Source organism: Amblyomma mixtum, chromosome 7 (assembly GCF_055824585.1).
Source record: "Amblyomma mixtum isolate Tamu chromosome 7, ASM5582458v1, whole genome shotgun sequence".
Taxonomy (NCBI): domain Eukaryota; kingdom Metazoa; phylum Arthropoda; class Arachnida; order Ixodida; family Ixodidae; genus Amblyomma; species Amblyomma mixtum.
This window is the reverse complement of record NC_143018.1, coordinates 22,596,951-22,668,451: the sequence shown is the minus strand read 5'-3', so window position 1 is coordinate 22,668,451 and position 71,501 is coordinate 22,596,951. Positions and strand designations below refer to the sequence as shown.

General features: G+C 48.3%; 3 protein-coding genes across 3 annotated transcripts in view; 1 reads left to right on the top strand and 2 right to left on the bottom strand.

Moving 5' to 3' along the window:
- Positions 1–17,502, bottom strand: part of LOC149335262 (uncharacterized) — a 22,100-nt gene extending 4,598 nt beyond the window's left edge. The window contains exons 1-2 of the mRNA XM_089551935.1: positions 17,181–17,502; positions 4,583–4,732 (exon numbers count right to left, since the gene is read on the bottom strand). Coding sequence (XP_089408061.1) covers positions 4,583–4,732; positions 17,181–17,283 — 253 coding nt within the window. The 5' untranslated portion in view covers positions 17,284–17,502. The remainder of the gene's footprint in view (positions 1–4,582; positions 4,733–17,180) is intronic.
- A 16,558-nt stretch (positions 17,503–34,060) lies between these two features.
- Positions 34,061–70,193, bottom strand: LOC149335261 (uncharacterized). Its single transcript, XM_089551915.1, has 11 exons — positions 67,528–70,193; positions 63,578–63,828; positions 59,718–59,978; positions 55,139–55,285; positions 54,039–54,188; positions 53,635–53,823; positions 47,719–48,096; positions 42,421–42,705; positions 41,244–41,372; positions 39,462–39,828; positions 34,061–37,602 (listed from the first exon to the last, which is right to left on the bottom strand). The coding sequence occupies exons 1-11, from the start codon at positions 69,776–69,778 to the stop codon at positions 34,520–34,522; spliced, it is 7,491 nt and encodes a 2,496-aa protein (XP_089408041.1). The 5' UTR covers positions 69,779–70,193; the 3' UTR covers positions 34,061–34,519.
- Positions 70,194–70,236: 43 nt separating this feature from the next.
- Positions 70,237–71,280, top strand: ND-30 (NADH:ubiquinone oxidoreductase core subunit S3). Its single transcript, XM_089551934.1, has one exon. The coding sequence runs from the start codon at positions 70,372–70,374 to the stop codon at positions 71,176–71,178; it is 807 nt and encodes a 268-aa protein (XP_089408060.1). The 5' UTR covers positions 70,237–70,371; the 3' UTR covers positions 71,179–71,280.
- Positions 71,281–71,501: the final 221 nt, after the last annotated feature.

Sequence of the window (71,501 nt, the reverse complement as noted above, 5' to 3'; positions counted from 1 at the left end):
TAGAATTTCTAAAGTGTCTTAAGGTCATTTTTTTCCTACTCCTCAACCCACGTTAATTTAGATAATCCGGACTGTCGCCCAAGTACCGCCAGATGTCCGTGACTATATGGCCTCAGGAGCTCGTTTATTTGTACGCCCAGGGGCTGGCATCGGTCAATTTGTACGGGTTCCTGAAGTGGTGTCATGTCGCGGTATGACCTGCTCGACAAACCGATATCCCAAATATTCGTCTCCAGGCCTGAACTGCGTATTATATTTCTTCCGGCGCCCCTCTGACATGCGCGAAACTGCAGGTGCTTTTATGATCGGCAGGCACCCGGCGATAGACTGAGAGAGCCTGGCTGCTTAGTTTCGTTTTCGGAGCTTCGTGCTTCGTCGCCAGGCCGGAGCGGTGGCGGTCATTGTTTTTTGTTCGTTTATTTATCAGAGGCGACTTAGTTGGCGCTCCGGCAAGGCTCTGAAACCAATGCGCGCTTCCCTCGAATCCGTCCGCGTGATACTTCCGTTCTTCCGGCGCGCCAAAATTCCGCGCTCGTCACGTGCTGCTCGCCGTTTGTGCGCTTCTTCGCGTGCGACGTCACGTGTGAGGAACCTCCAGCGCTGTCACGTCGTACGCTCCAAGAGGCGACGCAACGCGGCTTTTGAAGCGAAAAGCTTCACTAGGCTCGTCAACAACGTGCTTCGCGTGAGCCACCCCCTCCGTTCTTCTCCTCGTCACCGGTTTACCCTTCGCCGCTGCTAGCGGTTCTTATCGCGTTCTTATCGCGTTATCAAAAGGCGTCGCGATAACGCCCGAGCGGCGGCGGCGGACACAAGAGGCCGCGCGCCGGGGCGCGCGCTCCGTCTTTAATTCTCCTCCTCGCCATCGGTTAACCGGTTGGGACGGCGGTCTCCATCCCAAGAGAAGGTTCTTTCGCAAGGCGTAGACATTCGCCATGGAAGGAAGAAAATAAGACCCAGAAGTGGTAGCGAGGGAGTTGGCTCGAAATCTACACCGCTACCGTGGTGCTCCCAGTGCATTGTGCGCGAACTGCGACAGCCATGACGTCAAACAAAGCATAACTGCAGCTTTTCGCTTGTATATCCAGGCTTAACCAGAGCTAAGCCACTGCCAAGTTTAAAAAAAAATGTGCTGGCGTGCATGCACATAGCAGGTGGAAAAGAAGGGTGAATAGAGATCGATTCCCGCGATATATCGGCGCATTTTAAAGGGCCACTGACCAGGGTCCGGACATTTTTGAAAAACAAGCCCACTGCATAGATGAGGCATCGAAGATAACCTCTGCAAAATACTAGAGCCATGGGCGCCCCGAAAAGCTGCGAAAATTCAAATCAAAGCCCGTTCGTTCTTTCCTTCCTTCAAAAACGGGCCCCGCCCACTACTCTGCACCCCGCTGACGTCAAGGGTGGCTACTTTCGCTAAAGGCACTCCATTGGTGCATCGTTCTGACTGACGGGAGAAGGTTGGGCGTAGCCTTGGCGTCGCGTCGTCTGCACAAGGCTTTCCGCAGCGCCTTCTGTTCTGGCTCATGCCTCCAAACCCGCATGAAGGAAAAAAAAAAAAAACTGCGGAGGGAGCGTGCGGCGACAGCCTTGAACCCTAGCCATAAAAAGTAAAAAAATAGTAAAACTGAGGGAGTTGGTTCGCCCCCCCCCCTCCCCCCCCGCCGTGATCACGTCACGAGACGCTCTGCGTGCGCGCTCCCTTCTCAGTTTCTTTTCTTCTATGCGAGCCCCCCAAAACAAGGTTTTAATTAGTAGTGCAGCAGAGCCTTTCCCTCGCTCGCCTACTTGACCGCTCCGCACACACACCCCTTATCTTTCGTGCATCTTGCGTACGCCTTGACTCCAATGAATTACATATGCTTTGGAGCGGAGAAAAGACACAAACACACAGAACACAAACACACATGAAGAAAAGCAAACGGGCGGTTGCCGGGTCCGCACTTCGCCGTGTGTTTCGAACAGAAACGACTTCCGCCCATCCGCTCGTGAAACGGTGGGGAGGCCTAAAAAAAATGAAAAGGTGGCTCGCTAACTGGGAATGACAAACAGATGTATGAAAGGGTGCGCTCGCTAACAAGTCTAGGTGGTCGAGCCGATCGCGCCTCTCGATCGTTCAGTGTGCGGAGAAAATGCGACGACGCTGTTTCAGCCCCAGCAGCAAAAACCAAGAAAAGAATTCTATTGAAGGCGGGGCCATGACGTAGCCCCGTGACGCACTCCACAGACACCACGCCTCCGGCTTACGTCGGAGAAGGAAGGGGTGATTTTGCCTTGCCGAGCCTACTCGACGAGGAGCGGGAGAGAAGAATTTCGAGGAGGGAATGGAAGGAGAGGAGGCTCGCTGAAAGAGAGGTAGAGAGTGTCTGCTGAGCTGGGGTGGTCCGTGGCCCTTTAAAGGCCCCCTGCCCACCCGCGGCCAGCAGACACTCTCTACCTCACTTTGAGCGAGCCTCCTCTCCTTCCATTCTCTCCTCGAAATTTTTCTCTCCCGCTCCTCGTCGAGTAGGCTCGGCAAGGCAAAATCACCCCTTCCTTCTCCGGTGTAAGCCGGAGGCGTGGTGTCTGTGGAGTGCGTCACAGGGCGACGTCATGGCCCCGCCTTCAATAGAATTCTTTTTTTGGTTTTTGCATTTTCTCCGCACACTGAACGATCGAGAGGCGCGATCGGCTCGACCACCTAGACTTGTTAGCGAGCGCATCCTTTCATACATCTGTTTGTCATTCCCAGTTAACGAGCCACCTTTTCATTTTCTTTTAGGCCTCCCCACCGTTTGACGAGCGGAGGGGCGGAAGTCGGTTGTGTTCGAAACACACGGCGAAGCGCGGACCCGGCAACCGCCCGTTTGCTTTTCTCCATGCGTGTTTGTGTTCTGTGTGTTTGTGTCTTTTCTCCGCTCCAAAGCATATGTCATTCATTGGAGTCAAGGCGTACGCAAGATGCACGAAAGATAAGCGGTATGTGTGCGGAGCGGTAAAGTGGGCGAGCGAGGGAAAGGCTCTGCTGCACTACTAATTAAAACCTTGTTTTGGGGGGCTCGCATAGAAGAAAAGAAACTGAGAAGGGAGCGCGCACGCAGAGCGTCTCGTGACGGGATCACGGCGGGGGGGGGGGGGGGGGGGGGCAACTCCCTCAGTTTTACTGTTTTTTTACTTTTTATGGCTAGGGTTCAAGGCTGTCGCCGCACGCTCCCTCCGCAGTTTTTTTTTTTTTTTGTTCCTTCATGCGGGTTTGTAGGCATGAGCCAGAACAGAAGGCGCTGCGGAAAGCGTTGTGCAGACGACGCGACGCCAAGGCTACGCCCAACCTTCTCCCGTCAGTCAGAACGATGCACCAATGGAGTGCCTTTAGCGAAAGTAGCCCCCCTTGACGTCAGCGGGGTGCAGAGTAGTGGGCCGGGCCCGTTTTTGAAGGAAGGAAAGAACGAACGGGCTTTGATTTGAATTTTCGCAGCTTTTCGAGGCGCGCATGGCTCTAGTATTTTGCAGAGGTTATCTTCGATGCCTCATCTATGCAGTGGGCTTGTTTTTCAAAAATGTCCGGACCCTGGTCAGTGGCCCTTTAAAGCCTCCCGATTGCTGCTCGCGGTGGCAATCGTTCGCTCTCCCTTGAGCAGTGTTTGCTCCCTTTCTCCTTAAGTGGGCGGCCAGCGCGTCACCCACGCCACCGCTATCACCGCGGTGGCATCCAGGAAAAGGAGGAGAAGCAGATGTGCCCTCCAGCGCTCCCTGCTGGCTCGGGCAGTTCGCGTTGTGATGTTCGCCGGCTCACCGCTGACTGGTGGAGGAAAGGGAGCATGCTATATCCCACATGTGGCGGAAAATTTTAAGGCGAAAGCCTTTAATGGCTCATATTGCCGTCTGTCCGTTAACAAAGCATGTCACGCGCGCTTAACTCAGGAACTAAAAAAAAGATAAACGAAAGCTAATGGTTGCTTCAGATAGAGGAGGAAAAAATGAACCTAGGAGCCAAGTTTGATGACTGTAGAGTAATTAGTTAATTAATTGTAGGCAAGAATGTCGAAATTGCGTCGAAATAGCGCGGATATCGATATAGCCACGGGGAACGGTGTGACGTCACATCTAGCGGAAGTCGGCACGGCACAGTGAAAATTGTCAGAGTGGTCGGATTAGATGGGAAAATGTGTAATTAAGCGTAATTAACACTTAAGATCCCCGAAAGATTTATAATTTGGGTATCGATATAGCCGCGGGAACGGTGTGACGTCACATCCACCGGAGGTCGCCACGGCATAGCGCCCTCGGCTTTCGCCTCTCAACACTTAAGTTCCCAAAGTGTCCTCGCAAGTTTTTGTGAATTCAGGTTTCTCAGCCATGAATGCGTCTTTTTCGTCTGGTGAAGCGTTGACATACCCAGAAAGAGGCAGAGAATCTTTTTTTTCTTTTACTGAGAAAAATAATTCGATAGAGTTGTCCTGCTAATGAATGAAGGTCGAGAGAAAAAAAAACTCGCTCCGCGATTTACTCAACAAATGCGGACGAATTTCAGTACACCTCGGATGTCCGCACGTTGCAACTGGAAATAGAAGGAACATGTAAAGCGCGTGCTTATATTCACCGGGCTTCTCTTCCGTCTGCAGGCAGGCAGCCTGCAGCGTTCCAGGATCACGGCGACCCCGAATCGCGCGGGCACTGGGTGCCAGCAGGTTCTGCTCGGGAACTGCGGCGCCCTCTGCAGGACTGTCACCTTGCGGTCGATCGAAAAACCCTGCGTCATCAAACGCGCACATGTATGTTCCAGCTACATGTTAGAGTGTTTACAGTTAAAATCTGATTGAACTAAGTGAAGAGCAGCTGCGAATTATTTCGTTAAATCGGGAAATTCGTAAAATCGAGAAAGGCATTTTTACACTTTTCGAAATCTAGAATCGTAACGTTGTGGCAGCCAAAAGCTACCTGCGCCTTCACGTATGCAAAATCCGCGAAGGCGACCCGAATCGCTTGTGCGTTAAAGTTACATCTGGTGAAACGGATTCGCAGCCAAGGTGGGAAGCGCCACCATGCAGCGGCGCAGCTTGCAGTGACGTCATCGAAACCGGGGCCCTGACTTGGGCGCCTCGATGTTACTGCTGGCACGCTGCAAACAGGCTGCGAGACATCGTGGGCAAAATAAGTGAGAAGTCAACTCTTCTTTCGCTTCGTCAAATCGGGTTTTGTGGTCGTTTGTTTCATTATTTGGGGTTCATGAGAACATTGAACCCTGTGGTTACTTGTCAGGGATTCAAAATTTGTTCGTTAGATCGAGAACTTCGTAAAATCGGATTTCGTTCTCTCGAGTATATCTAGCTGCATGTCCATGGCTTCGTGCTAAATGCTGCAAAAATCGCTGCGCTGATTTTTGCAACGCCTTGCAAGCCACCCGGTGGCACAATAATGCCAGGTTGCTCTTCTGCCCACAGCAACTGCCAGCAACTTCGGTTGCGTTGCGACCCAGGTTGCTCTTCTCGTATTACGATTAAATGGGCTGCCGCCCGACAGGTTGGGCAGGTATATCCTGCGCTGACCGCTCCAAACAGGAGCACTGCGTTCCTCGAGTTGCTCTGCTGACACGCTCGCCATCCACGCACTATAGAGAAGTAGATACGTACGACTGTAACCATCTGTAAGCTTTCATTCGAGGGCCACAAAGTTGGCAGAAAACACCGAGCAGCTTAAAATGACGCCGAGTATTGTCTGGGAACAGGCTGGCGCAACTCGAGGGGTCGGTCGACAGTCTCGCCCTGCTGACCCATTCCTATAGGCACCGAAAATGCGTTCAGCTCATCGGCGACTTCCATCGTGGCCTGTACACTGCGCTTTGACTATGCTTTGACTGCAACCTTGACTGTGTTGAGACTTCGGTTTTGTCTTGTTTTGTTCTCATTGTGTTTTTGCTTCCCTGATTACCGTCGTGGCCTGCGCTCTGTGCTTTGCCTGTGATTGTTACTGAGACCTTGACTATAACGTGACATTGGTTTTCTCTTTTTTTTTCGTCCGTCGTGGCTTGCACTCTCTGCTTTTTCTGTTTGCCTGTGACTTTGGTTATGATGCGCCTTTTGTTTCTTCTATTTAGTTTTGTTTTTGATTTTACTGCTCCGATTTTCCTTTTTTCTCCTTTCATTTCTCTGAACTGGAGTTAAGCCCATGGAGAAAAAAAAACAAAGGAGGGAGCGTGACGTCACGCGGCCAGCGTTCGCAAGCCGAGTGTTTACGAAGCCGTTTTCTCCCTCAGTTTTTTGCTCTCCCAGTCTGTCCTGTATGTTTTGATTCTGGTATGTTTTAGTGCGCGCGTATGCGCGACCCGCGGCGCGCGTATCTACAGCAAGGAGGCTGATCTACAGTCAGTCTGCCGCGCTAAATCCGCGCATGCGCGCGCGCAGCGGGGCTAGATTTTACCGCACGCTAACACGTGGTGTGATCCCGGGGGACACACACTTTTTTTTTACTATATCTTTACTTGTTAAGACTAGGCTTCAAGGTTGTCGCCGGACGCTCCCTCCTCAGTTTTTTTTCCTCCATGGTTAAGCCTGGCAAAGCGTTGATGATGATGATAATATCCTCAGGCTTAATGGCACATACCCACGGCGGGGGATTGGCCAGGGTGCATAGCGTTGATGGTCCAGGCTCCCTTTCTCTTTCTTTTACGTTGTTTTTTTTTTCACGCAAAAGTGTTAAAACAGTATAGACACCTAATTATGGTGGCATGTTTTCTTCTCTGTAATGATGCGGAAGACACTACTATGCATGAATCACCATGTGGTATCCGCCTATACGAGCGTTAAATAATTGATAATCAAATTTTTCTGCCATGCTGTTTCGGTTTCACCAGCCGAACGACGGCTGTGACGTCAAAGAGAGGTTATAGGTCACGCGAGGCATGGAAAAACGTCGATATAATCGCGGCTTCGTCGTTTTAATTCGCTACAGTGCTGAAGCCAGCCTTCAAGAGCCGGAATGACAACGAATGTAGAAGCAGCGATTATTACTGCAGTTTTTCCATGCCTCACGTGACCTGTAACATCGCGGACGTCACAGCCATCGTTCGGCTGTTGAAACCGAAACTGAAACAGCACGAAGCAAGAAATTCGATTATAAATTATTTAGCGGTCGTAGGAGGATATCACGTGGTAATTCATGTATAATAATGTCTTACGCCTCATTACAAAGAAGAAACCCCCCCCCCCCCCCAAATTTAGGTGTCTATACCCCTTTAACCACGTCTCGAAGCGCGTGCGACAGCCGCGTGGTTCAGAAACATGGCCGCCGTAGCAGCGAGCGCGCTGTGACGTCACGCTCAGGTTATGTGCGTGTACATGATTGAGTGGTATTTGTTTGCAACGGGGTCCACAGCTTTCCATGTAGTGCGTTCCGTAAAGCTCCGACACTCGTCTTCCCACTCAAATGAAACAGCGCAACGGCTCGAAGGCTAAGTAAAGGCGTAGCACAACGCTATCTTACAATTGAGTTTCAGTCGGAATGCCACCCGTTAAAGTGGGGACCCGGCAAATGAAACGCCCAATGTCGTCAACATTTTCTATTTTTCATTTTATTTTTCTTTTGGTTACCCTCGGGTCTTCATCTGTCTCGCGACAAAAAATATAGCGAAATATGGAGTGGAGATTTAGGAAACGACGTTTTTTTTATTTATTTATGGTCGTCGTAAATTTTAAAGGTGCACTGAAGAGGAATCTGAACTTGTCTTTTTGCCGCGGGAACTCGATCTACACGTTCCTAGCATTCTTAGAAACTGCGATTTTTTGCCCTGTGTGACCGATTTCCCTAATTAAATCGAATTAACGCCCGGCTCCCGCCTTTTTTTTTTAATTCTGCCTCGTACGGTGGGCGGAGTCGACCAACGCGTGGAGCTCCTTTCACCCAGTCCCGTGACGGCTTGCCGCTCTGCCATCGGCGGAGTAATACGTAGTAGTCCGTAGTAGCAAATAGTCCGCGCGTATTTTTATTTCTTCGGGGCTTATTTTGCGGCTATATTATCTGCGAATGAAACTACCCTGCTGAAAAAAAGTTCTATGATGCAATAACCTCATAAATCATTCATCGTAGAATATCATACAATCTGTATGATATATCATACGAATTGTATGATATATCATACAGACATGGGCGTCCGGAGGGGGGGGGCAAGGGGGGGCGGCTGCACCCCTCTGGAAAATCACTCACTCGAACCGTGAGTGATGGCCGCACGCCAGGGGCGGTGGTGGGCTCAGCCAAAAGGGTGAAAGCAGCCCCGCTTCCACGCTTAGGGTCACATCTGCGAAATGCCGCGTCCGGGCGCGCGTCGTTCCGTCGTTTTCAAACCACGCCATCGTTAGCTCTACTAAAGGGCGACCTGTTGCACACATACAGCGGCACCGGCGAGCATGTGTTTCAAGCCGTCTTGAGATGGGTGTCTGTTTCTTTGATCTCTAGAGAGAAAGCGACACGGAGGCAGACAGTGCACAGGGCATCTTGTTTTCGCCTTCGTCGCTCGCTATAATCAGGATACGTTCGTACGCCGGCCACCGATGAATTCTTCAGGAGGGAAGGACAAATCAGCCGTATCCACCCCCGCTTTGTCGGGCTGCTCAGGGTCAAGCGGGCGATCAGACGGCGCCGCCGCCGCTCGATGTCTCCTCCGATCCTCGGGAGAGCGCAGTTCGGAAGAAGCGCCGCTTTCAGAATCTTCGGCAAAGGGGATTAGCTGCTTTTTTTCACGGCGACGCAGTCTCCAGAGGCGCTCCACACCAGCGTTCCTTACGTCTTCTCCGAAAACCAGCGCCTTTGGTCAACGCAGCCCGATGGCGCCTGCCTGGCTCGCCTGTCCCCTCTGGCTGGGCCTCAAATCACAACAGCACCCATGTGCTGTGCGATGTCAGTGCATGATAAACAGACCCAGGTGGTCGACATTATCCGGAACTCTGTACTACTCCGTCCCTCATAGCCTGAGTTGTTTTGGGGCTCTGAACCACATAAAAACACAAAAACAAATTTTCCGACCGGAGTGGCGAGTGTCCCTTCCCCTCGGAAGTCGCGCGGCGTTCCTTTCACCTCCAGAGAACGCATTCGGGGATATTGCGGCAAGTAAGCCCTTGCACGTGTGCACGCCTCTGTATGTGTGCTTCGGTGTTTTTAGTGGCCGGTTGTCAACGAAGCTGAGAACAACCAAGACAGCGGACGAGAACACGACGAGCGGCGAGCAGTGTGTGTGCGGTTGCTCGACTGTGCGGATGCGCGAGCAAGATGGAGCGAAGTGTATGAAGCTGCGAGCATGCATTTATCTTGTAAATAAGTTTTCGTTGTATATACTATAGTCATCTTTTGTTTTCGACGTACGCGTTCAACCGTTTTTCCAATCAATATGTATGATGAGTGTGCACCGAGAGGCGCCTACAGTTGCTGTTCAAGGAAGACTGACTGAGTGAGTGAGTGACTGTAGTTGCGTGTTTGTGAACATATTGTGCTGTGTGCTGGTCATCAATCCGGGTGAGTCGAGAACCCGTATGCAGCAAGACTGAGCACACTTCTGCACGAAGTGATAGTATCTTTTTGCATTTTTTATTAGTTTTAATGGTTTCTTCGTTGATAAGCTCCAATGTATCTCTCCTAGCCGCGCTTTAATTTGCTGTTTGTAATTTTTCTTTCATGTGTGTATTTTACTTATTTTTTATTTATATATAAATAAATAAATTCACTCCGCAAATAGTGCCTTTTTGCTACGAATATACCCCCCCCCCCCTCCGGCGCCAACAACCAATGGGCCCCCCCCCCCCCCCCCCTGCAAAAAATTCTGCGGACGCCCTTGCATACAGATTATATGATATGTCATACAGATTGTATGATATTCTATGATGAATGATCTATGAGGTTATTGCATCATATAACTTTTTTTCAGCAGGGTATTTATTCATGGAAACCTAAAAAACAAAATAAAGCGAAAGCAAAGCCTCCACGGGACTGGGTGAAAGGCGCTCCACGCGTTGGTCGACTCCGCCCACCGTACGAGTCAGAATTTAAAAAAAAAGGCGGGAGCCGGACGTTAATTCGATTTAATTGGGGAAATCGGCCACACAGGGCAATAAGTCACTGTTTCTAAGAATGCTAGGAACGTGTAGAACGAGTTCCCGCGGCAAAAATACAAGTTCAGAATCCTCTTCTGATTGTGCTTCTGATTGTGCGGACGCGTCGCGATTTCCTCGGGTATCCGGCGACGGAGCACAGCCATATCTTAGTACCACCGTTATCAGGAGAGATCGGAGCTTTCGCTGGTTACAGTGCCGCGTTTCTCTGACCAAAAGCAAACGGGGCGCTGAACGAGGCAAACGATGGAATAAATTTGAGACAGAAAAGGAAAATAGCGCTGCAAGATTGCGTGAGTGAGATTGCATAGGAGATTGCGTGAGTGATACCTCGGTCCGCCTTTTCAAGACTGAGATAGCATATCTTGAACGGTTTTGTTGATGCTGTTGTACCGGTGTTTCTATTGCGCATGCCTTGAATTTTCTATATATTTGCTGGCTTGCAGTAAATAAAATCAGATAAAGTTAGCGCAAGTCCTGTGTCAGTCTTTCTTGTGCACGTCTTTTTGCAGCGCTATTTTCCTTTTCTGTCTCAAATAATGCACCATCTAGCCCAAATTGACGTTCTTCTACACCAGATGGAATAAACTTCAAGGTTGATTTTCTCAACTCTCTTTGTGCAATTCCTGTCACTCATCCCTTCGGCATTTCGTAACGAATGAAATTAGAATAATCCCATAGTTGCTGTGCATGAATTATAAAACGTTGAGGATTGCAATAAAGCTCTCAATATTCTTCGGCACCCGTGCAATAATGTTTTAATGAGTAGCGAGTTCAATTCACTCCAATTCTCTCAGGAGGTTATTAACTACGCGTAGCAGTGACTGCATACAGCTGCCCTTAAAGCCTTACCACACGTGTAACAAGTTGAGAAAATTATTTCCGCCAGTCAAATGGTGATTCTGAGTTCTGAACGTTTTTATGAAAATATTTTATTTTTCAAATGTCTGAAGTTTCAGCATATATTGGCTAAACAGGTAAAATTCTGAATAAAACTCAGTTTGTAAAAGTCAGCGATGTGTTACGTTTCTTTGTCCAATTTCACCGTCATTTCAGAACGACTGCCCCTTCAGTTAGTGTTAAACAACTTACTTTCCACGCAAAAAGGATCGGTACAAGCGTAATAGAGAACTTTGCATACATTTCTCAAGAATTTTTCCAAAATTTCAATTTCTCAATGAGCTACTTCCCACTTAACATATTTTACGGCATTACCCCGAATCGAAGAACTTAACTGCCAAAATCGGGAAGATCTCTCTTGGCTTTCAGACCTGTGCGGCGGACTGTACCGACTGCTCCTCTGGCAGACCGGGCAATTTTGGTTAAACACATTAGGCGGGCGTTACAACTACGGCAGGGCTTAAAATAACGGGACAGACGGAATAAAATAACGGAATAGACAATGGGCCTAGCTTTCGGAACATCAAATATTAAACAAAGTTTTCTCGTTTCTCCCTCCCGCGTTACTCCGCGGAGTTGTCGTCTGCGTCGCTGACGTGAGAAATATCCCCATGCATATGCTATGACAGCCACTTTTTCACAAGCACCAAACATCAACAAAAGCAGTGGAGCACTTACCTTTGACGCTTGGCTGTGGCGTACAAAGGAGCCTAATGATTTCCTCGTTGAGAGGCTCGTACGGATATCGCGGCAGACTGTTCATTGCGACCGTCGAGAGTCGTCGAGCCGCGAGCCAAGAAGCTTCAACTCCGGAAGGGCGCTCCCACAAAGACGTCTATACCGAACCGTTCTCCGCACGCTGCTCGCCGCGTTCGACACACACACACACCGGAGAATACGAGCAGTGTTGAACAAGACACCCTACAGCTGGGAGCGCGCCTACTGAAAGTCGGGAAAGATAACAGCTTGCGTGGTGCTCCGTGACCCTTTGCGCTCCGAACATATCGTCTGCTTTTGGACGCCGCAACCGACTACCTTCACTCCCCCTCTCCCCCAGCCCGGCTGTGTGGAAGAAGCTTAGCACCATTGGAGATGTGCAAGATTAGACCGCTCTCTCCTCCTCTCCTGGCCCCGCACTTCCTTGCGAGCTGTGTAATAACCCCTTGGTAACGTCAAGGTCTTCTCCTTTCGACCCCCCTCGGGAAACAAGCGCGCTGAACAGTTCGAGATACAGTGATACTCGCTGCGGTGGTTGCTGCCGCCGACGGCAAGCATTGGTTCCAGATGGCCTGCGCGCTAAGTTGCAGGCGGGATGATGATGCGCTTGCATAGCTTCCTTAGTGCAGATCCAAGTCCAACTTTCTTGGGCGAAAATTTTGACTATTGGAATGTTTTAAGGTATGGCTATGGAAATATTGAAGGTACTGGTCCACTCTTCTGATAGGTAGCGAAATCTTTATTTCAGAGTACTATAGACACCTAATTTTATTGCACGTTTTCTTCTGTCAAATGATGCGTTAGACATTAAAATAGACGGATTTCCGGTGGCATCTGCCTGCAACCGCTAAATAATTTGTAATTAAATTTATTCTCTCATGCCATCTCGTTTCATTGACCGAACGACGACTGTGACGTCAAGTTGATGTTTTGGTGACGTGATCTACTAGAAAAGCTAATATAATCGCTGATATGTAGTTTTAATTCTACGACATTTAATCCAGCCTCTTCCAACACCAACTACACGTCAAAGTCATCGTTCGACTTATGAAACCGAAACAGCGTCATGAAGAAATTCAATTATAAATTATTTAGCGGTACACGAATACCACAGGCTCCTCCATGTACACGAATGTCTAACGCATAGTTTGAAAGAAGAAAACACGCAAGCAATTTTTTTAGGTCTACAGTCCTTTACAGTGCTTCTAGTGGTTGTACCCAACATTAAGACTGCCACAGAAAACCAATAGGGAAAGCTTTTCACAAATCCGTTAATAAAAAAAAAATACAGACTGCCGTAGGGTTATCTGCGGACATACTGATTGTTATAGTAAAAGCTTACATTATATGAAAAAATTTCTTTCATAAACGGTTTCCTGTTGTAAAATGCTTTTGTCCAGAATTACTGGGTATGGTTTGGTTTGGTTTATGGGGTTTAACGTCCCAAAGCGACTCAGGCTATGAGAGACGCCGTAGTGGAGGGCTCCGGAAATTTCGACCACCTGGGGTTCTTTGACGTGCACTGACATCGCACAGTACACAGGCCTCTAGAATTTCTCCTCCAAAGAAATTCTAGCCGCCGCAGCCGGGATCGAACCCGCGTCTTTTGGTTCAGCAGTCAAGCACCACAACCACTGAGCCACCGCGGCGGCTGAATTACTGGGTATGGGAACAGAAAAATGCAGGAGATATTTCGCGTACTTCGTGCGTAGTCTCCTACTCGGCGGACGCCATGACATCAGTGCAAGCAATATGTAAGCCACTCGCACGCGAGTAGGTTGCCTATCGAGCGGTTTGTCTATATCTATCGCGGTAGACTACAACACATATAAGACTCAAGGAGGAAACTCGCATGGTACTATAATTTATCGCAAGGTGTTTCGCATTTATCTGTCCGGGTTGTAAAAAAAAATTATCCTGCACAAACTACTGGACTATTTGGGCTCAACCACCGACCAAAATGTAGCTTATAATAATCGTTTTTTTTTTATATAAGCAATTTAACATTCCAACTTGCACGGACTGTTCGGAATCGGCAAATAACTGCAGTCGTCTACGCGCAGAACTTTCGTCGAGGCGAGCAGAGCAGCAGATTTGACAGGATGCGTCATCTGGGGCAAGCAGTAAGCTGCTTTGATCCCCAGCTCCAAGCAGTCTTATTGGTTGCCTCTCAGTTCGCCAGATGGCGTAGCCTCTCAAATCTGCTTTTAATGTATACGCGACCAAAGGTTGCTCTAAAATTTCGCTCGCCTTGAAGAAAATTCTCCAAGCAGACGACTGCAGTTTGTAGCGAGAGCTACATTACCCGCAGTCTCGCCGTTTCGCTGTGGCTGTCGGTCGCCAGTTCTGCGTATGCGCGAGGAGCCGAGTGACGTCAGAGCCACGCAGCTGATGCGCCGTGCGCCGACCGCGGAGCAGACGCCGATCGTCTCCGACCGAGACGGCCGCGTGTTACATTACGGATCACCGGGCCGTCTTTCTAGCAGTCAAAAAAGTTGAATAGCACGTGCCGCCTTCACCACATGTCTCGTATTTAATGTCTAACACGTAGCCATGACGATAAGCAAAACAACTAGACGTAACCAGGCATATACTGTACCTCTCGCTACGTATAACCTGGCATAGCTGAGCTAAGCCACTGCCAATTTTTTTTCGCAGATTCAGTCAATACAGCTAAGTTCCGATGGTAATTATTAATCGGAAAACGCAGACTATCATAAGCTTCCCTGTGTTTGAGACGAAATAAGCCAATAGTTTGCGCAGGAGAAATTTTTACAACCCCGATAGATGAATGAATGAGCTGTTTATTTAGAAAGAGAGGCTGAAGGCCGTTTGTTGGGGAATTTGGTTGTTAAAGGTGGGTTCAGACGAGCGGACCGGATCGCGGATGGTCCGCGCGCGTCAGCGCGGTTATCGTGACGCGTGACCAAGCTCCGGGAGACGGTCCGGACGTCGAGCATACACACGAACGCAGCGGACAATCCGCGCGTCCTCTCGCCCACGGCGTGCTTGCGCTGTTTGCGTGGCTTCGAAAACTCAGCTGCCGAGAGTTTCAACATGAAGGCGGAGAGAAAACGTCGTCTCGCCGCACTGGCTGTAGCCACTGAAGCGTCAGAGGACGAGGAGGAAGCTTTCGTGGCTAAAAACTGTTATGTTGGGCAAAGTCATGGTTGGGAAAAAAAGTGCTTACGCATGCAGGACCTGCTGTACGAGGACCTACTTGAATGCGACCCGGAGAGTACAAACGCTTGCTGCGGCTGAGTCCAGAGCAGTTTTACCAGATACTGGCTCACTGAGCGCCTTCTTTCCAAATTCACTCAAATTAGAAGAAACAACAAAGCAAAGCGGGCATTTACGCACACGCTCAAATACAAGTACGTCGCAGTGCAGCATACGCGGAGTGAACAGCGCAGTGAGCGAAACACGAAAAGCAGGACATACAATGCTGCAATCGAGCTGCAAATTCGGCGAAAAGCGCGCCAAAACGAAAGACGCCAGCACGGAGCAAAGCCGACTTCATTCAGGATAGCTAGCCAGACGAGCGCGCCTAGAAGCAAAAAAGAGCAAAAACAATCCCGGTCCGCGGCGGAGGCTCGGTCTGCGCGGATTGAAAAAGGCGCTCGCCTTTTTCACTCGGTCCGCGATCCGGGCCCGGACAAGTCTGCGCCGCCCGCTCAAGGTCGCTCAGAGCCGTGACGTTCCCGTCACGTGGCGCGCGGAGAGCGCTGACGCGCCCGGACCATCCGCGATCCCGTCCTCTCGTCTCAACCCACCTTAAAGGGACACTGAGGAGAAATTGAAGTTGGCTTGTATCGACTGAATACGAGCTCCTGATTACAAAAACGCCACTCATACTGACAACAAAGCTCTTTTAACGTAGAAAAGAGCAAGAACCAAAATACAGGTATCGCCGCCACAGGCCAAACTCGCAAGTACAAGCGTGGTGACGTCATAGGACAAAGCAGTGTTGCAATGGTTCTAGCAACACTAGGACACGAGAAGGCACGAATCACTGATGCGCAGCCAATGAATGCTCAAATCTCCTTGACGTCGCCAGATGGCGCCACGCACCCAGCAGCTACGCGCGCGCCAGCAGCATCGGGATCAATCAGCGCCTGCTCACCGGCGGTAGGCGGGCTCCCGGTATTCCGCTAACGGTAACAAGGTACACGGTATGCTAAAGGTGTCTATTTGCTAGAACTTCGTTGACGACTTCGAGAACGGGATCTATCGTAACGTTGGCAAAACGCCGGTGCAAACGTAAACGAAGCGATGGTAGCGACGGCCGCAATAGCCGATAGATGCCTTCAACGTGCGGCCGGCGGTAGCTTTCTTTTCGGCTGCTGCCAGGCCGCACTGCTGGCAGCCAGAAATCCCGGAGTCTGCGTTACGTCATGTGTCACGTCACTTAGTCCTGTGTCGTCATAAGAGAATCCCAAGTTTGAATCAGAGCGGCGGGAAAAACTTTTTCAACTTCGAATCCAAATTTCTTAGAAATAAATGCATCTTCGCTGCCGGCCAAGTGGCAACAAAGCCGTGAAGTGCCGAACTATCGGATTTTGCTGTAAAAAGAATATTAATAGAGCTCTCCTCACTGTCCCTTTAAAGGGCCCCTGCCCACCCCATGATCCCGAACACACTCTACCTCACTTTGAGCGAGCCTCCTCTCCTTCCATTCCCTCCTCGAAATTCTTCTCTCCCGCTCCTCGTCGAGTAGGCTCGGCAAGGCAAAATCACCCCTTCCTTCTCCGGTGTAAGCCGGAGGCGTGGTGTCTGTGGAGTGCGTCACAGGGCGACGTCATGGCCCCGCCTTCAATAGAATTCTTTTCTTGGTTTTTGCATTTTCTCCGCACACTGAACGATCGAGAGGCGCGATCGGCTCGAGCGGTGGATCTACTGTGCCTCTCTTTCCTTCATCTAGCCGCCGCGGTGGCTTAGTGATTATGGTGCTCGGCTGCTTACCCGAAAGACGCGGGTTCCATCCCGGCCGCGGCGATTGAATTTCGATGGAGGCGAAATTCTAGAGGCCCGTGTACTGTGCGATGTCAGAGCACATTAAAGAACCCCATGTGGTCGAAATTTTCGGAGCCCTTCGCTACGGCGTCCCTCATAGCTTGAGTCACTTTGGGACGTTAAAACCCCATTAACCTAAGACAGTGACCGTGCAAGCCCCGTGCTGTATACCCCATTTTCCCGATTCTAAGGCATAAAAATTTACGAAAATCGAGCTCCGAAACAGCATGCGTGCTACAATCTACTGCAAAAACTGAAACTACGTTACTAACAGCCACAGCGTCACTGCCATCAAAACATGCCAGTTAAGCCTTTCTGCGCTGGCAGTGAGCATGGTTGGCACCTTGGAGGCGTTAGGCTGAACTACCTTTTTACAGCGACAGCTGTTAAATATCCGTGCCTTCGTCAAGCGTCGTCGTAATAGCCGGCGTAACCGGAGGTTGACGCCACTGGAACGCGGCCATGGCAACTCACCATATGTTGCGTGTTCCCAACCTGTGAGGTCACGTGTGGCAGCGTAGTTTATCTCCCTCGTAACTCCTCCCACTGCTGTGACGTCCTCCAGAAGCACATGCATAGATGTTGCCTTTCAGAATCAAGCATTGGTCCAACGCCTGGACCAACGCCTGGAACACGTTTCTTGCAACTTCTCAGATTAAAACGTTCTCTTCGTGATATCGAGGACTGGGAGAGAAGTGCCACTTGAGAAGCGAGTATGCTGAAAATAAAAATAATGGTTAATTGCGCGTACACAAGTCGCTGTCAAGTTATTTACCTCAATATATTGAGAAATGAAAATACCTCAACTGCTATTAACGAATCTCGCGTTACACTGTGCTAACCGTCCTGTCAGATTTCTTTTTCTTTTTCTTTTTTTTTTTGCAGTAACGACCGTTCGAAATTGCGAGACCAAGTCGCGGATCCGCCATCCTGTGCCCCACTCCTGCCGGGATGCATGGTGCTCCATCTGTGGGGAAAAAAAATCGTACATTCGTATGCAAATCGGTTCCGCTGACGAAAATCCGAACCGCGCGTTCTTTATCCGGCTTGCTGTCGCTTTCCTAGTCAAGCGGTAGGGAAGCACGCCGGAATCCGAAACTATACAGGCACCGTTGGCAGTTCGGTTCGCAGCTTACCAGGTCACTCAGGCGGGCTGTACGCGAGGGTGTAATAAGGCGTGCAATCTGCGCTGCTTGCCTTAACAACTGCGTCCGCTGCTTTGAGGTATGCTGGCCGCGATGACAGCCAAGCATCGTCGAGAGAGCGACCAGGAGTTACGCGGCAACAGATATGAACATCGCTTCAGGCTTCTGCACAAATTGTGCTTTTAAAGCGCAGCGATCAAGGCTGTTTGACATGCAAGCGGAAACGCTAGCGGATCCTGCCGCCGCGGGGCAAACACCTTGTTTTGAGTCGTCGCGGAAGCTCGAGCGGCCGAGCGGTTGTCCATGGATGGGTGGATGGGAGCGCCCCCTTTGAAGCAGGGTGGTGGTTGCCGCGGGAAGATCCCGGAGGGGGGCTAGCAGCGTAACATGCCACCTGACAGGTCACAAGGTCACCCGATAGGTGACAGGTTGTAGCAGAGCGAAACTGCACCTGCCACGGTTAAAGCGGATGAATGGACAGCTGGAAGGTGCCTGCCACGGGAAGATCCTGCCCGAAGGGTGGCATAACTAAAATACGTGAAGAGGTGCGCCCAAACTTCGAATTACCGACTGTCATAATCGTCTGTCAATATTTTTTTTTCCGCACTCGCGAACATGAAAATCGGGTGCGCGTTGGAAGTTAGTAATTACGGTATATGTTCGCTCTCAACAACGTTCATTCCCGATGAAATTTTTGCTTAGCACCCGCCAAGAAGCAAACCTGTCTCTTTTCAAATTGTTCCATTCATAGTACTTTGGTTTGGTTTATGGGGTTTAACGTCCCAAAGCGACTAAAGCTATGAGAGACGCCGTAGTGGAGGGCTCCGGAAATTTCGACCACCTGGGGTTCTTTAACGTGCACTGACATCGCACAGTACACGGGACTCGAATTTCTCCTCCAAAGAAATTCAACCGCCGCGGCCGGGATCGAACCCGCGTCTTTCGGGACAGCAGCCGAGCACCATAGCCACTGAGCCACCGCGGCGGCTCCTAGTACTTTCGATTGTAAATATATGTCCTGTGCTTTTCGAAGTTTTTGCAATGCTCTTTTTCTCATGCCACGCTGTCATCTTCCGGGCATTGACTTATAAGCCTTCCTGTGGCTTAGGCATGCCCAAAGTCGTATCCTATAATTTTAAGGTGGCGGTTCCACTGCCGCCATCTTGCGAGTAGTTCATATTCTGCCACCAGGCTACGACACTGATCCATCACTGAGAAAGTGTCTACCCGTCTTGCCCCCAGCGACCCGAGACTGGTTTTGGTTGAGATGTTGAGATACGTGTCCGGTCCTTTCTTGACCCGTGCACCTGTGCTGTGTGAAGGCTTTTCTTTTGTTGCTGCACCTGCCTTCAGAGGATTACAAACGAACCATGGCAAGCCCGGCTGCTAGTCCCCGTCGTGCGTGGGGGGAGGTGTTGGCTGGGGTGGTTCGGCATGCTTCTTTCTCTGCCTGTCCCTCGCCAAAGCCAAAGAGAGTGGGGCTTCCTTTATTCGGTCTATGGTTCCGGAAGGGTGAAGGGAAAAAGTTGGAGAGCCGGGGCAAAGAGGGTACCGTCTTTTTTGTCCAAACGGCGTCAGAGGTGGGGTGATCCTTGTTCGGGATAAGGATGCCAGCATGGGAACAGAGGACCGTTTCCTTCTCTCTCTTGTTTAGCCTTGGCTAAATAGCCGCAGAAAGCTGTACCGTCGATGTTACTATCTGGAGGGCCTCCTTTGAGGGAATGTGCCGTTTCGTTCTTGAGTTTTACCCGACTACAGACTTTCCTGATTTCAATGTCGTGACATATATTAGTGGGAGCAAAGAAAAAGAAAAAAATAATGCTGCCCAGCCCGCATCGCAAAAGGCACAACGTCGACACAGTGGAAACTTGGGAGAGTTAGTGATAATTGTCGACATAATTGCACAGAGCAAATTAGTAAGTAAGCGAAAAGAGGAAGCGGACGCCAAAAATAAGGAAGGTGTGAAATAAAGAAAATTAATTATGTTTATGTCCCATGTATATATTTCTAGCGTTTTTTTTTTCAATGAGCATTATAGTTGAAATCGCTGCCTTTCTTGTGTCCTTCCTTCTGCCCTCGTCTTTTGCGCGTTCAATCACTTCGTCACTGTTGATGCATAGTAATATTAGTAGTAGTCGGAACACTCCTGGTCTAGAGTGTAACCTGCTAACTATAGCGCTGAAAAAAATATATTTTTTTATCAAGTGATATTGCATCTATGATAAGAAAACTATAACAAAGACAGCTATACAATTTAGTCAACGCTCAGCGTATGCCTGTACAACCTTATAAACTATGGTTGGTAAAGAAAAAGGCAGAGAGAACTGGGCAATTGTCAATTTCTGTTTACCCTTGAGATGAATCGACATTGCGCAAGAGACGTGAAATTGCTATTGAGAGGGTTAGCACCGCAGGGTGTCGGAATGTGTTTACCAAAGAAGCAAATATTCGTCGTACATGCGGCGGCACCTTGCAACCAATTCCGATCAACTTCGACGGAATTTTGCCAAGGCTCACAAAAATGCAGTATACAGATGCATACCATTCACGAGGCGGACTCGAGGCTTTTTTATAGACATTGTACGAAGAAGAACGGGGGGCGAGGTGTGCAGGAATGCTGCCAAAAAAAAAAGGGGTCGGCTACAAAGCGATAGTTCTGTAGGCACTTAGGGCGACCCCCTCCCCTCTCTCGTTTGGACCCTCAACTGCGTGCTCTTATTCACTTTAGACGTACGTCTTTCTTGTATCCAGTTTGCATCATTAGGTTGCTTATTCCCTCCAGAATTTTCCATCGCGTGCTGAAATGTATATCTTTCTTCCCTTGCGTCGATTTGCCTCGATTTGGTTGGATCAAAGATTGAAAAAGTGCGCCCGCATATGTGTGTGTGTATGCGTGCGTGTCCACGCGCGCGTACCTGGAAACTGTAGGAACAGCTGCTATTTTCACACCGTCTATTGTCAGGAAACTATAGCCTTGTTTACATGAACCCGACTTCGGCGGGTCGAGCCAGGAGATCGAGTTGAGCAAGGTCAGCCCAACTTGACTGCATGTTTACATGAACTCGATTTTAGCGAGTCGCGACCGGTTCAACAGCAGCGGCACCAAGCGTCGAACGGCGCAGCGGGAAAGGGCAGTGGCAGCCGGGAAGATTGCGGCATGCACGGCTGCCTTGCAGGCGCTACGGCGCAAGCGAATAACAGGTTCGCATTTATCACCTCTCCTTCCACTAACCCGACTCAGATCGGTTTACGTGCTAGTATCTGCTGTTGGGGTCGAGTGAGTCAACCCACCCCCTGCAGCGGAGTTGACTGGACTCGCTCCCTCGACTCCCGGACCCGACTCGTTTACATGAACCCAGTAACCGGTTTTCAGCTCAAATCCTCCACTCATCCCGTCATGTAAACACCGCTTATAACGTGCTTGTAATCATTTTCCGAGAATTCCTTTTCCTGCGGCGCTAGTCTACCCCGCCTGTAGGAGGGGCGCGCAGCAAGGGGAGGGGGCGGTCCTTTGTGCCAGTTCCCGAAAAGGGGACAACAAAAGAACGAAGCGGCACACGCAACTCAGAGGGAGCTCTCCAGCCAATCACGTCGATTTGTGTGGCTGTGCATGCAGCCAAGCCTGCGAAAGAGAACGAAGGAGTCGGCGCTTTGTCCCCGTGTCGCCGACGGTGGATGTCCTTTGTTCGGGATAAGGCTAAAAGAATAATAACGCAAAAAGAAAGGAAAAGATTTTGCTGCCCCGGCATCCGCTATCGTCTCTAGGAGCACCTGAGCTGGAGCAGGGGAAAAGACAGGGAGAAAGGCAAATGTACTAGTAGGTGTGGTGCCCCCGTTTATTGTCTCAGCTGCACTGGCCACTAAAGGGGGAGGGGGGGGGGGAGAGGGCTGGGCTGCTCACCTTTCGCATAGATCCGCGCGAGAGCGTCTTTTTCGCAAAAGCGCTGAATGTTACAGGTGGGGTCATATTCGGCAACAGACGGTCGTGGCAGCTTCAGTCTCCACTGCTGTCGCGGCGCACCTGTGGAGACCGAACAGAAAACTGTTCGGTCGACGCGCTTGGCTGGGCGGTCTCCTTTGATGGGCATGTGCTGCTTTGTTCTTGAGTTGTACCCGACTTATATACCACACGGACTCATTTCAGCGGTGGAACATGGCGCCCTCTGAACCACGGCATTCGTTTGAAAGAAGTGCGAGTCTAGTTCAGGAAAACTGCACCTGCTCCACGGTTATTGCTGAAATAGTGCAGCTGCAGCCGCCATGGAAGCAGATGATGGTTTGCGGGTTGTGATAAACGGCGGAGACTCAAGTAACTTTCACTCGTCGACAAGCTAGAACGCTGCTCGAGTTCTCCAAAGAAACGGATCGAGGCTGGTTCATGGCAACATGTTATTGTGATGTGCTGTTTGCACATTTCTTCATGAGATACGAGAGGTTGGCTGCCGCTGATGTAGGCTGTAAACAGCTGGCTGCAATTCATTGGCATCGCAAAGACTAGCGACGACCAGGCCTGCACTCGACCATCCGTTTTGGAAGCAGACAGTGCCAAACTGCGCTCAAAGTGCCGGAACTAGCGGTACACACCCGCCGCACCGCCGCTGGCGCAGAACTTTGCCGAACTGGTGCATTGAGTGCAGGCGAATCGAGCACTCTCCAACTTCCCCTCCACAGCGCTAGCCGGAACAACGAACAACCGGCAGCACGAAGCGAAAGCCTGTCTCTTCCCTTTCCTGACGATTTAGCAATGCCAAAGCTGTCCTCGAAAAATAATACGACGCCCAGAATGCGTTTCGTAGCGTCAGGTGAAAAAAATGGCAGTGGCTTAGCTCTGCTATGCCTGGATATACGTAGCGCAAAGTGCTCCGGTGTTTCGGCCGCACGTTTCGCCTTGGCTGCTCGGCGGCGAACTGCCAGGCGACAACCTCGTGATCGGAAGAATTTACATTTTCCAGTCTTCTGCGCCGTTTGGCAGCGGCTCGACTCTCCTTAGCTTACCAGAGCTTACATGTTGAGCGCGACCGTCATTTCTCCACGCACCCTCCTCGCGCATGCGCAGTAGCGCGCGGCGCAACTGTCGGAAACACGAGGTCACGCGTCGGAGAGGAGCGCACGCCGGCGGCGCCAGCAGCGAGGAGCTCGCACCGGCTGTGGCGAGGAGGCGACGCACCTGCGCCTCTCGTGACGTCACGCGGTTCTCGCGCATGCGCATAACAGGCGCCGCACACTCGCGCAAAACTCGGCTCTGACCCGCGTAGTGTGGCTTTACTAGCTTTACGTTACAAAACAATCCAGCAAAGCAATATGGCGGAAATCTGCTTGGAAGTTCGACACACACTACATAGGGCAAAATCGAGGGAAACGTGCAAACATCGTAGAGGTATCGTTCCCTCTCGTGAACACCTCCTGATTGTAAATGTTTAGCAGCGCCACACTCGTTATTTTTTTGAACTGTGATTATTTAGTACACGTGCATGTGTGTAGATGGCGCTACTTACTACATTTATCTACATTTATCGCATGTCGCTGCGTTATTGCTATTATTGTTTGTATTCTGTGGACTTTGTTCTTCGCAATTGTTACAAGTTGATTAAAAGAATGAGAGGCCGACATTTTAAGAGTATATTTGCCAGAAAAAAAGAAGCCGCGGAACGTTTCAAGAGCTTGTGTCCTTCATGAGGAGAACAAAAAAGGTAGCTAAAATCAACTAGACATTGCGCATTCCCCAAAAGCCGTAGAGTAAATGCGATGCTTAGCCGCGTAGAGCGAAGTATTAAGTTTCATCACGCAAAATCTCAAAACTGCCACGCGCTGGTTACCTGAACAGTGTTGCATTCCGTTTTTAACTATTTCGAAAAAACGGTAACTTTGATCATGAATAACTTTTAAACTAAACAAGGTAGAGGGATGAAATTTTCAGAATGGAAGGGCGATTAGACGATCTCAAACTGTACAAAAAGGCGCCGCAGTGCAATGCATATCCCAAAAGTTATTGCAGATTACATTGTTCTGTTTTCTATGCTTTTCAAACATGCGTGGGTAATAAACTAATCTATACACGTACTTCTAAATGCTTAAATATGTTCATTAGCATCCGATCTCAAAGTATCTCGAAAGATATTTCTCTAGGTGCAAGAGGTTTTTCACAATTTTGCATTTCCTGAGACAAGTTGAGCTCAACTGCCAGTTTTCGTCTTTGCTTTTTCTTTTACAGTTGAAACAAATTTGCAGCTACCGTTAAACAAAATGCATCTTTTGAAAGCAGAGAAAAGTAGCTTTTCGGAGATATCTGAACCATATTTATGAAGCGAACGAGCGAGGTACAGTCGACGTACAAATATCACCAAAAATTCAGGGGGCACTTTGACTGTCTAAAGTGCGTAGAGGCGAAAGCGTTTTCCGCATCACTTTCGCAGCTTCTGTGGCACTGGTGGCGTCACATGTAATTAAGTACTAATTACTAAGGGGTGGCAAATCACCAATTAATGGTTAATTACAGAATAATGCCTGCATACTAATTAACTGCTAATTAATGACGCTTAAGCTTCGCGTTTAGGAGTGGAACGCGACAGCGTGTTGTAGCGCTGCCAGGAAGTCCACGGAACGCCACCATCCGTTCGGCGCGATGCGTTAACCTCTGAACGCAACGGTTTTTGAGGAAAGGAAATGGCGCAGTAATACTCTCTCACCTCAAGGGACACCTGAACCGCACCGTAGAGGAAGGGTGGAATTGGGAGTGAAAGAAGAAAGACAAAGATGGGCCGTAATGAAGAAAATGAAAATTGTATTTGAGGAAAGGAAATTAAGCAGTAACTGTCTCACACATCTCGGTGGACACCCGTCAAAATTCAGGGGGGCACTTTTTCGACCTAAAGTGTCGTCACTGATGTGTGGTTAAGATGTTAAGCTTCGCCTTTAAGAGTGGAACGCGACAGCGTCTTGCAACGGTGCCAGGGAGTCCATAGAACGCCATCGCCCATTCGGTTCTACGCCTCGCTCGTTGGTAAATTGGTTTTTGAGGAAAGGAAATGTACCTGTCTCTGAAATCTCGGTGGACATCGAAACCTCGCCGGAAGAGAAGGGAGGAGGATGGTAGTGAGCGAAGACACCGTATTCACTAGACGCGCCTTTGTTCATTCGAAACCATCGAGCTGCCATGGCAGAGTGGATAGCATGCTCGTCTCGCACTCCGAAGACCGGGGTTCGATTCCCGAGCTCGACCAATTACCTACTCAGTTTTATTTATTTATATGGCCTGACTAGAAAAGTTAATTAGGCTAATTGGGTAGTTAAGCAATTAACTAAGCTCAGACCCACTTACTTGGAGCATCACTACATGATCCCTTCAATTGGTTGCATGGTTACTTGCCAAAGTACAATTGGCCCCGTTTGAAATTCGCGCACTGTGACGTCACGACCGTTTCGGCCAATTGAAAAGCGTGACATTTCTGTCGACAACTGCTGCTTACAACGATGAGACATTAAAGGCTTTCGCCTTAAAATGGTTCCCGCTTACTGTCAGAGTGGGACCGCCACCTTAAAATAAATTATTACGAACAGTTATTAATGCTCACTGTACTCTTTCCGAACTGAAGTTCAGAACGCGCTTTTCACTTGACTGCTTAAATTCATTGCATAGTCTCTGTACCTATCTCAGTCGGGAATGTTGGTTCTTGTAACCTAGTTTTCTTGCTTCATTGTTGTAGTTTTTTTTTCGTGTTGCTTTGACCCCGTTATTGTTTGTCCTTGTATTTACAATACAACATTTTCTTTGTCGCTCCTCTGCTTTGTATATTTTTTTTATATTTCTACTATTTCTTTGCAGTAGTTTCTAAATCAATCAACCCTCGGCCCTCAGTCCTGAGTGACTGTGGAGCAACTGATAAAGGCGGCGGTCAGACCTGTGAGGCAGCGGAGGGTGCTAAGAATCTCTGGCTCCGGACAGGACGCCACCGACTCAACCTGGCAACGTTTAAAGGGTCTCTGAAAAGGGTTTTTGAGGCTGGCGTATAATACGTCGCTTGCATTTTGTAGAGTATAGGCCACCGAGCGATCATGCCGTGTATAAGACCTCAAAAGCGAACCGATCATTTACAATATATTTTTGAAAGTTAGCACTTCTACGCCTTGGGGCGACCAGCGATGCCGGCAATTCGCCCGAATCCGTTACGTCAGCAGCGGAGGGTATATCATTGGTTCGCCGTGCCAACTCTTTCTGACGTCACGCAGCTACCATGGCCGCGGCCGGAAGCTCCACAACCCGGGGAACTCCCGCGCACGTCGGCAGCCGGCGGAGGAGCGCCAGCCAACCTTCCAGTGTGCAAAAAAGACGAGAGGAGAGGGAAAGGCGCGAAAATGCCGCGGAAATTCAAATTTTAACTACAGATAACCTTATCCAGTGAAGCTAGACTAGCAGTGCTGTTCAAGGAACTAGCAGGTATCAAATGGGATATCATAGGGCTTAGGTTAGGACAGGTGAAGCATGTATACAGCGAAAAGCGGGCACGTACCGTCGGGGACAAAAGTCTCCGGACCACGCGTTCTTCTAACGAAGCCGATAGCTCTGTTATTATTCGGCGGCTGGAGACCACACTTGTAGAGGTAAAAGTTAAATTTTTGTTCTTCCATCTCCACAAGTGCGGTCTCCAGCCGCTGTCTGATAGTAGAGCTATAAGCTTCGTTGGCGGAACACGTGGTCCAGAGACTTTTGTCCCCGGCTGTACTGTGCTATCATGGATTAGCAGACAGATGAGAAATAGGTGTGGGATTCCTCATCAATCAAAATGTAGCTAACAACAGAATTCTACAGAATTAATAAGATGGTGGCAGTTATTAAGGCGAAAGCCTTTAATGCCTCATGCTGTCGTTAGCAATCCGTGTCGGCAGTCGTGTCTCCGTCCGTGTCGGCAGCCGTGTCTCCGTCCGGGTCGGCAGTCGTGTCTCCGTCCGGGTCGGCAGCCGTGTCTCCGTCCGGGTCGGCACATGTGTCCGCGTTTAGACGGGTGTCCACCGAGATATGCGAGACAGTTACTGCATAATTTCTTTTCCTCACATGCAATTTTCAGTTTCTTCATTACGGCCCCTCTTTCTCCTCTCACTCCCACTCTCCCTTCATGTACGGTGCGGTTCGGGTGTCCACCGAGATGACAGAGAATTTCCTTTCTTCAAAAAGCGTTGCGTTCAAAGGGCAAGGCATCGCGCCGAATGGGTGGTGGCGTTCCTCCCTTCCTGTACGGTACGGTTTGGGTGTCCACCGAGATGATAGAGAATTACTGCGCCATTTCCTTTGCTCAAAAAGCGTTGCATTCAAAGGGGAAGGCGTCGCGCCGAAGAGGTGGTGGCGTTCCTCCCTTCCTGTACGGTGCGGTTCGGGCGTCCACCGGGATGACAGAGAATTACTGCCCAATTTCCTTTCCTCAAAAAGCGTCGCGTTCAAAGGGCAAGGCATCGCGCCGAACGGGTGGTGGCGTTCCGTGGACTGCCTTGCAGCGCTACAACACGCTGTCGCGTTCCACTCCTAAAGGCGAAGGTTAAGCGTCATTAATTAGCAATTAATTAGTATTTGGTCATTAATCGGTAATTAGTTACTAATCAGTAGTTTGTCATTACTTCATCAGCCCCGCCGCGGTGGCTCAGTGTTTACGGAGCTCGGCTGCTCACCCGAAAGACGCGGGGTCGATCCCGGCCGCGGCGGCTGAATTTCGATGAAGGCGAAATTCTAGAAGCCCGTGTGCTGTGCGATGTCAGTGCACGTTAACGAACCCCAGGTATTCGAAATTTCCGGAGCCCTTCACTACAGCGTCCCTCATAGCCCCAGTTGCTTTGTGACATCAATCCCCAATAAACCAACCAATTATGTGTGACGTCATCCAGTGGTGACGTCACCAGTGTCACATAAGCAAAGTGGTGCGGAAAACGCTTTCGCCTCTACGCACTTTAGACAAAGTGACCCTGAATTTTTGCAATAAAGCTTAATAGGAGGCACAAACTCAAGGTGGTACAGGTCTATATGCGCCTACATCCAGCCATGATGACCAGATCGTCGAAAACCATAGAGTTTCTTACTATTACCTAGAGGGAAAGCTGGCAGCCCGTCTATGGGAGTTTGCATGGAGACCCCTCGATACCACTTCAGCCATCATGGGCGCTCAAAGCATCATGGGGCGGTGAGCTACTTGTTGCGGAACTGCAACTTTTGGCCAAAAAATAATAGAAAAATAAAGCTGTTTGATAACTACAAACGTCCTAACATTCAATATCTTGTCTAATGATTGCAACAAACGAGCAGAAAAGCATTTAAGTGCAAAGTTTGCCTAAAATAAAAGACGACTCGCTCTCCTATTGGCCAAGTAGTGAACACTATAAAAACTAATATTTCGCAATTAACAGGCGCACTTTTAAAAGTAAATATGTTTCCAAAAAAAATTTAGTTGCCTAAATACTTCAAAAGGTTTTTTAATGGAATTTTAGAAAAATGAAATCGTTTATTGGCGTTGTGTGTCGTTGCGGTTTCACTACTATGAGTTTTGCACACTGCGTTCGCGCGAAAGTCGTCTGCGCACACACAAACAGCGTTTTCGGAATGAAACGTGTTAGTAGTGTCACTATGTATTCCCGAAAAACTACGATTGTCCCGCAACAAGTAGCTCACCGCCCCATGATGCTTTGGGCGTCCATAGTGGCTGAAGTGCAGCGCCGCCAGCTTTCCCTCTAGGTAATAGTAAGAAACTCTATGTCGAAAACATCTATGAAAACTTCGAATCGGCAGTGAGCGAAGTACCCTGTACTGATAGGTGACTTCAATGCCAAGGTAGGCAAGAAGCAGGCTGGATACCTGGCAGTAGGCTATGGCATAGGCTCTAGGAATAGCAGGGGGGCGGGGATTATCAGTGGACATCGCAGAGAGAAATAATTTACGGATCAGGAGAAATTCGAGGCCCGTGTACTGTGCGATGTCAGTGCACGTTAAAGAACCCCAGGTGGCCGAAATTTCTGGAGCCCTCCGCTACGGCGTCTCTCATAGCCTTAGTCGCTTTGGGACGTTAAACCCCATAAACCAGCCATGAATACATTCTTCCGCAAACGAAAGAACACGAAGTGGACGTGGAAGAGTCCCAATGGCGAGGCTAAAAATGAAATGACTTACTGTGCACTCACCTTTGCATTGTGTAGAATATGGAGGTCCTTGGAAGGGTGCGTTGTAGCAACGACAGGATTTTAAGGTCTCGAATTAGCCTAGGCTTGAAGAGGGAACATAAGAAACTAGTAGCAGGCGACAAAAGAAAGTGAAGTGGGCGGATCAGACTAAGAAGTCAGCGGGAATAGGGAGGCCGCAGCTAGCACACGACAGGGTTAATTGGAGAGGTATGGGACAAGCCTTTGCCCCGCAGTGGGTGTAGTGAGGCTGATGATGTTATGATGGTTAGACACAACGACAAGCAGCCTGACGCGCAGCGGGAACGATGAGAGGAGAATGAAGACCCTGGAAGCATTGGAGATTGAGGGAGGGGAATTTTCAATGGGTGATCCGTAAGGAAGGTGGGAGTGAAAGGAAAGGGGTGCCGTAGTGGAGGGCTCCGTAATAATTTCGACCACCTAGGGATTTTTAACGAGCACTGACATCGCACACCATGCAGACTACCAAACGAAATTACAAGCTCGAGAATTTTTATTCCTCTGGCTTGTCTTAACAGAGTCAAACATGAAAATTCTGAGTTCATTTACTGTTGGTGGTGGCCAGCGGGATAACACAGGAAGGCGCTGTTTTTTTTTTTTAAGTTGTATCCTACTGCAGGCTACACCGCTGTTCTTTGGAACGGTGATCACCGAGCCCTTTTCAGTAATGACGTCACGAGTTTGAATTGAGCGGCAGAAAAACAGAATTACCTATTTTATGAAGCAGATTTTCTCAGCAGTAAATGAGTATTGTACTGCCAAGCAAATGTGACAGCCAGAATGCAACACATTACAAAGCACAAACATTCGATCGACTTGTAATCAGTGCCCTTTTGACCACTATAACGAATTTGGATTCCAAGCTACACTGTGGGCTAAGGTTCGCTAGGTCGATCAGGAGGGTTAACTAAAATTCCTTGTAATAATTTTTCGCGCTTCAATCTCAATAGGTAAAATACCTGATGACTGGAGGACAGCCCGAATTGTTCCCGTTTATAAAAAAGGAGACCGTCTTCTCTTGCAGAACTACCGCCCCATATCATTGACGTCCCCGTGCTGTAAACTATTAGAGCATATAGTTGCACATTGTATGAACGAATTTTTAGAAAAAAATTGCGTGCTAACTAGCTTCCAGCACGGGTTCAGAAAAGGATTCTCGACGGTAACACAGCTAATTACAGTAATAAATTCATTTGCTTCTTGTATAGATAATAAAGGCCAAATCGATGCAATATTTTTGGATTTTAGCAAGGCATTTGATAAAGTTCCTCATGATAAACTAATTTTTAAAATGAAAGAAATTGGCATTCCTGATATTTTAGTGACATGGATTACTGCATACTTAAAAGACCGCAAACAGTTTGTTGAAGTGAGTGGACGACGTTCGGGCTCTCTTCCAGTTTCATCCGGTGTTCCCCAAGGAAGTGTTTTGGGTCCTCTGCTTTTCCTTTTGTATGTCAATGATATTGTTCAAGTTGTTAACCCACCAGTGCATATTCGATTGTTTGCTGACGATTGCATTCTATACCGAGAAGTTACAAATAAGGAGGATCAAAGTGACCTGGACAGTGCCTTGAACAACGTTTTTGAATGGTGCCACCGATGGGGCATGGTTCTGAATGCTGACAAAAGTGAATATATGCCGATAACCCGAAAAACCATACTTCATAGCTACACATATAAATTAGGCTCTCTCCCTCTTCAACAAGTATCCAACTACAAATACCTAGGAGTAACAATAAGTAGCAATCTATCGTGGAACTTGCACATAAACAATATCTGCTCTGCAGCATTTAGGAAATTGTGCTGCTTAAGACAAACTAAAAAATGCTCCTTCTAAAATTAAGCTACTTTGTTATTCTTCAATAATTAGACCTAAACTCGAATATGCATGTGTAGTGTGGGACCCGTATACTAAATCTAACGTAAAAAATCTGGAGAGAATACAGAGAAGAGCTGTCAGGTTTATCTTTAATAAATATGCAAGGTCTGACTCCCCCACCACTTTAATGGAGATTAATAAAATTGAACTACTTGAACATCGGCGAAGAAAGCTTAGGTTACAATTTATTTCTCTTTTATTACATAACAAACTTGGTTTGGATCCCTCATCATACTTAACGCCGGCACCAACCAGACAAACTCGTCAACACCATCCCAGTTCTCTAACCCCTATATTCGCTAGAACAGACACAAGTTTTCGTTTTTTCCACGCACAATAACAGATTGGAATGAGCTAGTTAAACCATTATCCCAAGAGTTTTAACCAATTATTTTTTCTATATTGTGTTGTTCTTTTTTGAAATGTTGCGTTTTTTTTTGTCTCTTGATTGACTTTGTTCGGCCACCCTGCTTGGACTCAGTGTCCGCAGTATTTTGTAAATAAATAAAATAAATCATGCAAATTGCCTTTTCGTCGAAAATGAGGCCAAGGAGGAACAGTGCCAAGCAGCGAAACACCATTACCACTGAGGTCATGGTTTGTTAAATACAAACACACATGGCGAAGTTGGCCCCGCAGTGTTGCTCCATACGGCAGAAACGAGTGCACGATTGCTTTTTCAGGTGTTGAAACCCACCTTTACACAGGATTCTTGTTTACTCTAGGTTCCACCTAACCTGAAGTGACCCTTTGTCATAGTCTACATTACTTTGTATTATGGGGATCCCGACTGGAACAAATTTTTTGCCACTAGCTCCGATGCCAAAGCATAGAGATCGAACTACCATTCTTTCTAGCTTTAACGACTCAAGAGAGCTCATTGTCGGAAGAATTCGAGATGGTAACCAAACCCCGTGCCTTAAACTTAACGGCCCCTACCACACTTTTGATAAGGACATTTGCTGTAGTAACAGAATTTCTTCATCACAGCTTTTCCTTGAAGGACAACTCACAACGCCTCTTCAGCAGCACACTTGGTGAGCAGTGGACCAATCCTCGCAACTGTGAACGCCAAATACGGCCATGTTCAACCACCAAGCAGCTGTACAGCTTTCGCATACAGCAGTCAACTCTTGGGCATAAGCCCAAATCGACTGGTACATTGCAGACACTTGAAAGATACAGAATAAAGAGACAAAGGGCAGTCTATGGCTTTTATCACTGTTGCATCTTGCTGCCACCAAATTTTTAAGGGGGGTTAGCTGGTCTTTGAAAAAAAAAAAAAAAACTTTATTAATGAAGTTGCATTTATGAAAAAACATCAGGGAATATATGTTTGCGTGCCAGTTCTAAACATGTAGTTTAATTTTATGTAAAACAAGTCCGTGTGCACTTATAGTAATATGTTATGCAACTTTTTGCTGACAGCTTTCAAGAAATTTTTGCAGAAGGGAACTCGCTAAAATTCATGTCATTGGCTTCTCTTGACACCAAGCTATGCAGTAGAGGTAAAATTATCCTACATGTCACAGAAGTTGAGTTACAGGGTTTTGAAGTTGCCACTTCACAAACAAGAAAAATTTGTATTCCTGTTTTTTAAGTGACAACTTCAAAATCTTATAATATGACTTGTATGACAGGCAGGGTGATAACTTTACCCTTACTGCATAGCTTTACGTCAAGAGAAATCAGTGGCATGCAATCTAGCAAGTTCCTTGCTGCGAAAATTTCTTGAAAGCCATCTGAAAAAAGTTATATATTACATAAAAGCATAAGTACTTGTTGTAAATGAAATTAAACGATATATTTTGAATCACCATGCAAAAAATACATGTTCCATGAAGAGTTCATAATTGTGACTGTATTAAAATTTTTTCCAAAGACCCTCGTCCTCTCTTAAGTGTGATGATGATGAATTTCATGGCAAAAAGGCACCTTGGCCAAAGAGCGCCTTGACGCAAGGTGCTTCGCACAACTCAAGGTGAAACACACATTCAGCATCTCACCCTAGTTAGGCTGAGCACCAGGCCACGGGAAAGCATTTACCATTGTATCACCACTGTCAGTCTTGAGAGTAGTGTTTTCACATCTCAGCAGTTTAATCTTTAACGGCCATTACAATGGCAGGTTGCAATGGGCACGCAGTTAAGTACTTGAAGCAAATGACTGTAAGCAGCTTGCAAACTTGTTTTGCACAGTGCAGTTCAAGCTCCAGGCAACTCAACATATGCCAGTTTCCGGGAGTCTGCTAGATGACCTGGACATGTTTTCTTGTTGCAAAAACTGGCAAATGCTGCCACCCATCTCTGTTCGAGTTAGTCGAGTAGAACTTCTCACCGCCTCAAATGAAACTCTGCCACGTGTTACGACTTGCAAACACTTCAAAATATATCCCTAACATTTAAAGAACAAGTTATGCCACATGGACTCGTATGTTATTTTCGTAATGTGGACTCTTGCACCACAGTTACCAAAGCAATGGCAAGAACAAGTCTCAGCCTAGGTGATGCAAGAAGAAAGATTGCTCCACTGTTGTCATGCAGTTGCATCCACATTTGGGGCTCCAACCAACTCATCCTTTTCACAAATGCAGCACTCACTGGAGTGCATGAAATTTCACCTGCTGCTCAGACAACTGGTTCAAAAACTCACGTAGGTGAAGCAGGCACCATCCGCTTCCACGAAGTGCCGACGCCATCCATTGCTGGCGCCTGCCACAAGCCCGAATTACCTATTCATGTGCAGTAGAAACTGGCGGTTTGTTTCCAAACGGTGGAGCTCAGGACAGGGCAGCAAAGAATAGGCGCGCAACCACGGAGTAGCCATGTGAAAGAGGTAAACTGGCTCAGATAGACGCGAACACGTCCTCTTAGATGACACTCCCAGAATATGCGGAATTTTTTTTCTGTCTCCCCCTCTTTGGCTAAACTAAAGCTCCATCACAAAGGCGCACTTTTGAAAGGCGCAAAATTTTCACTACAGACACACAAACTTCTTCAACATGCATGTGCCACTTTAGCTGCAGACTTGTGCACCATGTCGTCTTGTATGTCCTCAGAATCAACCACTGACAAAATGCCTCACAAGGGCTTCCCTCACATGGTGTCCCCGGTGAAAGGCTTATCAAACAAAGATAATAGACACCACAAAATGGCTTCGTGAAAAATATCCTTTATTTTTTCAAACTCTTGCGAACCAAACGTCACACATTATACATCTTATGCATTAAAATAACAACAGGGACCAAGAATGCACACCTTGGTAAACAATGAAATGCGGTTGAGGGAAGTTTACAAATGAAAGACATGAACGGAAGTAACAAAGAAAAAAACAACGATCTGAACGCATAATCTGTTTAAATGTGCTAGTTTGACAGCTCACCAGTTAACTGATCTAGGAAGTGAGCTGGAACGCAGCAAAATATTTAGGAATATATGAAAAACCTACACTGCCTTTGAGAATGCAAAGCAATGCGGCCATATTAAACAGCAGAAGAGAGGAAGTGCCACTATAAAAAAAAAAAAAAAGAAAGGAACTATGGATGCACTCTCGGCAGGCACTTTCCCCAACTGCCAGGAGAAGCACAGGTGGCGCTTGCACCTACGTCCTCAGGCTCACGTTTCGCTTGGGGCTTCCAGTAGCTCTGCGTTGAGGCAGACGCCAGGGATAGGGCGGTCGTCTAGGCTCATCTTTCCGGCTGGGTGGCGACGCGGAGTGGTGAAGCTCGATTCTGCCACGGTGCTGTGAGGTGCCGTGGCAGGCTCCGCGTCGCCGCCTGCTCCGAAGTCGGAGGTGGCGACTGCGCCCATCGCAGAGCTGTCGTCGGCTCCCTCTCGCTGCGTCAAGGAAGATGCGTCACCGGCTTCGGGAGTTGAAGTGCTGTACTTTGGCGGTGTCCCGCCATCTCTAGTGCTGCTTGCCGCTTGCCGCTCTCGTGTAGTCTCCTCGCTGACAGCTGGCGTGGTACACGGGACACCCGATGAAGTTGCTGGGACATGACCGCTGACCATGTTGGAGTCCGTTTGACCAGCAAGAGACATGGCTTCCAATGCTCCATGGTCAGTTGTCTCATCCACGGGCTTTTGGGCATCTTTTTCAGAAACTCCTGCGTTTTCTTCAGTGACTTCAGTAGTGACAGCCACATGCTCGGTCTCTACGCTGGAAATGTTGCCTTCCGCTGCCATTATATCAGCCGTGGTCTCCAAAGTTGCATCAGCAACACCGCTGTCTACACTGTCATCCCACACAGAGTCTTCGAATACAGCTGCCTCGCAGACGTCTTCTGACAAAGTGTGCTCTTCTGTTGGCTCAAAAAAATCAGCTTCGTCACATCCAGGTTCTTCAGGCAGTAGATCATTTTCGGACACTCCTGAGAGTTGCGCTGCCTTTTCGTCGGTTTCTTTCAAAAGCACACTGTCCTCAGACACCACTGGCAGATTTGTTGCACTGCCTTCTTGTTCTTCAGGGAGTGTGTCGGCGTCTTTCACTGTCGGCAGTTTATCACTTAGCCCTTCAGAATCTTTCGGCACCGCCGCCTCTTCGACAAGTGCTACCTGATCCTTGTCACTGCCATCAGTTTTCTCATGCTCAGTTTCGTTTCCTGCCGCATCCTCCCAATCTACAGCACTGCTCGACACTTCTGTTGTCGCCTCTTCCAGTTCCGAATGCTCGACTTTCACGTCAGGTTCTGTAGCCTCTTCTTCATCCTTCAAAGCCTCAGCCAGCTGGGCAGGTTCTTCACCTTGATCTAGTCCATCCTCCTTTATCACTCGAATCTCTCCTTCGACTTCTGCATCACCCTCAACAGCAAAGTCTTGCCTAACATTGTCGTTAGTGACATCTGCAGCAAGCGATGTGCTGTTCAAGTCGCCTCTATCAGTGCATTCGATGTTTAGGCTGCTGGCCCTGTTAGTGTCAGGAACCTCGGAAGGAGCCTTAGAAATCTCGGAAGATGCTTCAAAAACAGAGCTATCCTGAACTTCATTGCAGACAAGACTGCTAGCATCTTCTCCGGTAACATCCTGTGCAGTTTCCTGCAGCAGCCTTTCCAGGACGTCAATGCCCACGTCCAGGAGGCGGACAACGTAGCGGCCGTCGTCCCTCTGTTCCAGAAACTCGGCCAGGAGAGAATTAGCTGGTTCACTCAAAGCCAGAAGCTGAAGCTTCTCCATGGCTTTGTCACCCAACTTGCCTTCACGGACATCTAGCGTGCAATTTATGGCAAACAGTGGAATATCCATGAGTTCATCTGGCAGTGGGCGAATACTGGCTCGGACCACTTTGTCGGTGTTTCCATAGTCCACGAACTTGACTAGAGCAAGGGCTGGACCTGCCACTGCGCCTTCAACTTCGTCTTTCAAGACTGTGATCCGGTACGGAAGCTCGTCAGACCAGTAGACCATGCACGGCAAAGAAGTATCCGCTGGCATGTCACTCAGAGGCACTTCTAAGAGCTGTGTTGCCAGAATCTCCATAGAATCAAGGCTGTCGCCAAGGTTCACATAGAAATCGGTTGCCGATTCAACATGACTGATCTGGACAACCACTTTCTGGTGAAGTGGAACCTTGGTGGTGCTGTAGCTCTTTGGCAGTGGCAACTGGGACAACAGGTCAGTCCCATCTGCAGTGAAGAGTCTAACCGACAACGGCTTCCCTGGCTCCACTGTTTCGACAAGCAGATCAGAATCAAGGGCGAGCTCTTTGAATTTCACAAGTGCGCTCTCGTTGTCGGTGGCATTAACACCAGCAAGCCGACACTCAACACAGAATGGTTCAACCTGCAGGTCTTCAGAGTCCACAGGCACCACAGACTCCACTGTCTGCGCATTTCCATAGTCCACAAAACGCACCCTAAGGCCACTGCCACCTTCACCGGGGCCTTCCACCCTAGCTCTGTACCACAGGCCATCCTCTGTGTAGAGAGCAGCGTAAAGAGTGTTGCTGTCAGGTGTCTCAACAGCTGCAGCACTTCCGGAAGCCAATGCCTCTTGCAACCTGTCTCCCAGCACGTCAAGGTCACCCAGCCTGCTTGAGAATTGGACATAGAACGAGTGCAGGGAATCAATGTGGCTCACAACACCAGCGTCACGACTCACTGGCATCGCTGCAGGTGCTTCCATTTCTGCAGTTTCCTTGCTTTCCAAAGTTGGAGTCTCGGAAGAGGTGGACTTCTCCTTGAGTGCCGTGCCGACATCTTCTCCATCTATGCAGAGCCTCACAGTGACTTCGGGGCCCCAGGTCACGACTTCAACCTCCACTGGTTTATCCGATACCATACGGCTGAATGTGTCAGCCACGTCGGAGATGTCAGCTAGGTCCTTTGCACCGTCCAGCTTGCACTTGTAGCAAAACGGTGGCACTTCCAGAAACTCTGCAGCAATGGCTCGAACTTCAGGCACTATGTCAACATTGCCGTAGTCAATGAACTGCACGCATGAGCCGTCTGGGACCACCTTGGCCCGGTACCAGATGTTGTCGTTTGGGTAGAGAGCCACACAGGGCAGCCTCGGCACCGGCTCCACGACCGGCTCAGGAGTTTCGTCATAGTGTGTTTGGAGCCGCTCAGAGAGGCTATCCATTTGGGACTCCTGGTCCTTGGGCATGACGTAGAAGCAGGAAAGGTCTTCTACATGCATCACGATTGCCATCATCTTGCCCGAGATTTTTGAAAGCGGTGGGTAGCATGGGACAATGGGGCCTGTGTCGCGGGAAGGTGGGGGAGGGAGGGGGGAGGGGGTCACCCCACATAGGAAGAGAGAAAGGGGGAGAGAAAAGCACATTCAGACAGCTGAACCACCACAGCAAGCGTGCAGCAAGCAGCAATGGCCACTACACCAAGGCACAACGAACCCACAACCCAATGCCTGGACATGCAGCATGCAAGAGCAATATGCACCACTCAAGGCAATGACAAAGCCCTGGAAACAAACCAGCAACCGTGCAACAGTGGCAGCGTGAAAGCCCAAATTCTAAGGAAGCGGTCAATACGCAAATGGCTAGCAAATGAGAGCACAGCTCACTCGGAAAAGCAAGTGATGGAATGCGTCGGTTTGCGTTGCGATGCATGGAGAAAATACGCCTCAACATAAATGTACCGTATAAACGCGTGTAAGGGCCGCACCCCATTTTTTCGAAGGAAATGTTAAAAAAAAAATAAATCCGTGTAAGCGCCGCACCCGAACTTTCCATGACCCAGGCGGGAATAGCCTTCTAGATGCACGCTCCGTAGTCTCCGCGATCAGCTCGGGCACCAGCGCGCACAGAAGCTTCCAAGTGCCGTCCATGGATGGCGCCCAAGGCCGTGATCATCATCAACTTTTTTCTTTGCCGCAATTTCCCGCTATCCACATCCGCATCAGTATCGCCAGCTCCACCCTTCTGCGGCGTGTTAGCGCGTTCGCCATAATAGTTGGGGTTGTGGCTTTCGCGTGCTGCCACCGTGCGTAGCAGTTTTAGCACGATGGGCAAGCACCTTAATAGCTACATGGCTGGGAGTTAGCTCACAAACACGGTAAGCGTGCGGCGGGCAGGAAATTCGACGTGGCCGAGAAGTGCGTCCGATGATGGTGCAACCAGAAGAGAAACACAAGCTGCAAAAAGCGCGCTTTTCGAGGCAAGCCATGCAAGTTTCCCGAACTGGAAGAACAGCTGCTCCTCTATGTGATGGGAGAGCAGAACAATGGCTACGCGTTGACAGCGGACATGCTGCGCGGCTTCTATTGAGATGAACGTGCACCACAGCAGAGCACCAGCTCAAGAGTCTAAATACTCCGTGAGTGACGACTGAATGTAGAATAAATGTCACTTATTCCCCGGTTGGTGTGTTTTTACTTTAAAAAATTTTTTTTTTGCGCACATCGCGTGTATGAGCTGCACCTCAAAAGCTGGCCCTCGAATCTGGAAAAAAAAGTGCGGCCCTTATACGCGCTCATACGGTACATGAAAGGAAGGCTCTGACTTCACACAGATCATGAATTTGGCAGTTATAATTACAGTGCTGATGCCAGCCACAGCGCAGCCAAAGCAACATGTGCACCTCTGACAAATGCTTTAATTACCATGGCAAGCTCAGTACCAGCTACACTCCAGCACCACCTTCACCACTCCATTCCATTGTCAGTAACCTGGGCATGCTGAACGGTTATATGAATTTTTCTACTTTGCATAGCTGACGTAGCAGGTGTAGCCAGCTACACCATCACTCCTCACGCAGTCTGGCGACATCATCACCAGTGGCCTCATCACCACTAGTGCTTCCGTCCTCACAGGTACTTTTAGTTTTAGGACTCTCAGTAGCACCTTTATCACAGTCATCAGTGACGTGATCATCACTTCCAGAGCCATCACCACCAATATGGCCATCATTGCCGCTGCTGTCACCATCAGCGGGGTCATCACTGACTTTAACGTCCCCGCTGACATGGTCATCAATGCCACTGCTATCATTACGACAGCTGTCGTTACTACCCTGTACCTGATCACAAGAAGTGACTTCGTCAGGACCTCCATCAACACCTCCATTAGCACTGCCATCGTGATCATCATCGCTGTGCTCACCCCGACTGAAGTGGGGCTGAGATGACCTCCAAGGGGGCGATGTTCTCACTGGTGGTGTCAAGGGCTTTGCTGCAGTTCCTTCAGGCTTTGCCACAGCTGCCTCAGGCTTCCCTGCAGCCACCTGTGGCTTCTCTGCAGTTACCTCAGGCACTGCAACTTCAGGCTCGACAGCAGGCGGAGCAGTGTCGGCCTCCGCTTCGACTGCGGGTTCGGTGTCCTGCACCAGTTCAACCTCGGAGACGGGAGGCTCAGCAGCTGGTGTTGGAGGTGGCGGCGGGGCGAAACTGTCCAGCACGTTCACTTCGTCTTCTCCAGAGGTGTCGAACAGCGACCCAATCACCTTGGCAGGCTCAAGCTGCTGTTCAACCTGCAACGAGTTGAAGAGCAAGCCTGAAAACCCTCTCTCTTAAGGGGGACACTAGTCTTAGACCGTTTTTCCTTACTTGTAGTCCAGTTCTAAGTAAACTAAATTACCTCGGTGAGTTTTTTATGCCGATTTCAAATCAGAAATTGCCTTTTCCATTAATGAATTAGTCCCAAAGATAATTAACTTTAATTAGTCATTGATTAGTACATCAGTACAACAAAAATGGCTCAATGAAGATTTTTCATGCATGGCTGCATTGTCTAATGAGTACAGAGTGCAATAATCAAAGCCGTTTTTTCATTTTACCTTTACTAGTAATTTTACGGCACTTAGAATAGCAGCATTCAAGGTGTGAATATCATGCACTGATAAACTTTTCAATATCATACATTTCTGAAGCATGGCTGTCGAACTGTGCTTTGATATTTGTAGACACTGTGCCTTCAGCTTCCATTAGCAAGCAAAATGACATCTCTATCTGTCCTATACACCGAGATATCGACATACTAAGACAGCCAAGTGCCCAAAATTTTTATGCCGTTAAATCTTCCGCCCCCTGTGCAAGCTCAGCCCAAACGACGATATAAATATTGTGGTCAAAATATTTATTTCCCCAAGAAAAAAATTGGTACAGCTGGTGAGTAATTGCTGCAGATTCCAAAAGGGTCATTTTTAGGAAATTGATTCTTGGACCCTTTTTTGGCCCCAAATACCTGTGTCTGCTTAAGGGGGGACGAGGGTCTTAAAACTGACCTTTATTTATAGCTAGAGTCTCATAAAATTAGGCACACAGATGAGTTTTTCTCTTCCGATTCCAAAAATGTACTCATACTTGAGCTGGTGGTCTTAGATCAAAAGTTATCTTAAATTCTAGAGTAATTAGGTAATTTCTTACCTAGCTTTAATGAACTTTCTCACTGCATTTTGTTGCTTTGAATTACATGAATTGATAGCCAGAGAATTCCCATACCCGATGACATTCTTACTTTTTTTGTTTAGGCCACGTATAAATAGCAATTTACAATTAGCTTAATGAGTTGGAGTGTCAAATACTGCTTTCAACATAGTATATCACGATGACATGCCTTTAGAGAAACACGAAGAATGTCATCGGGTATGGGAACTGTCTGGCTGTCAATTCATGTAAATAAAAGCAACAAAATGCAATGAGAAAGTTCATTAAAGCTGCGTAAGAAATTACCTAATTACATACTAGACTTTTCAATATTTAAGACCACCAGCTCGAATGTGATTGCCTATTTGGAATCAGAAGAGGAAAACGCATCTGTGTGCAAAATTTCATGAGATTCTAGACATAAATAAAGAAGTTAGATTTAAGACCCTCGTACCCCCTTAAATCACTGATAACTTGTGGCACACACGCATGTAGCCACGGACTGCAACACACAGCTCACCTGCAGGACTAGCTCTTTGTACAGTATCTTGGCTGACAGTTGGGCAGGGTCGACGGGAAAGTTGCAATTCAGGACACACTGGAATGCACAGCCTGACTGCGTTGTCAACTCAGCAGGGATTTGCTTGACCTTGAAAGGAGGGTAAAAAAAAAAAAAATGCCAGGCAGTCAGACAAACCAACAGTTAGCTTATAACTTGTGCTTCCCTGCACTTTCTTAGGTGGTTCACTGCAAATTCCCAAGAGTTGTCGGCATCAAATGTGGGCATCTTCAACTATGGCAGAAGCAAAGGCAAGTCATTTGCAGACTAATGAGTACACCCAACATTCGGCAGTGTCATTTCTAAAAAAACACGAATACAAAAGCTCCACACCAGGTGCTTCATACTGCACTGCCACGAAGCTGACGGCCAGTCGTGACAGCTGTTACAGGATCACCGTGAAGTGAAGCTCGCCTAACTTTCCAGTCTCTAGAATGCATAGTTGCACTGAGAAAAAAACATACGCAGTTCTGCCTGGCTGTTCTGCCACAAATTTCAGTCAAATATTTGTTTTTATCGCATACTTTTGACCTTGTCACTTCTGCATAAGTACTATTTCACGACAGCTCCGCAGCTAAATAACAAGGGTTCCTACATATAAAAAATACACAGGTGATATCATACGATGTGACGAGAAAGATCGGCACTGGCAATACTGGCTGTATATTTTTGCTGCTACAACGACCACCTTCCTGTTATGGCTCTGAACTGCGCTTTGCCACCGCTTTTACGTTTCCAGCACTGCATAGGCTTCTTGTGGGCGGTAGCGTCTAAAGGTTGGGAGTAAGTGGATGGGTTGTGGGTAAGGGCCTCCTGGAAGGTGGCAGCACCACACAACACCCGACGGACAAATTTTGATGAAGTGACGATAATGCGAAAACACATTAAAAGGTGTTCATTTCATTGCATAAAGAAAAGCTATTTATTCAGGAAGGAAAATATTAGACTTTTTAAGAATCAGAATACCAAAATACACATGTAGTGCAAGTTCGGCCACGGTCCAGTGACAAATGATAAGAAAAAAGGACCAGGTTCCGCCCTAAAAAGAGGGAAGCCAGACCTCATGCGATGTATACGCCCTTTCGCCTAGTGTTGTCCTCATCTAAAGGATAAAGGAGACACACTCGCATGTGCCTACCTCGGTGTGGTGCACCACCCTGGTGCCTCCCATGTCGACAAAAAACAGCTCCAACTTGGCCGGGGACGGGCGCGACCTGACCACAGCACGTGCCCAGGGCGTCAGCACCTCGTCGCCAGCACCCTCCTTGTTGGGCGAGGGCAGGCGCGCCACACAGGCCTCGCCGGGCACCGGGTTCCGGAACTTGGGTGCCGCCTCACCGGCCTCCTGGAGCGCCTTGGCCAGAGGCTCCACATACTCTACCAGGCAGCACCAGACCTCAGAAGCGGACATGACGGCCGTCACCTGTTGCCACGGAAACGGGGGACACCGTATTACCAGCTGAAGCATGGTGCACATAAAATGCATAAAAGACACACCCACAAGACAGTTACCACCGCGTAACGAGAGATTCAGCGACAGCTGTTTGCCGTGGTCAGCATAACACTGTTTGTTCAATACCACTTTGACTCCTCCGGTGGAGTGCAGCGATGTCACTCTGCTGACCAATCTGTGAGGTTCACTGCACCCGCCTCACTCTCCATCCCATATCCCCCTCGTACTGCGGGTTAACATCAACACCGCTGAACTAGAAAACATGCCTTTAGCAGCTCTCACAGTAAGAGAGAAAGACGGAGAGACCCGTGCATAATGCAGAGAGGTCCCATCTGGTTCTGATTCCCCCTTATTCTGACGGCTCAGAAAGAGCGATAAGGTTTCAAGTGTCACAGCCACACCAGGCTAAGAGACAGGCACACCGTAGTGAATTGCCTCTGGATTGAGTGACCACGACCAGAGTCGATTAACTGCGTGCCAAAGTCGCAGTGCCTTCCTCTTCTGCCCCTGACTGAGGCACGCCTGGGACTGAACCCATGAACTTGTCACGAGGGTTTGATTTTGGCAGTGCAAAGCTTGCCCAAAGAGTACCACGACCGATGTCTTTTTCAGTCTGCAATGATGCAGGATCAAATACCCACACCTCACCAAGCATTTCACCACACAGGAGTCAAGCTCGACACCAGGAGAAAGCTTGCGCCCATGGCAAAGACCGGAAGATGACACTGGAGACCGAATCTTGCAAATGCCACATGAGAGTCACGTGCTCACAACCCACAAACTTGGAGTACTGTAGCCACATTAAATTCTGCTGCATTTCTCCCACAAATCAGACAAGCAGCAGTCAGCTCAATAAGCCCTGCATGTGATTTGCAGCAAGCAGCCCCTGGCACCTAAACCTACGTCAATGCTCGCTACTTTCAGATGTAACGCTGTCACTCAAAAGATCAACAGTGCTGTTTATCAATGCTTCAGAATGCCGCTAATGCAGGCAATGCGTTTCAATACAAACTGCAGCATGGAAAGCTTTAGCATGCCTTCCTGGCATGCACTGGCTTGCTGAGCCTAAATGGCATTTAATAGCCAACTTAAACTGTGGCAGTTTCAGCTGTGGCTGCTGCAATAATTCTGCGGCTTCAAAGTGCATGTGTACTTGACTGCCTAGCTTAAAAAGACACCAAGGAAAAACTCCAGTTGCCCTTGATTGATGAATTACCATTTCAGACGACAAGAAAGCCGCCTTTGCAGAAAACTGATATCTTGCAAGGTAAAAAAAAAAAAAAAAAGACGAAAAATTGAAAGACTTGTATTGCTGCCATTGGCCATACTTACAAGTACGCTGCAAAGATTTCAAGCAAGATTTTTTGCTGACCGGTTTCATGGTTTATGGTTTCATGGGGTTTAACATCCCAAAGCGCCTCGGGCTATGAGGGGTGCCATAGTGGAAGGCTTCGGATAATTTTGACCATTTGGGGTTCTTTAACTTGCACTAACGCAGAATACTACACGGGCCTCGAACATTCCGCCTCCATCGAAACGTGACCACCGCGGCCAGAATCAAACCTGCCTCTCTCTGGTCAGCAGCAGAGCACCATAACCACTGAGCCAATGCAGCGGCACTAGACTTCACTCAAAATAAAATACCGTTCACTTTTACCACCAAAGGCCGATGAATACAAAAGATAAACGCGAAAAATTAAACCAAGCAAGCCCATCACTCTTGAAATGATCAACGTGGCAAGTTCGAACCGGTGTGCCGGAGAAAAGTACTCCATTGTTCAACTTCAAAATTTTCAGCAATGAGAGCCTCTCCTGCTGCTGTACAATCATCAAAAGTATCAGGAAAGGCCCAGATATTGCAACATACCAAGAATGAAACCTTGATAAAGTAGCCATCAGTGTCCCTTTAACAATCATCCAAACACCTTCTGATATAACTGCAAGTTCTGCAGCTGAGCACTCCACAATTACACTCCCCCAACATGTGCCCACTAAAGGAAAAATTATAGTTTGCATGCTCTAAAAACCATAGCATTGCTTGCACAAATCTGCAGCAGCTGAACTGCCTAGGGACAGTTGTACAGTCAGGCCCACTTATAAGAATATTCAAGTGCCATGGAAATACCATTGTTATAACCAATAATTGTTATAACAGGGTTGTGCCAAAAAAAAAGAAAGGATGACAAACTTCAGAGCATTTATTGACAGTAAATACCCAGAGGGGTTTGATTGTCCTAATGCCTGTAAAAGCTCGTTAAATCGAACTTCAGGGAACCGGAAGAATGTTCACCATTCACCGATGACCAAAGCACCACCATCACTGCGCCACCGGGAGCTTTGCGCACCTCCACGTCACAGGAATGAAGCCAGCTTTTTGGAAGCTATTCTTATGGGAAATTCAAGAAGCATGCAGAACCAAGAGTGCGGTGACAGCTGACAAGAGAAAAACCGCGCTGGCTGCATGCACGCGTGCTGCACTGACTGATTAGGGGTATGCATGGCGTGCGTAGCCAATGCAGCAATGCAGCAGCTCTCCTGACGCGATGACGCCTGCCTCTTTTGCTTTCGTGGCGTTGCTGCGCCAGCTTAGTCCATTGGTCGGCCCCACACATGCACGCTTTTGTGTTGTAAGCATGGTTTTGCTGGTGTGGTTGTAGCATTTCTTTTCTTTTTCTGTAATGGTTGACACTCAATTACCAGATTTAATTGTTATAACCAATAATGTGCCTTGACAGCATTGCTATAAGCAGTTTATTTTACCATAGAACACATGGCAAAGCTGATGGTGCCATGACCGACCATTGTTATATCCGATATATTGTTATAAACAGTATTGTTTTAAGTGGACTTGACTGTACTTGCAAGGAGACTAAAATGGCTTGCATAAATTCATATCGACATCCTAAGACATGTCTACACTCTGCCAATCACGGCTGTGCTATCCAGCCTATTCACTCCGCTAGTCCTTTCATCTGATCCTCTGCAGCTACCAATTATGGCTTCCCTTTCCTGAGCACTGGTTGTCGTAAATTCAGTTAAAATAGAATGCACCCAGCCAAAATGCACAGTGAAAATTGGATAAAATTTTGAGAGTTATGAACACTTTGACTTGCCCCAACGGATGACACGAACGTGGGCGCGCTGCAATATCACATGCGAGCAACCTGCAAATTGCTGGCACTGCAATAATCAGTTGCTCCCCGTGCAGTGCAACCACGAAGCATTTACATGCGGTCCACACATCACTGATGCCACTATTGCCAGTCACCAGAACGCGCCGCAGCTAACAAACGGAGGCAAGTAGCCCTAAACAAACTAAGTCAGCCGTAAACAGGCTTTTGTTGGTTTTTGTTGTGTTAGCTACACTGCGCCAGGTTTTCGCCTCGTCGCATAGCCAGTAGACACAAATGGCCTTGAACAGCCATTGCCTAGCAACCGTTTCAGCCAAGCTCCACCAGGTGGCGCCGCCGTCGTCGCCGCTGCCGCTGCGGGAGCGAGTGCGCATAGTCGCTTCACGGGGGTATAAGCGCACTTTGCCTCGACGGAATCTTATCGCTATGGAGAGCGCTAAAGAGAAGCGATGGCTACAAGACCAAGCTAGAAAGAGACAACACGCTCGAGAGAAAGCAGAAGAACGCGCTGCACGACTCGAAAAGCGTCGCAGCTAACACAACTGACCAGGCTTAGATAGAGCTAAACCATGCCCAATTTTTTGGATATTAATGTCTTCCGTGGTCCCACGAGATTCACATCAGCAAGATTCTACTGCAAGACGTGACAGGTTATCAATGCGTGAAATGGAAAGCAACGCAAGTTTGACCGCTTCCACCAAAGCATTACATTTGCGAACAGCCAGCATATTTTGCCTTCTATTAAAAGAAAGCCAGGTGGCATAAACATCTGGCTATATCAACCCCCCCCCCCCCCAAGTAAGGTTTCTTACGGCCCCTAGCAGCAATGAAAACTCGTGGCATGACATTGCACTGGATCAAACAGACAGGTTATGATGATCAGACAGGACTTTGGGCAGCGCCGGCGATCACATGCATTGAACGCCGAAAAAAGCAACAGGGAGACTCCCCCACAAGCCACAAAAGCAGGCAGACAAAGAGTAGCAGAGAGGGAGAGGAAAGCACAGGGTAGAGAGAGAAAAAACAAGGCCAGTTTATTGGCAGAATTTTTGCGCAAGCAGACATGCAAGCAGTGCAGACACTTCCAACCATGCAACGATGCTGCGGGCCCGTCGACACTGATGGCAACTGACACAGTCATCGCTGATTTTGACTGATCTTTAATAGCGTCCTTTGAAGAGCTGTGGGGTCGACTGGAGGTAGCGCTGCATCCAATTCTAGAAGTGCATGGAAACATAGCAGTTTTTTTTTTTTTAACAAAATTTAGCCTTCACAGCACATTACTGCGTAAAACGTTGCGAATCAGTGATGCTTTCAGCAGAACGTTGCTGTTCAGTGTTTTCACAATGTTTTCGCAATGTGTTCAACGTTTCCCGATTTTGACTAAGATGTCAATAACCCGCGTTTGTTCCCTCACCCACTCCGCCCGTTTCCGATCTCTTAACGTTACACCTATCATTTTTCGTTCCGTAGCTGGCGAATATTTCCTGCCGCCTCCAAAGCATAATTTTCTATGTCCCATCATAGAAATTAAGAGGGAATGATAGTATTACCCTGGTTTTGCCACACAACATGCCGAAACTGATGCATAGTGAAACTGCACACGACTTCTCACACACTGTTCACGAAGCAATGCTTTAGGAGAAAAGAAGTCCTTGTTTCTGGATGAAAAAGCAGGTTAACTTCCTTCTTCTCTTGGTTGGCACACAAAAATATACTGAAGCTGTCATCGTCACAGCGTCAGCAACAAGCGACTGTCACCCACTCACTTCCCCCTCAGAGAGCGACCGCCACGCACAAACACTGGTGTACCATAACCCAGAAACAGACCCATTCCATGCCAGCCACTCACCTTGACGTCGACGTACTGCTTGGTCTGGAAGGCAAACTCGGCAGGTGCGATGGCGGCCCTCGGCTGCCTCTGTCCCTGGCTGGCCTCGGACATCGAGCCAAGGTCCCGAGGCGCTGCGGTCGCATCCATCGCGAGTCCTGCCTTGACGAGGGTCTCCACCAGGGAGGGCCCAGGGGTGCCGGAAGGCCGCTCGAGGTCCACCAGGTGAACGCCATCCTTGTGGGCTGTGGCGCGGCACAGGAACTGGCCCTCAAAGGCCTGCTGCAGGGGGCCCTCAGCCACCACGGAGGGCCACGTCGACCCGCCTCCCGGGGGTGCCACCGTGCGGAGCCGGCACCGGATGGCCTGTGCCGGCAGCTGGGCAAACTTGGGGTGGATCTGCATCATTACATTACATCATTACATTTTTTGAAGCGAAAAGCTTCACTAGGCTCGTCAACAACGCGCTTCGCGTGAGCCACCCCTTGGCGCCGCCGCGGCACGCCCTTCCTCCTCCTCGCCACCGGTTTACCCTTCGCCGCTGCTAGAGGTTCTTACCATGTTACCGCAAGGCGTGCGCTCCGTCGTTACTTCTCCTCCTCGCCATCGGTTAACCGCGTGTGACGGTTGGGATGGCGGTCTCCGTCCCAAGAGAAAGTTCTTTCGCAAGGCGTTGCGAAAACGCACACGTGAGCGGCGGCCGTAGAAGAGGCGCAGACATTCGCCATGGAAGGAAGAAAAGAAGATCCAGAAGTGGTAGCGAGGGAGTTGGCTCAAAATCTACACCGCTACCGTGGTGCTCCCAGTGCATTGTGCGCGAACTGAGACAGCCATGACGTCAAACAAAGCAAAACTCCAGCTTTTCGCTTGTATATCCAGGCTTAACCAGAGCTATGCCACTGCCAATTTTTTTTTTCTATCCCCCGTTACTATTGTTATTATTTTCATTCATTTATTTATTTATCAACTCCCTGAGCGACCGCCGCCGCGGTGGCTCAGTGGTTACGGCGCTCGGCTGCTGACCCGAAAGACGTGGGTTCGATCCCGGCCGCGGCGGTTGAATTTCTTTGGAGGAGAAACTCTAAGAGGCCCGTGTACTGTGCGATGTCAGTGCACGTCAAAGAACCCCAGGTGGTCGAAATTTCCGGAGCCCTTCACTGCGGCGTCTCTCATAGCCTTAGTCGCTTTGGGACGTTAAACCCCATAAATTAAACTAAACTAAACTAACTAGCTAGAGATCCTGCAGAGTCCAGCTCCTGCGTGCGTTATGCTTGTCCTGTTTCTTTTTGGTCCTTCTGCTTTCTCTCTTGAAGATTCTCTTCCCCAGCATTCTGATATTTCTATTTATTACTTAATTTACCTATTTATTTTTCCCAAGAAAACAAAACCAAACAAAAAAAAATCTTAAAAACTCTCTATGCACCCCTCTTCTTGGCTGATCCCCCTGTGTGGGTAAGCGCCATTCTATGAGGTGAACAACAACAACAACAACAACATTGCAAGCCAAGCAGGCTAAATTTTCGTATTATTGGTGTATATATTTGGAGTCAACCTTTCTTTTCTTTTTTTTTTTTCAGGCAGCCAGAGCTGCAAGTTGGAGTGGGGTCCACTTACACATTGCAACACAGGAGGTATTTACGTGATGTCATTCATAAAGGAAGCTATTGGCCTCTGAGTGGATGACAGGACGTTCACAAGAAGACCCCTAATGGACAGTTGAAGAGAGCGTCACTGCAGCAAGTTTGTTTGAGGATTTTAAGGGGGGATGTGGGGATCAGATCGCAAAAATCGCGAAAAAAGTTGATTTTTGAAAAGTACACTTTTTGGCATCTCCAACATTGTTTCTATGTTGTACTGAAATATTTCACCCAAAATTAAACTTTGAGCGCACCAAATAAATATATTTGTCGGCATCTACACATAGACAGTGTGTGCTAGCTTAGAACTTTCAGGCTTGTTTTCTCAAAATTTTTTTTTGAGCTTAATACCTTGTTCGTGAAAAGCGTCACACAGCAATGGGCGCATGGATTTTTAGCCCGTTTGTTTCGTTGCGATCACTGAAATGTGGTCTGTGTCAAGACAGTCTCAGATTTACCATTTAGGCTCACATGTTTTTATTACTACATGGTAATTAGAGCGTGACACATTCTAAACATAAAAGAAGGTGCATATTGTGTCCTTTATGAAAAAGAGCAGAGAAATCTTTAAAAAAAATTAAGAGAGTCTTGATTTACACCACACTTCTTAGTAAATATTAAAAGCATTTACAGACCTGTAGCTTATTTTTTGTCATGCTAGGCTTTCCACAAGCAAGCAACATGGGGATAACATATAAACAATGATAAAAGGGAAACTACTGAAGCTGTCATTGTGAAACTTCATACCTTATTGTTCGACGCTGTTCTAGGCCAGTCTGCCAAATTTCATCACTCTAAGTCAAAAAATAGAAAAGTTGCCTTCGATCCCCTCATCACCCCTTAAGGGGGGACCCTGGTCTTGAAAAAATTTTTTTATTAATCTAGATACAGTAATGAAATTTTCAGGCCCCATGTATTTTTGTATGCTGATTTTAGATATGTCATTTAATTTCGTGTAAAACAATTCCTTGAGCACTTTTGGAATTTTTATGCAAGTATTTTGCGGAGAGTTTTGAAGAAAATTTGCTGCAGGAAACTCGCTGAAATGCATGCCATTGGGTTCTCTTGACACCAAGGAATGCAATAAGGGTGAAATTATCATCCTGGCTATCATAGAACTTGAGATATAGGGTACTGAAGCTGCCACTTCACGGACACGAATACACACTTTTATTCTCATTTCTGAAGCGACAACTTCAAAACTCTATAACTTAAGTTCTGTGATAGCCAGGATGATAATTTTACCCTTATTGCATTCCTTGGTGTCAAGAGAACCCAATGGCATGCATTTCAGCGAGTTTCCTGCAGCAAATTTTCTTCAAAACTTTTCCCAAAATACTTGCATGAAAATTGCACAAGTGCTCAAGGAATTGTTTTACACGAAATTAAATGACATATCTAGAATCAGCGCACAAAAATACATGTGGCCTGAAAATTTCATAACTGTGACTTCATTAATAAAAATTTTTTTTTCAAGGCCAGGGTCCCCCCTTAAGGCCATGGCGTTTGGAGTCGTGCGACACCATTGTGAAAAGCTTTCAGGTGACTGGAATATCGAACCAGACGGACGGCCCCGAAGAAGACTACCTCTGGGAAGGTGCCCATGAGACGATCTCTTCAAGCAGCAACCAGAGCGAAAGCAATGAGGAATTCCCTTGAGTAAAGTATGTGTGGTCATTTTGCAGTGTTTGCATTATTATTTACAACAGTCACGCCGTCAAAATCGCCACACACCATCACACAAAATAGCCACACGGCATCAAAATCATGGAAAAAAAAAAGTGCGGCCCTTACAACGAGAATATATGGTAATTCGACGTGCGTGCTCACTTAGCTAACTTGACTTGTCATCTCTATCTGCTGAAAAAGACGTGTTAACACTTCATCTAGCGGAATCGCCACACACAGCGTTGCTGTGAACCGGCCCAGACTCCAGGTCTTGTGCATTCAAAGCAGCACTACATTGCAACAATCAAAACTGCAAAACATTCTCGCTGGGTCTGCCGTTTGTGCTGCAAGCACATGACAGTATTTACTCAACCGTTCGTTTGCATAAATAAGGCAGCTGTGACGCTTTGCATTTCTGCTGAAACAGCATCTGTGAAGCTTCAGCAGTTGAACGACTACAGCCACTGGAAATACAAGTTTCTGCGGCGCCAGTTTTGGAATTTCGGTAATTGTGTGCTGTCTATCCACGACGTGTCCTGTGTGCGCAGCACATGGTTATCAGCTGATACGAAAAGCTGCATGTAGTGTACATTCTTGCATGCAATGCAGCTGGCCAGTCTTGCTGCCAAGTCGTGGCATGGGGTGGCCTCCTAGCTGAAACACTGAGTGGGCAGCTCGGTTACATCACGGCACAACAGAATTCCACAAAGAAAAATGGATGGTGACGCATTTAACAATGTGCAAAGATGTTACAGATCTTTAACAATACAGGCTGAGTACCTCACGGCGTACTTGACACTGCATGAGCTGGCGTGAAGCGACTGCCAACAAGGCGCGCTAGCCACGACACCGCTCGTGCTGCCTGGTAGCATGGCTTCAGTGAAATACCTCCTATACAGTAGGGGCGATAAGAGGCTCGTCAGTACATGTACATGTAACGGTGACACGGCATCCGCACCTGCTTTCATTCTCAAGCTTTCAGCACGTGTATGCTCCACACGGTGGGGCAAACCAACGAGCTTTGGAAGGCCAGAGAAAAAGGAAGACTGCTGGCACTATTCCCGAAACAGAGCAGTCCGTAGCACCAGCAACAAAAAATGCTTACCCAACTTCCTGTAAGCTACCGTATTTACACGATTGTAAGTCGACCTATTTTTCAAAATTTGAAAATCCGAAATGGGGGGGTCGACTTAAAATCGAAACCAAAGCATCCCACTATAAATAAAGGCGAGACAAACGAGATATCAGCGTGGTTGCATTTTTGCTGCACGGCTCCGTCGCATCGCTCTTGCTGCTGGCCTTGACCAGCTGCTATGCCAACACACAGAACTGGCATCACCCCCCCCCTCCCCCCCGCGCGAGGCGGCCGGCCGATGGTGGCTGTCGATAAGCAGCAAACCAGCACCAACCCACTCCCCACACATGGCTGCAGATTGTGTATGCTGATAAGCGGCAGCGGCCCGATAACGCATTCGCGTTCTACTCTTAATAGGCGTCGTCCAAGTTTTTTTTTTTGTTTACTTGCAACCATGCACTCGGCGCCCAAGGGAGCGTCAGTAGTTGATGGAAGGGCTGCTGTTCCAGTCGTGGCGGCACCCCCACTCGCAACCGCAGTGGCGCCTGGGAGTGTCGGTAGCCGACGGAAGAGCCGACGCTGCTCGCGCGTAGTTTCTCTTTGGCTCTGACGCATTCGACTACTGCCGGCCGCGTTTCACAAGTTTTTAATGTAGTGCTTCGTCATTCGTCATTTGTGCTCCAGGTCTGGTAAGGGACCGGTGTTCGTTCACAGCTACGTTCAAGATGCCTGTCATTCTTTATGCCGAAGAAACGAACTGCGCGCCGGGCTGCAAGTTCGACTTTCGCACTGAGTGATACAGGAGTGGCAGCTACAACGAGGCATAATTTTCAGCTGTTCCACGCGATGTCATGATGTGGCTGTTAGCGAAGTGCAGGATTTCGCTGAATGACGATGTTAGAATGACGAGCTGTGGGACTGCAGCAGCGATCACGATGGCAACACTAGCGAGGACGATGGCGCAAGTGTGGACGAGTAGTCCAGTGACTAATACATTTTTGTTTTGGAATGTACCCACGGGCACTCCCTCGTGCGGCAGCCGATAGCGGCTGGTGATAAGCGGAGGCCACAGGATAGTACTGTCGCGTTCTACTATTAAAGGCCAAGTTTAAATGACCTGCAAGTTTTTTTTTTTTTTTTTTTCAGAACTGTGATGTGGAGGGGTCAACTTACATTCGAGTCAACTTACAATCGTGTAAATACGGTAACCCCAAAGCTGGCAAACGCATGACTGCCACTCAACTGTCATAGAAAAAACACAAATAGCCGTAGCAGTCTATGAATGACTGAGCAAATTCATGGCTACAGGGAACTGAACTGTGTATCACGGTCCGGGTTAGGTCTTCCGATTTGAGTTCAACTGTTCAACTTTGCCTTAGCCAGAGGCTGGAGTTCAGGGTAGAGCAGCTGTAGGGTGGCGTGTGCCCCTACAGCCACGTCTATGCAGTTGTCATTTTACTGAGAAAAAGGAGGCATTTGGACCGACCCCACAGACGCAAAGCCGGGGGACTAGGCTAATTACAGCCAGAGCTGTGAAGGTCATGGCAATGCACTCACCGGCCGCACGGAGCTGGCAGAAACCTCCTCGCAGTTGCCATAGTCTACGTACTGCACGCCCAACATGCCGCCCTTGGCGTGCGTCACACGTGCACGGTACCAGCTCCCGTCTTCGGCGTACAGGGCCACACAGGCCTGTCCTGGTCGCACATCACTGCCGCTTGCACCCTGAGGGCTGGCATAGTGGCTCTGCACGAGAGGAACAATGCAAGAAAAATAGGCAAGGATTACTGATCCCTTACTGACCAGGAGAGACATGGGAGAGGCCTTTGCCCTGCAGTGGGCGCAGTCAGGCTGGTAATGATGATGACCCCCTTAAAATGAGATTTTCTCAGCTTCATGAGGTTTCACTGAAAATATTTCTTCATATCGACATTCCACAGTACCCTTGCAAGTCCACATACCTGCAATTCGTCCATGAGGCTGTCCAGAGCACTGCTGGTCTCAACGAGCTTCACGTACACCTCGCCAGCGCTCAGCACCCAGGAAACCTCCACGAGGACTGCAACACCTTCCGTCAGGGTCGGGTACTGGTAGCCACCCACGTGCGGTGCCTGTGGACAACAAAATGGCGGCGCCCATGATGTCATTTCAATGGTACAAGGAGAGCTCGACGAAAAAAAAATGGGACAGCCAACAGGTTTTATGGTCTCCGCCAGGTGGGCCCATTCCTTACACCCGAGCACCACACCAGTGGAAAGCCTACGCCAGATGGCAAACAGGTGGGTGCACAGTGGCACTGAGGGGTTGAACCCTGTGTCTCCCGCATGTGAGGCAATGAAGTGGTGACGGACTTCACAGGGCCCACAAAATGGTCCAAATAATCAAAACAGTCTGCAAAGTCTTAAAAATAGGGGACTTCGCCGCTCCCTACGCTCCACCTGCAGGCGACAGCATTAGAGTGTATCTGAGTCATGCTTTCGCCACGTCTGCACCACCTCGATTCACGATACCAACCAGTGCGATGAGGCCACAGGGCATGCCACGAAAAAAATGCATGTGCAACGCGAAGCAGGAACAGTCAGGACACAATATGCACTTTCTCTTTATGTTTAGAATGCATCATGCTCTAATTACCATGTAATAAAAAAAAAATGCGAGCCTAAATGGTAAATCCAAGACTGTCTCGAAGCAGAACACATTTCAGTGATTACAACAGCACAAACGGTAAAAATCCATGCACCCATTGCTGTGCTATGCTTTCCACGAGCAAGGTATTAAGCCTAGAACAAACTGTTGAGAAAACAATCCTGAAAGTTATAAGCAAGCACACACTGTCAATGTGTAGATGCCGACAAATATATTTATTTGGAGCGCTCAAAGTTTAATTTTGAGCGAAATATTTCAGTACAACAAAGAAATAGTGTTGGAGATGCCAAAAAGTGCACTCTACAAAAATCAACTTTTTTTTTTTTTTGAGATTTTTGCAACCTGATCCCCACATCCCCCCCCCCCCCCAATTTGCTTGTGGTACAGATGAGAAGTAGAGAAATGCAGCTCTTACATTTGTGGCAGCTGCAGAGAAGCCGTTTGAGGCCACAGGTTCTTCCTTGACAAACTGCTCGAGGACGTTCACCCCGTTGGAGAGGATAACGTCCACGTCATGAAAGTTGTCAAGATCAGAGACGTGGTGGACCTTCAGGGTCACAACCTGTACCAAACAGAGAAAACAAAGTTTCCACAGATAGAAACTTTAATGGGGAAGAGGGTCTAAGAAAAAAATTCATTACTGAAGTGACAGTTATGAAATCTTCAAGAAACCCATCTACATGCTGATTTCAAGTGAAGCAAGCCTCTGTGCACCTACACAATGTTACCATATAATCTTATGCAAGGGCCGCACCTTCTGCATTCACGCCCACATTTTTAAGTACAGCACTTACATGAGTCTATATGGCATATAGGTTTTCGCGAAAGCTTTTAAGAGGCAACACTGGTCTTATCTTTCCGTCCCTTACTTCTCTTATGCTTAACTTCCCTTACTTTCCAACCAAAATTAGAAAACTTCGGATGCTACTGCAGTTGTTTGTGCAGATTTAAAAAAAAAAATGCTGCTTATTTTTTGTGACGACAAATTAATTCTTAAGATAATTTACAAAGCTCTAAATGTTGCACTAAAAGAGGAAAATAGCCACATAACAAAAACTTATTATTAATGCCCTGCTAGATAGTGGGGATGTGCGAAGAGTGTTTCTTGGTTTGAAGCGAATTCGAATCAAACAGTAATTTTCTTCGGATAATTTCGAAGTAAATATTTCAAATACTTCTAGTACACAGAAAGGTTGAACCGCAAAATAGGCATTTTAAAAATCGTGTACTTTTTGAAACCACAAGGCCATTACATGACAAAAAAGGCCATTACAAGGCCATTACTGGCTCCAGCATATGCGAGGAAGCGCAGGCAAGTGGCGCGGAATGGTTGTGCGCATGCCACGTTGCTATCCCGGAGTACGAAGCCAGAGTTCCAGAAAAGTTATTCACTCGTGACGAATACTTCGAGATTTCGAATACCAAATATTCGGTTCGAATTGAGTATCGAATACTCTACTATTCAACCGAATATTCGAAATTGAAGAATATACCATAAAACTTGCACGTAATTCAGCCAAATTTCCAGTAACACAGCATTAGTTAATTGACAGTCACCATGGCAAGTTTGTCATCTTACGGCTGACCGCTACAAAGCCTTAGTTACACGGAGTCCGCAAGTACACATGCTTCAATAGGGGGCAGCACTGAGGGAATTGAGAAACTTCGCAATATTGAGAAATTCACTAAATGGAGGTTAATTACATCCAGGCTTAATTGCAGTGCAGCTTTGATAACCAATCGTACACGATTCGAACAGAGATAGAACCAAACCAAACTTTTTTATGAACATCTGCAACTAGCATGAATATTTGTACAAACCGAACAATTATATGAAAGAGCCAAGAGCTACTGGCGGCGCTGTGGTACAGAGCTTCAACATTAGGATATATAGACGCTTTACAGCTCGGGAGCATGGGCGCCGCCATATTTGATCACATGACCATTCCGCCATCGCCGGTCTTCGGGCCTTCTCGTTTCGACGGCTGCCGGCGCGCTGGTGCCCGGCTGCAAGACGTTTCTCCGGCTCTCGCTGTGGATAACGAGCTGCCAGACGGCAAAAATCTTCGTGTGAGTCCACACAGAATGTGTTGGTGCTGAAGAATGTTTGCTTCAAGCAACTCATTTAGTCGTCTCCATCAGACTACCCGCATTGGCTCGAATGTGTCAACAGACCGCGGTCAGCTGCCTGCGCATTCATATTTATTCAATCAATTCACCAACTAACCCTATTGGTGGACTGCATAACTATGTTGTTGGACTGCAGATTAAAAGTGGGCCAATGCCTGAAAGCTTGCTTTTTAGTGCTCGATATTTTTGCCGAATGGAGGAATATGTGTTCACAGCTATCAAGAACGTTCGTTGCTTAGCACTGTGCACGCGACTTACAACCGAACGTCCGCGTGCGTGTAATCGCAGGCCAATTGTCCAGATATTTACTTTATCCTCCGTTAACATTCCGGTTTCCAAAGAAAGAGTGTGGATGTTTTTCAATGACCCCTTCAGAAGCTCGGCGACCTTCAACCGCGCTCTCTTGCTAAGTAAAACTGAAAACTGCTCCGGAGTTCAGCCCCCGCAGATGTAGCCAGCCGGAATAAGCGGAAATATACTACAAAGTACTGTCATGATAAATTTTACCTTTGTCCTATGCATTAGCGCACTTCTAAAGAGCTTTGCACTGGGCGACAGAATTGCATGTCGAAGCGTCTCCATTGAAGACTTTTGCAAAAGCTCAGTTGCCGCTCCCACCGTGCTAGCGTTAAGTACGCTCTACAGTTTAGTGAGCACTGTGCCGACGCCAAGGAAGCACTTATTGCAAAGGTCTAAAAAAGCACCGGCCATTCGATGTACTGGATCAGTGTTTGTTGAAGGTGAGAAAGGTGGCAGGCATGTACGCTCGTTCTGCCATTCCCGCAGCTACTGCTGGCGCTGAAATAAACTGGCACGCGGCGTTTGTGATTTGTTTATGTTTTCGTGGAACAACACATTAAAGGTGCACTGAAGAGGATTCTGAACTTGTCTTTTTGCCACGGGAACTCGATCTACACGTTCCTAGCATTCTTAGAAACTCCAACTTATTGCCCTGCATGGCCGATTTCCCTAATTAAATCGAATTAACGTCCGGCTCTCGCCGTTTTTTTTAAATTCTGCCTCGTACGATGGGCGGAGTCGACCAACGCGTGAAGTTCCTTTCAGCCAGCTCCGTGGAGGCTTTGCTTTCGCTTTATTTTGTTTTTTAGGTTTCCATGAATAAATAGTTTCATTCGCAGATAATATAGCCGCAAAATAAGCCCGCAGAAATAAAAATACGCGCGGACTATTTGCTACTACGGACTACTACGTATTACTCCGCCGATGGCAGAGCGGCAAGCCGCCACGGGATTGGGTGAAAGGCACTCCACGCGTTGGTCGACTCCGCCCACCGTACGAGGCAGAATTTAAAAAAAAAAAGGGCGGGAGCCGGACGTTAATTCGATTTAATTAGGGAAATTGGCCACACAGGGCAATAAGTCGCAGTTTCTAAGAATGCTAGGAACGTGCAGATCGAGTTCCCGCGGCAAAAAGACGAGTTCAGAATCCTCTTCAGTGCACCTTTAATGTTTTGTTCTACTCAGAAGCAGCATGAACTCGCAAGACAGCTCCTCCAAAAACGACGGCAATTGTGTTGCGGTTTCCTTTATGTAACAAGCGCATCTATATTTCCAACACTACACCACATGAATATTAGCTCTAGATATTAATTCAACAATACGCATGACATCTGTATCGCAGCTGGGGTGTTTAAGAGTCACTTAACGTTCGTACACAAGCTGCGCAGCAACGTTTCGCACTGTGCGCCGATGCTGCTAACGCCGGCTTCGAAGGCCAGAAGAGGTGGACCTTCTAGTGGCGCCATCTGTCGTGGACAGAGCAAACTGCTCTCTGTAAACGGTCTATAGCTATAGCTGTCAAGATTCAACAATGATCTGCACTACGAGGCCGCCGAACACGAAATTCATTAACTCTGTCCTTCCTATCATGCGTAAAAAAAAACTACCTCTGGTATTGGTGACGACCGCGAAAAAACTAGGGCCATGTACCAGTACTAAGATTAGAGGCCATATATGAGGGTTATGAATGATGCCACACGAATGGGCCACTTCACAGTACAGAACCCTCCATTTCGCGCAGGCCGACATTATGGCAGCATGTTGTACGGCGCCGAAGAACACTATACAGAGCGCCTTATTCGAACTTTGTGCCAATTATTTGATAACTATCCCGAAAATTACCAACAAAAATTCAATTCGTTTCGAATAATTTTGAACATTCACTGCTCAATTCGTTCAGTGAATCCAACCGGAAGAAATGAGATTTGCCATTAGGAAATTACCTCATTCCTTGATGTCGAGAGAAACCAACGGCATGCATTTTAAAAAGTAAGTTCTGTACAGCAAAATTTCTTAAAAGCTATCCATAAAAAAACTTGCACAAGATATTAATTACATAAGCACTCAGGGGCTCGTTTTACAGGTCAATTAGGCTGACCTGCATCGATAGACGAGCGCGTTTACTAGATAGAAAAGGCCATAAAAAAGTGCAACAAACACGGGTACTGCTACCACTGGCCATCATTGCAAGCAAACTGCAGCAATGTTAAGGCAATTTCAATACAGATCTCGGACACTAGGATACACTGCCATTCATTTGCAAGCAGTGATCATGCGGTTCCTCTCATTACTGGCATCAAGAGCTTGAACTGAGTGGTACGAAACATAATGCTTCACATTTAAATCCAACATTCTTAGAAACAGGTACGTCCTCTGTAGCCGAACAAATATCAACATAGTCGCCAAGAGCCAGGGAACCAATTTCTACCGAAATAAAAACTGCACGTGCTGAATTCCTTACGCAAGTGCCGAGGATCACGGCTAAGTGTGGATTACCCAGTGTAAGCAAAGCAAGCCAATGCGCTTTCGCCAACCGTAAAACCGTGACAACAGCCAGAACGGCACCTGCTCCGCAACCATGTCGTCGAACTTGGTAGCGGCCGACGGAGTATCCACGGGGGCAGCTCCGAACAGACGGCACGCCACAGCCTGGCACGGCAGCAGGGCCAGACTGTCGGGAAGCTGCTTGATCGACGCGTCCGCCACAGTCTCACTGTTGCCATAGTCGACAAAGAACACGGTCACACTTCCCGCCTGCAGCGCCTCGATGATGCCCCGGTACCAGCAGCCGTCTTCGGAATAGAGGGCGCAGCAGGCAGTGCCCACCTGAAACACAAACGCAATCAGCAAATCTTTCATAGACGAGAAAACGAGGCCGATGTTACTAATCGCAATGTCAACTTTCAGGACAGTTGGCAGTTTGCACCTGGAAGCTTCAAGTGGTGATCACGATGTAGGCAAGGGCAAGAACACAACGCTACTCTACGCTACGCAGCTTCAGAAAAGGCCTTGTTTATTCGCGACTTGCTTGAAATCAATGCCCCACTAAGACCGCCCTAAAACTAACAAGGACGATAGATGCGAGCGAAAATGTGTTACTTGATGCATAGCTTGTGAGGTTCACAACCACAACTGGATGCTGCTAACAGAATTTCACCATGAGAACAAACCAAGGAGCACTACCACAAGGACTGCATCGCAGTGAGAATCTGAAGCTGCTAAATGTCATTTCAAGAGTTCTCGAATGCCAGCTGCAAAGAGACAAGAGCTTTATAAACAGGAAATCTGTACTGGCATGCTTGCAGGACATTCAAAATGTGACAGCGTGCCTCAGGATTACCTGAACTGTTGCCCAAAGACTAATATCTGCCTAAAATGCTTCCATTACCAGTGTGCCACACTGATTAATGCCTCCGCTTTTAGCAATGCCACTGCAGTTTACACACAAGCCCTCACTAGCAAAAAGGACAGCCACAGTAGAAAGGCTCTGTGAAAAATTCAACACCACAAAAAAAAGGGAGATGCGAACAGTCACAGCCATTAAAGACTGCTCCAAAACAGAGACCCTTTCTCCCAACTGCCACAGGTGACTACACAATCACCAGGGGAATGAGTTATGCCAGCAACCAACTTGTCTAGTTAAGTGAGGTACAAGTGAAGGCAATATTCTGCTTGCCATGTTTCTTGTCAATGCAGTCAAAGGCATCTTGGCGACTCAGTAGCTGTAGCCTATCGGTAACAAAAGGCTACAGGCTCACTCAGGTCACAGCTGCTGCAACGCGGTGGGAGTAAAACGCAAAAATGCGTGTGCACTGGCATTTTGTTGAGCATTAAGAAGACCTCAGGACATTGAGATGACTACCGTGGCACCTTCTAGTACAACATCCTCAAAGCCAAATAGCAGTGTAGGTGTGGAAAAAGAAAGAAGTTCGCTTTGTGTATCTATAGCAATACAAACTTTAGATAAGGACAGAAACTTGGTTTATCTGGACTTGCAAGTGCCTTAACACAAGTGACTACATGACTAAGGGTTCGTACTATTCAACCACAAACCAAGTTTCGCACATGACTATGTCAGCGTAATAAGCACTTCTCACTGCAATGAGTAGGGTAGCAGGCAACAAGAACAAGGGAGATAACACATGGGCTGTGTGTGCTGTTATCTCAGCCCTCATTTGTCCCTGACCCTTGGGGCAGGGCATTACAGTTGTGACAAACCAACTACTGTGCGATGTCAGTGCACGTTAAAGAACCCCAGGTGGTCGAAATTTCTGGAGCCCTCCACTACGGCGTCTCTCATAGCCTTAGTCGCTTTGGGACGTTAAACCCCATAAACCAACCAACCTATTTTATTGTTCAAGACATACATGCTTCGTTACTCATAGCAGCAATGAAACAACTGTTTTTTTTTTGGCGAGTTGAGCTGTTTCAGTCAGATTCTTTTTGCCTTTGTCACTTCCCCATTGTTGCAGATAACAGAGATATGCCTACAGTATTTCTGTTATCAGCCACTAGGAAAGAGGGATGACAAGAATGGCACAGAACTGAAGCGAAACAACTGCATTGCATTCGCTGCATTAAACAGCTTTGCACAACTCCGTACAAACAAAAGCTACAGAGGGCAAACTGGGCGCACAAAATGTGTGCGCTAAGAAAGCCGCATAGAAAACTAGGAGACTTTCGCCTTTTTTCCTTGTTAGAAACACCAGATCCCTACAGCAGGGCCCCAATTATACGCCTGACGAGGAACCGCACGAAAACCATCACATTATTTTTGTCACGGAATTTTTCTTTTACGTGAAAGCGTATACAGTTCGTTTGGTCGAAATGCCGTCGGCGTAGTCAGCACCGCGTGTCAGAAAAAATCGGGGCTGTGTAAAAAAAATCTTACGCCAACCGTCTGCCACAAAATGTTCCGGATGGTGTCATACATTTCGACGTTTTGTGCAGCAATAAACTTGCTAGCTAAGTTAGAGCCTAGCTAGCGCCAGGGACTCAAACCAGTGACCTATAATCGGGGGCAGCATAAAAAAAAGTATCATTGCAATTTGTGGTTCTAGTGACTGATGACTGATTGGTGTGTGATAGCGATGATGAGTTAATGAAATCTTTGTAATTAATTGATTTAAGAAATAAAAAAAAGGAAAACTGGAAAAGGGGGCTTCAAACGGGTCAAAATGGTAAAAACTAAAAGCCAATGCTTGATAATGCCAATGAACAAAATTTACAGTAACTGATCAATTAACTGAAGCAATTAAAAAAAAAATGCACCCAAACGTGTCAAACTGCTCAGAATGAAAAACCTAACCCACTTCGCTATCTAGCCATACCCGTAAAGGTGCACTAAAGAGGATTCTGAGCTTGTCTTTTTACCACGGGAACTCAATCTGCATACTCCGAGCATTCTTATAAACAATTAATGACCTGTGTGGCTGATTTCCCCCTTAAATCAAATTAAATTATCCAGCTTCCGCCATTTTCTTTTGAACTAACCTCCGAAAATAGGAGGAGTCAGCCAATACATGGAGTGCCTTTCAGTGAGCCGTGTGCAGCTTGCCGCTCTGCCATTGGCGGAGTGATGCGTAGCCATCAACAAAAGCAAAGAGTCCACGCGCATTTTTATTTCTGTGGTCCTAATCCACGGCTATGTTGTCTGCGACAAACAATTTATTCATTGAAACTTAAAAAACAAAATAAAAAGTGAAAGCGAAGCCACCATGCGACTGACTACTCTGCGAGTTGGCCGACTCCTCTTTTCGGAGTTGTTCAAAAAAAAAAGCGGTAGCCAGGGCGTTTAATTCAATTTAACTGGGAAATCGGCCGCACAGTACAATAACTCGGTTTCCTAAGAATGCTCGGACGGGACAGGCCAGCTACGCTCCTTCCCATCTGCTCAGCAAAAATGCACTCGGGCAAAAATTAAAAGCCGTACCGGCTTCGTCTAGGCGCGAGTCATCTAAACGTATGTGCTGCTCCGTACATTGCCAGCGCCGCTCTTAATCCATGCAGACGAAGGACACTTAGTCTTTTTGCTAGACGTCGGTACGTGCGAGGACCACGAGAACATCTGCGTGGGCCTAGTAGGTACTAAGCACAGCGCCTAATCAACAATTTGCAAAGTTCTGTTAAGTCAGCTTCTCCACAAGGACATTTTCAACTAAAAACTGTCGTTCTCGGATGGCATCCTTGTATTCTTTCGAAAACGAAGGGGATTCCCCTTAATCAGCGTTAGAAGGAAGTTGCTGAAGGGACACAAGAGAGCCGCAAGGAAAACTTTTACCCTCCCCCCGCCTCAGCAATGAATTGTCTTGAGCCCCTTCTGAAAAAATTTCCTGGCTATGCCGCTTCTGAAGTCTGCCGGAGAGAAGAATCTCGCCAAGAGCTTTCTTGGATCTTGTCACTAGGAGGGGTGAATGAGAACTTGCCTTGCGCATGGATGGTGGAAGGACAGGCAGCGAGCTCGCGACGCTCGCCAAGACTTCGGACACGCCCTTGAGCTGCTCCTCATTCCGCAGCAGCTGGCAGTAGAACTCGCACAGCGATTTGACAAAGACCGGAGTGGCTGGCTCCTGGCTGCCAGGTGCCAGCTGGAGTTGGACGAGGATAGGGGCGCTGCCAGACGCGTTCATGTCGCCTGCGGGCGATGCCTGGGCGGGCGCAACCACTGCGGGGGGACCTGCAGTGAAGAAGAAAGCACATGCAGTTCAACCAGCCACATATGGGCACTTGCATCCCTTTGCATTTTCTTACCCGCCCCAAACTCCACTGTTCTGTTTTGTAGCCTTCTGTGCCATGCCTGTTTTGTCGCATTTCCTGCACCACTGATCTCGTGCTTGCTATACTTCCGAAATGTAATGCAACACACACACTAAACACTGTCATTTAGGATATCAAGATGTTGTACACAGTAAGCTGGTAAACCGTTCCAACCAGAAATGGTCTGTTGAAAGAAAGAGTACCGAAATGAATCGGTATTAGCAAAGTGCAGGCCAAGAGAATGGGGGCGAGAGTATTAAGTTTGTCGGGTGCTCGATAATGTAAGGTACGGTGTAGAATTTAATCCTGGTTAAAAAACGGCTGGTGGTTTAGCATTGTTTAGCACGAAATACTGTGCGAAAGCATAGATTTTGCAGGTGGGCATCACTACCACGTACCTGAAAGTGCGATTGAGGTGTCCACTCATCCCCTAAATGAGTGGCCAGTTATGCGTGTCTTCCACTTTTTCATTGTCAATGTCAATTTACTCAATGTATTCCGGTGGTCTGTGCCCCAGTGCCGCATTTATGCAGCAATGTTGTCAATGCCAAGGCGTACTGCTCTAGTGCCGTGTTTCCGCCACGTTTCTCACGCCAACGCACGCGGCGCCTATCTCTGTCACTACCGCCACATAGTTCAAAGCATGAATATGTCTGATAGCTGTATTAGTTGACCAAGAAGACGATGTGCAACACACAATGTGAGTGTGTGTTGCAGTTTAACACAGAGGCCTGATCGGCTAGGGCAACAGCCTAGTGCTCTCGCACAGTGACAGGTCAGGCTGATCTGTTCACGCCGACGCGGGTTTGAATCCCAGTCACGGATATTTATTTCATTTATTTATTTATTTCACTTGGCACAAACCCACAAACATTGCAACATCTTGCTCGGAAATTACCCGCAGGAATAGTCGAGTTGTGTAGGGTTTAAAGGGACACTGAGGAGAAATTGAAGTTGGCTTGTATCGACAGAATACCAGCTCCTGATTACAAAAACGCCACTCATACTGACAACAAAGCTCTTGTAACTTAGAAAAGAGCAAGAACCAAAATACAGGTATCGCCGCCAAACTCGCAAGTACAAGCGTGATGACGTCATAGGACAAAACAGTGTTGCCAGAACAAATGGTTCTAGCAACACTAGGACACGAGAAGCCACAAATCACTGAAGCGCAGCCAATGCATGCGCAAATCTCCTTGACGTCGCCAGATGACGCCACGTACCCGGCAGCTACGAGCGCGCCTGCAGCATCGGACCAATCAGCGCCTGCTCACCAGCGGTAGGCGGGCTCCCGGTATTCCGCTAACGGTAACAAGGTACACGGTATGCTAAAGGTGTCTATTTGCGAGAACTTCGTTGACGACTTCGAGAGCGGGATCCATCATTACGCTGGCAAAACGCCGGTGCAAACGTAAACGAAGCGACGGTAGCGACGGCCGCAATAGCCGATAGATGCCTTCAACGTGCGGCCGGCGGTAGCTTTCTTTTCGGCTGCTGCCAGGCCGCACTGCTGGCCGCCAGAAATCACGGAGTCTGCGCTACGTCATGTGCACATCATGTTTCACGTCACTTAGTCCTGTGCCGTCATAAGAGAATCCGAAGTTTGAATCAGAGAGGCGGGAAAAACTTTTTCAACTTCGAATCCAAATTTCTTAGAAATAAATGCATCTTTTGCTTCCGACCAAGTGGCAACAAGGCCACGAAATGCCGAACCATCGGATTTTCCTTTAAAAAAAAAATTAATAGAGCTCTCCTTACTGTCCCTTTAATAGTACATAGGCAGCTAAGGCCATCATGCACCAAGCACACCCGTCGGAAGAGCGCTTTTGCACTAAATACGTCCAGTTCTCTTTTAGTACTTGCCCATACTTAGTGCTTTTAGTGCTCGTCCATAATGCAAGCTACATATTTTGTTTCACTCTGACACACACAATGTGTTCCGAAAATGATCACAGGACTGGGCAAACGAGCCGCCAAACCTGAAATGACACAGCATTGCAATCTGACAGGAATGGATGGTTATAAGTTTGATGGTTCAGCCACGAAATAGTCCAGGCATGACTGTCGCTGTCTCAAGTTTCATGGCGTTCAGGTTCACTGACCAACTAAACTGCAAAGTGTAAACCACAGCACTTTTTTGTCCACCTAGGGCTCTTTCAATATGCACCGAAACGTTGCCACACGGCGGCGTTTTCATGCTCTGCCTAAAGCGAAATGCGACAGAAGGCACGGCTGCGTACCAGAACGACAAAGGGTGCCAAGCCATTGGCAGTGTGGGAGTGGCAGGAAAACTTAAAGCAACTGTACATAGGCACTACAGGCTCTAGAAACAAAGCAGCCGCCGAGTGCTGAACCAGCACTTGTGCTGCTCGTGCAAAATGCCATTTGTCTAAACGTGCACCGCACAGCCTTCCTAAATAACGGCCATTCAAAGTTCACTGTCACAGTAACTGAATATAATTACACACTGAGCAAACTAGTAGCAGCAGAAAAGCAACAGCAAAACTCGGGGATTTCGTAACAAGGGTTCTGGCTCAAATGTAACTCAACAAAATGTTCAAAATTACAAATAATATCCTACCATGCTTAATCAAAACTTCTCGGTAGGTCTGAATATTATCACCACTGCCCTTGTGTAGACCCCAACGAAATTTTAAGATTCCGAGCTACTCAAGACAACATTTCCCACTTGCATTAAAATATACAGTCTTCCCTCTCATTGGGGCCCTCAGAGGGACCATAAAATAAGTTTCCCAGATAATACGGCTTCCTTATCCACGGGCCTTTCTCTCACCTGCAAGTGCTGCAGATGGCTTGCAGCTAGTTCCATGACAAGCAAAGGTGTAGTTTAGGATTGCTTTATGATTCGAGAAAGTAATGTGATGCAACTGTCTGAACAAGTTAATTTCGTGCCACATGAGCACAACAGCCAGTTTTGCACTCAGCTCCTATTTAGGGACTAAGCTTGCAGCTCATATTCTGAATAAAATCTGTTCAGCAATGCTTAGGTGCCCAAGGGAGCTCGTTCTTGTGCATGACCCGGGGCAGCACACACATTGGCGCATGACAGCACAGTCTCTCTGTACTCTTGCTGCACTGAACTCAACGCGTGAGAAGGGCACCCCTGATGTGGGAAGAGAAACCAATGGCGATGTCCTGTATACTCCGAAGGAACCTACAGGACATCCGACCAAAGAGTGGCAGAGAAAGACGGGCGGAAATTGCAAGAAACAAACGAGACCAGGGAGTCATTTTAAGGCCACTTTCTACAAAAGAAATCCAAAATAACAGAACAAAAATATGTCGCTGAATAACCTCAACTTTTACTTTTAAAATCTACTGCTTATACTTTGCTTCCCGATGCACTCGGTACTTGTCCCTCACAACCTGCACAGCGGGTTAATGCAGCACAAAAGCAGGATGGAAGAGGTTGAGACAGGTGAAAACTAGTGCATGGTCAGTGCTCACGTTCACCTTGTATCCGTGCTGCATTCACCCTTACACCATTACACCATTACATCACTGCATTACATCAACAAACCCTAATTGCTGGCTCAGTTCAAACCTGCAGAATAATTATCTTTTCAAAAAGATCAGATGCTTTATGTCAAGAACAAACCTTTTGAAGGGCTCTGTGCAGAGCCACCGAACGCCACGGTGTGCACGTCGCCGTGGCATGCCAGAAGGCGCACGTCCACTTCAGAGTCAAGCAAGGCGTCCGAAACTTCTCCTGAATGCAGCTGGCACGGTATACCAAACAGAGAAGGAACAGCAAACTGCGGTTCCAATGGCCGCACATCCCCAGATGATACCGTTTCATTGTTGCCGTAGTCCAGGTAAAAGACGTCATACTGAGAGCCATCGGGTGAAGCCCTCTCAACTCTAGCCCGGTAGAACCCTCCATCCTCTGAGAAGCGGCAACAGACATGATCTCCGGGCTGCGGGCGAAAGGCTGGGTCTGGCGCTGTCGCGGAGTAATAGTTCACAAGTTCCTGCTGGAATGCGTCCAGCTCCTCGACGGGAATCCTCACAAGCTGACCAAAGAACCTGTTGGGAGGCGTGACGTTTGTGACCAACACTTTCTCCACTGGACACACAGTCGGGGACTGTGCCTTGGCTGTGCTGACAGGCTGGCTGCATGCAAGGGCAGACAGTAGCGTCCTGACTACAGACTTCGGTGGGTCCCCGACAAAGATCTGAACGGAGTGCGTGCTGTCGGGAAGGACGCTGACAATCGAGACGCTCGCTTCCGCGTCCAGGACCAGACTTTCCAGCACGGCCATCAGCTGGTCTGAATTTTGCGGAGGGCAAGTAAATCCATCCAACGTCAACTTGGTTGCATAGGCGGGCTGCAACGTGTATTTGAAGTCCAGGTGTCGGAGTTCAGAGATGTTCACTGTTGCGGTGTCCCCGTAATCTGCAATCCAGACCTCTGTCTGAAGGCCTGGCTTGATCACTTCAGCCCTGTACCATATCTGCTGGTACTTGCAGGCAACAGCAGAGCCTGGAGCAATGTCCGTGAGCGCAACCATCGCAAGTGAGCTAGACTCGTCTTCCAGCTGCGCTGAAATCTGTTCAATTTCTGACGCCATCTCCTTCAGCTGTCCATACATGACTTCAGCAGACTCGATGTACGTGACATACATGACGTGCCGGCAGCCCGGATCAAGCTTCAATCGCTGAATCTGGATATGGTTGGTAGCCTTTGGTGGAGCCGCGCCGCCAAAGCCCGACGCTGCTGCCACTGGTTGCGGCTTGCTGCCGTTCAGACCTTCAAAGTGCGCCACATATGTGCCAGAGGGCTGTGCCTGTGAAAACGTGCACGACAGCTCTCGGTCTTTGGTGACCTCCAGGAATTGCGAGCACTCCAGCCCCGTGTCCGGAACGCAGCAAGGAAGTGCGAACGCGGGCTCCTCGAGCAGCTCCGGGGGAATCGCCAACAGCTCCTTCGTGGACTTGAACTCGCAGTTGCCGTAGTCCACAAAGAGGACGTTACAGGCCCCTCCCGTGCATTCGATAACCACAGAACGGTACAGCAGGGAGTCCTCTGTGAAGCGGGCCAGGCAGACCGTACCCACATTCACGCGCGACGGGTCGAGCGGGGCGGCGTTGGCGCACTGCTCCTGGATCATGTCCGAATACGGCATGGGGTCCCTGGTCGCCAGGTGCACATAGACGCGGTTCATGTTCTCGGCGTGTGCCACGTAGACGCGGTATGGAACGCCCAGGTTCACGGTCGGGTAGCGGAACGTGAGTGGCTCTGTGGAGGCTGCCGCCGCATAAACAGACGCGGAGCGGAGCACTTCAGCAAGGCTAGTGCCGTCAGACAAGTGTATGCTCACGAGCGGCCGCACGCAGTTCGGTTGCACCGGCTCCTGACTACGGATCGTCACGGTAACTTCCTCGTACTGAAGGCTGTTTTTTGTCAACGCGACCAGTTCTTCGGCGGCTGCGGGCGACACTAGGCCCAAGTCGAGTTCGTCCAAAAAACACTCGTAAGCCACGGGCGGCGTCCTAAAGATAGCGTCCTGGCCCTGTCGAACTTCGGCGACGCTCACAACCTCCACGTTGCCGTAGTCGATGAACGTCACCTCGACCAAGGTGTCATCGCTGCGCGGCCAGGCGGACACCACGGCGCGGTACCACACATTGTCCGTGAAACGCGCGAAACACGGCGTTCCCAATGGTACCTGGCTCTGGTGCAAGAAGCCAGGCTTCGCCGCAAGCGCCGGCTCGAGGCCTTCGAGGTAGTTCCTAATGTGCTCATTTAATTCGTAGTTCCTCTGCACGTACAGCTTCAGCCAGTGGAACTCGGACGCCACGTGCGTTAACATCCCCTTGAAAGATTCCCCAACGTCAGGAGGGTCCATGGTCTCAATCTGTTCGCTGCTCCGCTCTTATTTACCTGAGAGTCATGCCCGGCGCAGTCCAGAAAACGTTCCTCCGGGCTTCCGTCAACCGACAAGCTGTCATCCAACGCCGAACGCAGGTTCGAATTGAGACAAAGGCTCGCGTGCGTTCGGCAGCCTGGCAAGGCCTCTTCCCCTCCTCCTTTCGTGACCGATAGCCGGCCGATAGCCAATGTAGTACGTACCAGTACCAGCCTGTAATCTCGTGGCCGCCAGCAGAGGTAGAAGAGTGAACACCACGATACGATGACGCTTTTCCGCTTAAATTTCCAGACACCGTGTGCGCAATAAAAGCTATGGGGCTAGCATGAGTGGGAACGCACGACAGGTGCAGCTAACGCTAAAACACGCGTTTGCGCGCGCTCTTTCACTTACTAGGCGGCGCCACGCGTCTGAAACATCATCGCCATCATCGTGATCTATCATCATCATCAGTGGCGCCAGCATTTCCGCCCATGATCACAGTCTGCCCGTTTTAGAGGTCGCCGGGAAAGAAACGCACGCAAGATCGGAAAAGAATTCGTGCAGATTCGTACGTCGCCTCTAACCCGGAGATGTCCCTTTTCTTCGGAAGAGCCCGCTGCCTCGCGAGGCTCGGGAATATGATGAGGCAGCCAACGCCGGTGGCCTCGGCGACAGCACGGCGTTGCGAGAGCACAGATGCAACACCGCCGACTCAAGAAACCAGACCATCGGTGCGTAAGCCGCTGTACGTCCAGCGCTCCAAGCTCGAAGACTTTGGAAGGTACGTCGCCGAGTGCCTGCCCAAATATGTCCAAAAAGTCCAGATAACCTCCGGCGATGAGCTCGAGGTGATGATCGCCCCTGAAGGCATCGTGCCTGTTCTCAGCTTTCTGAAAGACCACCACAACGCTCAGTACACCAATATAGTCGACATCTGCGGCGTCGACGTGCCGACGAGGCAGTACCGCTTCGAAGTTGTGTACAACCTCCTGTCGGTTCACTTCAACTCGAGGATCCGTGTCAAGACCTACACGGACGAACTGACGCCTCTGGACTCGGCCACTGCTGTGTTCAAGGGGGCCAACTGGTACGAACGCGAGGTTTGGGACATGTACGGCGTCTTCTTCGGCAACCACCCGGACTTGCGGAGGATACTGACGGACTACGGCTTCGAGGGGCACCCCTTCCGCAAGGACTTCCCACTTTCGGGCTACGTGGAGGTCCGCTACGACGACGAGGTCCAGAGGGTGGTCGTTGAACCCCTAGAGCTGACGCAGGAGTTCCGAAAGTTCGACTTGTCTACCCCTTGGGAAACGTTTCCGAAATTCCGCTCGGGTGAACCCGCGCAAGAAGTTGCCCTACCCAGCGGTCAGGAAGAGCCGAAAACTAGCAAATAGAGCCTGTGCTTTTGGTGCCACAGTTGTCGAGAAAAAAAAAGTAAAAACAAGAAATAACCTGTACTCAAAGTTTCAATAAAGTCACAGGCACTGAAATACGTAGTACGTACATCGCATCTTTTTTCATAGTCACAACAACGAAGCAATTCTAGAACTAAAAAAGTCTCGCAAGGCAGCCAATTATCAATGAATGGGGGCATGCAAGACGCGAAAGCGAGACACTTACCTGTCTGCTGAAGAGCGTCGGCAGGGCTACTGAGAGGAAACCTTTTGTCGACGGACACGGAAGTAAAAACACGTTTGAAGCCGGCGGTGCGGCTCGC

Coding starts and splice junctions, on each gene's coding strand:
- ND-30 (XM_089551934.1), top strand. CDS start 70,372: ATGTCCCTTTTCTTCGGAAGAGCCCGCTGCCTCGCGAGGCTCGGGAAT.
- LOC149335261 (XM_089551915.1), bottom strand. CDS start 69,778: ATGGACCCTCCTGACGTTGGGGAATCTTTCAAGGGGATGTTAACGCAC. Junction 63,829..67,527: donor TGCACAGAGCCCTTCAAAAG/GTTTGTTCTTGA, acceptor TCTTCACTGCAG/GTCCCCCCGCAGTGGTTGCG. Junction 54,189..55,138: donor TCTCTGCAGCTGCCACAAAT/GTAAGAGCTGCA, acceptor TGTTGTCCACAG/GCACCGCACGTGGGTGGCTA.